Genomic DNA, 68,853 nt, shown 5'->3' with positions numbered 1-68,853 from the left:
CCCCTCCCACATATGTTGCGTCTCTGAGCCTCCACAACCTGGCAACTCCTCTCGTCCTCTCTCACCCCTCTGTCTCCCCGTGACTGTGCCTGCCCCCCTGTCTGTTACCCACCCACACTGCTCTCCCCCTCGTCCGTTTCCTCTGTCTGGCTCCCCACATCTCCCCCTGTCTCCCCCTCCTCTCCACCCCGCACTGGTCTCCATCTCTCCTCTCCCCAAGGCACTGTCTCCTGGGTCTCTCGGTCTCCCAATTTCTTGGACAGGGTGGAGGGCAGGAGCGTGGGGGCGGTAGAATTGCTGTTGCTGGGGGCTCATTAGGTGGAGATTGGTTTTTAATCAGCACCATGGCAATGATGATGCAAGAACTGAGATGCCACCTGGTCCCCTGCCCCCCAGCCCCCCTCCTCAAGCCTCCTTTCCCCTCCAGCTCAGCCCATCTGCTGGCGCCTGGGCACCTGTCTGGGCCTGCCCAGGTGGGAGTTGGCACCTCCCAGACCTGGCGGGGGGGTGGTGGGGGAGCTTGGGGAGGAATCATAGGACTCCCCTTAGGGAGGAAAAGCCCAGAAAAGTTTGATCAGCAACAGGGAAACGGCGAATGCCTCCGACAACCCCCGCAGCTGGGGCTTGCTCCAAGGAAGGTCCAGACCCTTCCATGCAATAGCTCACTTAATCTCCATGGCAACCTAAGAAGCAGCTCTAATGAACCCCATTTTGCAGAAAAGGACCCTGGAGGCTCAAGAGGTTAGGTTACTTGTCCAAGGTCACCAGACGCCAGGACTTTCTTCACCGTAAGACACTGTCTCTGGAGCGCTCCGGGTTCATTCTGGATACTCGCGAAGGCTCAGTGACGACACCCAACAGCTGCGTGGAGTCCCAGCTCCTGCCACCCTTCACCACACACGCACACGCACACACACACACACACACACACACACGCACTCAGACACGCGTGCACGTGCACACACAGGCCGGAGGCAGCTGAGCTACTGAGGTGAACTTAATCAATGCCTGTTTGCATATAATTCTGTATCTGATTTTCTTACTGCTCATTTGCTGCCCTGGCACACTCCAAGCCTGCCCGGGCCACCCTGACTTCTCCCACATCCTTCCAACCCTCGTCCTTCCTCTTCCTTCAACCCGGCCTTTCCTCCTACGAGCCCAGAATTCCCAGCGGGTCAGCTTGGAAAAAACTCCCTGTGGGCTCTGTGTCAGGAATCTGACCCCGCTCCTCCCCACCACGAGGTAGATGGGAGGTTGAGGGCTGGGTAAGAGGGCATGGGGTGACTAAGTCCCAGGGCCACACGGGAGCCACGGGCAGCCTGCCGAGGGGTCCTGTGGGCACCAGCTTTAGGAAGGATGAGAGCTTGTCGAGGACCAGGACTCTCAGGTCTTCTTTGAGGACCTAGGGTTTCCCTGTTGGTACCTTGGATAGCCTTCTTCCCAGGGGAAAGGAAACAGGGGAAGGGGTTGTCAAAGTCACGCTGGGACTCAGAATAGGACCATGGCACTTAAACCTGGCTTGCTGGGGGCCTCTGTCCCTGCCGCCTCTGGTGTGGAAGACCGAGGGGGTTCATCTGTGATCCTGCCCTGGCTCTCGCCCCAGCCCCACCCCTTCCCCAGCTCTCCATTTCTTGCTTATGAAATATGCATGGAGAACAGATGTCCCTGCTCCCCTACTCCCTGCCCCCCCCAGGGCCAGCCCCCACCCCCAGCTCCCGGGAGGTGGGGTGGGGGGTGTTCCCAGTTCTCTCTGCCAATGGCTGCCTGGCCTGGCTGTTTAATATTGATGAGGGGGGGGGAGCTGGGCCAGCCAATGGCGAGCTGGGGGTGTGTGTGTGTATCTCCATATATATATACATAGGGCTGGGCCAGCTCAGGTGTGTATGTGTCCGTGAGTGTGTGTGTGTGTATGTGTGTGTGCGTGTGTGTGTGTGTGCGCGCGTGTGTGTGTGTGAGTGCCAGTGGCTCCAGTCCCTGACCAAGCCCACCCCCTCCTCCTGGGCCCTATATTCCCACCATGTGTAGCCCTCTCATCTGCCCTGGAGCCTGTACAGCCACGCCACGCCGCCGTCCCCGAGAGCTCTAGAGAGCTGGTCACTAACTTTGCAGACGGATGAGCTCCCAGCAGCCAGAGGAGACCGGGGCTGTCAACGCTGCCCCCTGTCCTGCGAGCTCAGACCCCCTCGCAGGGTCTTCCTAGGTAAAGGGAGAACCGTGGGCTGGGGAGGGGTGGGTGTGTCCCTTGCACTCTGGCTCAGGTCCCCTCCCAGAGCCTTCCTCGAGGTCCTCTCTCTCGTGTGTCCCCACACCTCCCTCTCCTCCATTCCTGCCCCTGGACGCTTTGTGCCTGTCTGTTCTCGATCGGGTTGAGCATGGCGGAAGGGGGGGCAGGAGATGAGCATCCCACCCCAGATGCTTGGAGCTGCTGGCCTCCCTCATCCTCGGAGCCTGAAACTTTGGGACCAGAAGTGGATTTGGGGTGAGGACTTGTTGGGTACATGGAAGCCGCTGCCAGGGCCTGAGCCGGGGAAGACGGCGGGGCCAGGACGTGGGACGGGGATCAGACTGGGAGCACACAGAGGGGAGGGGAAGGCACGGCACAGCGGTCGGGGGTGAAGGGACACAGGCAGAGGGAGAATCTGGTGGTGACAGATGTGCTGGGAGCCCCAGAGCCGAACTCCTGAAGCCCGGAGCTGGGGAGTGGGGACAGTAACCGTGTCCCGGGAGGGGCTGACTTCGGGGCCTCCCCCCTGTTGCAATCCTCTCCTGTTCCTTTGGCCCCTGGGATGCGGAGCGCGTTCTGAATTTCAACACCAACCGCCTTCCGTTTTGTGTTGTGGTGACGGCGTGTCTGTCAGATGTCGACTTACACTTACACCCATCACCCCCCAGCGCTTAGTAACTATTTGTCAACGACAGCGGGGTCGGGGGCAAGGCTGGGGGTCCATGAGGCCGGAGAACCGGGCTGGTAAGGAAGGGAAGATGGAGACTGAAAAGGAGCCTCAGTGCTTCTGTTTCTGGCCATTGAGTCCCACGAGCTCTGAGCAGAGTGGCCCTCTGTTCCCCCTCCACACTCGTCCTAAGCAGAGCCTCGCCCATACCTTTCCCTGCTGCCTCGCCCTGACCCCCTCTGGTCCCCGGGACAAGCAAACCTTAGCCAAGTCCCAGAACGGTGTCCAGGCACCCGCCCCCCCCCCCCCCCGCAGGCCACATCTGAACTGATGGTGGGCTGGGGGAGGACTCGAAGCGGGACGCCGACTCTGGTCCCTTCCCGTCATCTTCTTTACAGAGTCACCAAAAGGGCCAGGGAATGGCAATGGTTGAGGGTGTTGAGGACAGAGCTAGAGGAAGGGGCTGGTCCCGAGCAGGGCAATCGTGGCCAGAAGGGACACTTCCGGACTCTAGTGGATGGGGCGGTAGGATCACGTGTCTGTGGTGGTCATGTTGGGGGTGGGGGGCCGGCAGGGACTGGGCTGGGACAGCTGTGCCGAGCTCCATATGTCCCAGTCCACTCTACAATGGGCAGTCTGCGTGCTTATCCCCTCCCCCCCCCAGAGGCAGCAGGAATGCAGCGGGGCCCTGGGGGGGGGGGGGGTGGCTGATAGTGAGGCCAAGGCTTGCAGCTCTCCCATCACAACTGGGGAAGGTTTAGACTCACGGCCAACCTCTCTTGGCGCTGTGACTGCAGTCTCGCTTGTTTGTTTTTTTTTTTTTCCCTTTCATTTTATTATTAAGCATTTTTGGTAAAAAATGGTAAAAAAACACGTAATATAAAAGCTACCATTTTTAGTTTACGGTTCAGTAGTATTAGGTGTATTCCCATGGTGGTGAAACAGATCTCCAAAACTTTTTCATCCTTCAAGTCTGAAACTCTACCCCCTTTCAACACCACCTCCCCTCCCCCCTCTTCCCCCTGCCCCTGGTAACTGCCATGCTACTTTCTGTGTCTATGAAGTTGACGACTTCGATTCCTCGTAGAAGTGGAATCGCTCAGTATTTACCTTTTTGTGACAGGCTCATTTCGTTTAGTAGGACGAGTTTCAAGTTTCATCAGTGCGGCAGCTTGCGATAGGATTTCCTTCCTTTTTAAGGCTGAATAATATTCCATTGAACGTATACGCCCCGTAATCCTCATCCATTCATCCGTCGATGGACATGTTGTTTCCACGTCTCGTGACTAGAGCTGCAGTCAACGTCCACATGCAGATATCTCTTCAAGATCCCGATTTCACTTCGTCTTTCGATATCTACTCAGAAGTGGAATGACTAGGTCATACGGCAGTCCTATGTTTAATTTTGAGGGGAACCTCCGTTAGGCGTTTCACAGTGGCCGCACCAGCTTACGGCCCCACCCCTCACCCCCGACAGGGCACAAGGGTCTCGATTTCTCCACATCCTCATCCACCCTTCTCATTTTCTGTTTTGTTTTCGTTTGATAGCAGCCATCCTAGGGGACACGAGGTGATAGCTCACCGTGGTTTTGATTTGCTTTTCTCTGGCGCTGAATGATGTGAGCATCTTTCCGTGTTTGTTGGCCATTTGTATACCAACTTTGGAGAAACGTCTGTTCAAGTCCTCTGCCCATTTTTTAATTGAGGGATCTGATGTTTTGTTCTTGCCAGAGTTCTTTATAATATTCTGGACACTCCCCCCTCATCAGAGATCCGATTTGCATGTATGTTCTCCGGTCTGCGGTCTGTTGCCTTTTCGCTCTTCTGATTGTGTCCTTTGACTTACGAAAGTTTGCAAGTTCGACGTGGTTCCATTTGTCCATCTTTGCCTTTGCTGCCTGTGCTTCTGGCATCATATCCAAGAAATCACTGCCAAGTCCGATGTCATAAAGCTTTCCCCTGTGTTTTCTTCTAGGAGCTGTCCAGTTTTAGGTCTTTAATCCCCTTGCTCGGTTTTATCCTGCCCCCCACCCCCTCCTCATTTCTCCTTCCTGTCGCTCACCCCCAGGATTCTCTTCCATTCTTACCACCTCTCCTCCTACCCCTTTACAGTGTCCACCTGCCTGTCTCTCCCCACGTTTCGCCTTTCTTCCCCGACGACGCTTACAGGACCTCCCCGCTCCCAATCCTTCTCCAACCTTCCTCTTGCCCTCCCCGTCTCGGAGCTGTCTCCTTCCTCCTCTCTCGGCCCCCCTCAACTTCCCCTTCTCTCCTCCAGGCTCCGGACTGGAACCCTGACCATGGGACCTTGAAGTGGCTCTCACCTCCTCAGCTCAGTGGCAGACCCCACTCCCCCAGGCCCTTCCTGCCCCTCCCACAACCAGCTTGGAGGCTCCCGGAGGGAGGGGTGGGGAGGGGATCCTGATCTCACCGGGCAGGGGGCCTCCATCATGATGCTCAACTCAGACGCGGTGGACCTCGACCTGCCTCCCACCCACTCCGAGACCGAGTCGGGCTTCAGCGACTGTGGGGGCGGGGCGGGCCCCGACGGGGCGGGGCCTGGGGGTCCCGGAGGAGGCCAGGCCCGGGGCCTGGAGCCCGGAGAGCCCGGCCGGAAAGACCTCCAGCACCTGAGCCGGGAGGAGCGGCGGCGGCGGCGCCGGGCCACGGCCAAGTACCGCACGGCCCACGCCACGCGGGAGCGAATCCGCGTGGAAGCCTTCAACCTGGCCTTCGCCGAGCTGCGCAAGCTGCTGCCCACGCTGCCCCCCGACAAGAAGCTGTCCAAGATCGAGATCCTGCGTCTGGCCATCTGCTACATCTCCTACCTGAACCACGTGCTGGACGTCTGACGGGGCTGCCTCGGCCTGGCTGGGGTCCCCCCCGCCCCTCCCCCCCCCCAGCTCCCCGCAGGGCCCCCGGGGCGGGGGGGAGGGGCAGGGAGGCAGGGTGCCCTCCGGCTGGGTGGCTGGCTGGCTGGGGCTGGCTGGCTGGCTGGCGAGGGCCACCTTCTCCTGCCGACCCCCCCACCCCCCACCCCAGGGCGATTCTCGTGCGCCTCCCACGGCTTGTGGTTGGGGCCCAGCTGGTCAGAAACGTTCGCCTGGGTGTTCGGTACCCAGTCCTTGCTGGCTTTCCTAGGCGGCCGCCCTTGGCCGCTCCCCCCTAGCTCTCTCCTGGGCCGCTGCCTCTTCTTCGCACCGTCCGCTTGCCTGTCCCTCCCCCTTGTTTCTGCCCCGCTTCCTCCGCTCTTCCAGGGCCACTCTTACGACCACATTTCTGGAGACCCCAGACCCCGTCTCTGTCTCCCATCCCCTTTCCAGCCTCGCCTGGCCTGGGGTGGGGAGGGGGCACCCATACAGGAAGGGGGAAGGCTGGGCTCCGAGTGGGGTGGGCTTCTACCCCAGAGATCTAACCTCGGGGACGCGGGGCCTCCGGAGATACTCCTGCCAAGGGGAATCTTGGCGGCCGAGAATGATGGGAAAACTCTCTTGCCCCTGAGCTTAGCACATGAAGACCTCGTATCGGACTTGGTAGTGAGTGCCTTGCCCTCTCTGAGCTATTTGGCCCCCTCCCTGCGCCCTCCCGCCCACCGTCCCAATTTTCTCCCTCCCTGTGTGCAGCTAGAGAAAGGGAGACCCGGATCCTGGAGGAGGGGCTGAACCCCCAGAATCAGCAGAGGGCCCGGGGCGGTGGGTGAGCCAGATCCACATCTGCTTCCTCCACCCCAGCACGCTGGGAAAATGTGAAAACCCACAGCGCTTCCTGCCTCAGATGCAGGGGGGGGTGGGGGGGAGGGAATGTTCTATTACTGCCCTCCAGAAATGCTCTGCCCTCTGGGACCTAGGGCCAGTTCGTTATATATATTTTTTCTCCTTCCTTAAGCTTGCCTTCGGCAAGGGAAGACATCCCCTCCCCATCCTGCTCCACCCACCCCCAGCAGGCTCTCGGCACCCCTTCGCACCCCCTCCAGTGTTACTGAGTGCAGCCCAGGGTCGGAATGAAGGGCCAGAGGGCCCGTGTAGAAGTGAGCTCACTGCCCTTCCCGTGCTCCCTCCTCCCCCACACCAGACTCCGTGCTCTACAAGGATATTATTTATTTACGTATTTATTTATTTATTCATCTATTTATTTACTTATTTATTTATAAATATTACTATTTATTGCCGAGTTGTGCACTTTGGGGTAGAGTGAGGGGGCTCCTGGCAGCCCCGGCCGGGTCTCTCTTGCTTCGTCCCTGGTTACTCCTTTCCCTTTCTTACTCCTCTGCAACCCCAGGTGTGTGTGGGCATCCTGTCTGCTCACCACACCCATATCCCTTCCTCAGATCCATCTGTCCAGACACCCCAGTCCTCTGGGATGGTGCCCTTCCCCCAGCTCCAGGGCTCCTGGACCCTTCCATAGTTCCCTTCACCCCCAGACAGTCCCGCCCCAGTCCTGCCTGCCTCTCTTCTCTTTCTAGCCCTCTCCCATGATCCTGATCCCCTCCAACAACGGGCCCCCAGGGTCTGTGTCCTGCATCCTGTATGTGATCCCCTCCCATTGCATTTCTGATTTCATACAAAAAGAAAAATTAAAGTGACCTCGTTCCAGCATCAGGTATGGCTGTGGATCATTCGATTGGGTTGGGAAGCTGGCCCGCAGGCTGTGAGAGGGTAGGCAGGGAAGGCCCTAGGCTTTGAAGGCTCTTCTGATGGGGCTATGAGAGCTCAGTGTGGTGGGTAAATGATGAGAGAGAGAAAAGGAGGGGCCGGAGTGACGGGTGCAGGGAAGGGTATAATACACAGGTCCCAGACCTCCCCACCTAAAGTCCCACGTACCTCCAACTTGGTATTTATTGAGCGATACTTTCTGACCCTTCTGATGTTGGGCTTCTGCTCCTGCTCTCTATGGGCTTGAGAAAGAGCTTGAGTTCCCACTGGAACCCAAGTAAAACGGGTCTGTGGTCCATGCTGCTGGGAAAAGCCATGACATGAAACCTGTCTGTCCTCATTATTGTCTCTGAGCTGGGTCAGTATTCGTTGCAATTTGTTCTTGGCCCACTTTGTGTTCCCCAACCTTTAAGATACGGGGAAGAACATAACGGAGGACCTGGGACTCAGAGACGGGTAAGGAAGGGGATAAAAAGGGTCTCTGAAGGAAATCAAAGGAATCCTGGAAAAGACCCTAAATCAACTCACAGATGAGGAAACTATGGCCCAGAGAGGAGGAGGGCCTTGCCCAAGGTCACACAGCGGGTCAGGGGCAGAAGCGAAGTTCAAACCCAGATTCTTTACGTCCAGTACTGCCAACACCCTGCTCCCCTGAAATGACTCGGCCTGACAGGTGGCCTTCTGTGGACCCCGTACTTTAACGAGACATTGATAAATTAGAGAGTATTCAGTTTTGTGCCCAAGAAGGCAAAAGGTCTGGAGACAACTTTGCAGAAAGAAAACCGCAAATAGGTGTCTCCACAAGAGTAGATTAGGGGCAATCTGATCCCCAGCCTCAAATACGGAGAGAAGAAAGAACAACAGACATCCTGGGCGGCCCCAGGAAGCAGAATCAGGACCAGGAGGCGGAAGTTGCAGCAAACAGATTTTAACTCGAAGAAAAACCTTTCGACTCCCGGAGCTGTCCAGCAACGGAAGCGCCCGCCTCAGGAAGAGGCATCCGAAGTGGACGGCTGGAGAATGGACCCCAGACAGAAACCGGCGAGTACCTTCCTGCCCGGATGGAATATCGGCTAGGTAAACTCGGAGAGCCTTCCAAACGCGAGGTCGTCTGAGGAGTCTGAAGGCAAGCAGTGGGAGGGAAATGCTGAGACGCCTTCCGGTCTCTGAAGGTGCCGTTTTCATCCCTGACACCAGCCGCCAAGAGGAGTTTAAGCTACACTTAGGGAGAAGCCCCCACGCAGGAAGGAGATGACATCTTTCCTTCAACACTTGCATTGAAGAGAGAGAGAGGGAGTGAGAGAGAGAGAATCCCAAGCAAGCTCTGAGAACTGCCAGCACAGAGCCCTCCCACTTCAATGGGAGCAGAGACCTGAGCAGAGAGCAGGGAGGGCTGAGCAGAGAGCAGGGGGGGCTGAGCAGAGACCAGGCAGAATCTGAGGACTACACGGCAGGAACTGGAAGAGAGCTTGGCAGTCACCGAATCCAACACCTTGTTTTATTTATTTATTTTTGTTTGTTTGTTTGAATATTTGTTTATTGTTTATTTACTCTTGAGAGAGAGAGAAAGAGCACGAGCCGGGGAGGGGCAGAGAGAGAGGGAGACACAGCATCCGGAAGCAGGCTCCAGGCTCCGAGCTGTCAGCACAGAGCCCCGGACGCAGGGCTCGAACTCACAAACTGCGAGATCATGACCTGAGCCGAAGCCCGATACTTAACTGACTGAGCCATCCAGGTGCCCTTGTTCGCTTGTTTTTTTAAGTTTGTTTATTTATTTTGAGAGAGAGAGAGAGAGAGACTGAGTTGGGGAGGGGCAGAGAGAGAGAGGGAGAGAGAGAGAGAGAGAATCCCAAGCAAGCTCTGAGTACTGCCGGGCCCAAACTCATGAAACCGTGAGATCATGACCTGAGCTGAAACCAAGAATCAGATGCCTAACCGACTGAACCACCCCCCTCCCCGAGGCGCCCCCAACCGGCTTGCTTGAAAACCGGCTTGTTTTCAAAGCCGATAGGTAGGCCACCGTCCACAAGGGCCGTGTGACTCACCGGTGTTGGTGGACTGGGGTGAGAACCCGGGGTCTCCATTCCGGGCCCTGGTGCTTGGTGCCTTCCCCTGCCCAGCAGCCCCTGCGCTCAGAGCTGCCTGCCTCCCCCCTCATCACTGCCCTGCTGGAAAGCAGAAGGGGTTACTGGGCCCCTCCGCTCAGGGATCCCTCAGGGCCTGGGGGTGGGGGGAGGGGGCAGCCGCAGCTGTTGTGCCAGCTCCGAATTTCTTCAGATAATCAATTGGCCTCGCTGCGCTCTGCTCCAAGGACCAGGACCGAGGAGCTGGAGGCGGGGAGGGTGTGGGGAGGGGGGGGTGGAGAGGGCAGGAGGCCAGGCGCTGGGAAAGGGGACCGTCTGGGAGACCGAAGCCCCCAGGCTTTGAGGGAAAGTGGGAGCCTGGGGCTAACACAGAGGGAGGGAGGAAGGGAATGTTAGGAGAGGAGGCATCTGGGGCCCTCATTCCACGTCCTCCAAAACCCAGCACGTGGGCCAGTGGGATGGGCGCGGGGTGGGTGGGGGCGCCAGGCAAGTGGGACTGGAGCACCTCACCCCTCCTTCCTCCTCCAGCCCCTTCCCATCCCTGCCAGCCCCTTCCTGCGGTTCATGCCCTCTTCCTTCTGGTGACCGCAGGCCCTGACCCGCCAGTGCTCTGCCCCTTTCTCAGCAAACTCCGCCCCCTGTGGCAGAGCCCACAGCAGGGCCCCAGGGGCTTGAGAGTGGAGGGGAGGCTTTTAGTCACTCTTTGCCTCCCCCTTCACACACACACACACACACACACACACTCTCTCTCTCTCTCTCTCTCTTCGTAGGCTACCAGGCATACGGTCCCTTTGTGCCACACAATGGAAGCCTTGCCTGTGACCCTTTCCAGTCTGGGCCTGGGGGCTCCTCTCTGTCCTGTCGCCACCCCCCCCCCCCCCCCCCCGTCCTTCCTTCATCCGCAGTGCAAGGCCTACGTTTGCCTTCTCCTCTTCCGCTAGCTGGACCGCCCCCCCTGCCCCCTGCTTCCCTCTTTCTGCCTCTTGTCTGCTTGCTTGTGTCCTTTCCCGAACTCTAGAAATGGAAGGAACCTGCAGAAGGCCATGGTCCTCAGAGGCTGGTTTGGGGAGAGGAACCAAGCAGAGGGAGCCATGTTGTGATGGAGGGGACAGGGAGCCCACAACTGGCAGCCCGAGGACCTGGGTCCCAGCTCCGAATGCACCTTCACTCTTTGTCCTGTAAGGGGCCAACCACATGCCCTCCTGGGCTCTCAAGTTCCTCACCTGTGAAATGGGGGATACACTAAGACCTGCCTCACAGGGGTGTTATGAGGGTGAAATGAAATCATCCTGGGGGTGCTCAGCGTGACAAATGCTCACTTAATGGTACAGTAAGGGGCAGTAAGTAAGTAGCAGGCCCAACCTGTACTGTTGTACGGTTTGCGCACTCTACAAGGTGCCAGGCCAAGGTAGTGAAGGGGCCTGACATCCAGCCACAACCACCGGTGGCAGCTTCCCCCGACAGGGAGCCCTGGGAAGCAACCCCTCATGTGGGTTCCCGAGCATGAACTTCCGGGAGTCCAACGGAGCACCCAGGAGTCCCGACAACCCTGAAAAGCAAGACAGAGCCAGAGGCGACCAGAGGCTACGGGGACCCCAGAGAGGGAGATCCCTGAGCTCAGCCTTCCCTGGAAAGGCGAGAAAAGCCAGACTAGGAAATCCGCGCCACCCATCGAGGCGACACCCCAGCTGAGACGAGGGGGACCGAAGAAGCCGAAGAGCTGGGGGGTGGGGCAGAGCTCAGCAGGTGTGTGGGCGGGAGCACCCCTGGCTCTTGCCCCTCCTCCTCGGTTCCCCCGCTTAAGCGACGTCCGCCGAGCCCGCCTGAGAATCGCTGGTTGAACACCGCCCCTGCCGGCCGCCAGCCGAGCCGTCTCCCTTCTCTCTGGAGGGGCGCTGCCACCAATCTGGGAGAGAGGTCCGCCCGGCCGGGGGTGGGGGGGGCAAAGGGTGAGGGAGGTGTGGCGGGGGTTGCAAGCCACAGCTGCGTGGTTGGCAGAGTTTCTGGAAGGCGAATGAGGGCGGGTTGCCGCCTAGGGACGAATAGGGACCAGAATTCGTAGGTGGGTCATTTACGTGTGTTAATGCGGTCGTGTCCGGATGGATTTTTTTTTTTTTTTTTCCTGTCTGTGTCCATTTCATTGGCTGCGGGTCTGCGTCCTTGTGTGTGTGTGTGTGTGTGTGTGTGTGTGTGTGTGTGTGTTGTGTCTCCGGGGTGCTCGCCGGCTTCCGCGCTGCTGTCTGGGCGAACATAGGTGTGCTTGATTCTGGGTCTTTTCTTACAAAATTGTATTTGTGTCTTCTTGGGGTGGGGGAGGGGCAGAGAGAGAGAGAGAGAGGGAGAGAGGGCATCCCAAGCAGGGTCCTCGCTGTCATCGAAGAGCCCGAGGCGGTCCAACCGACAGTCATGAGCCAAAGCCAGGAGCTCAACCCACCGAGCCACGGGGGGGTGGGGGTGGGGTAGGGGAGGGGGGAGCCTCCTTTTATTATAACGTCGTGGCTGTCTCTTCATCGGCCAGTCCCGTTTTATTCAACGCACTGCGCGTGGGTTGAACAGCCAACGTGTGCCAGACACAGTTGTGGGTTCTGGCCACAGTTCAGGCCCCTGTGGGTTCAGGCCCACAGTTGTGGGCCTGTGGGTACAGGCCGTCTACAGGAGGGGGCCGGCGGGGAGACAGACGTCTGAACACGTCGACCCCGTGACGGTGACGAGAGTGGCTCAGGACCAGAGTGGAGCAAAGGAGGAGGAGGAAGTCAGGGGCAGCGTTGGTGAGGGGGGGAAGCAGGTCACATGGGAGCCGGGCTTTGAAGACAGGTAGGGGTGTGCCAGGTCAGGACAGGTGCTTGTGGAGAATTCCGTGGGGCGCTGTCGAGACCCCCCCCAGCCCCCCCACCCCCTTCACACATCTCCTCCTTCTGGGGACAGAGGCTCTCACTTCCCCCGCTGCACGAGTGGCTCAGGAACTGCCTTGGGAGGAAGACATCTGCTTTGTCTGAGCCCCCTCCCTAGGGCAGTGTGCGTGCAAGGACTAGCAGGTGAGGGTTACAGAGCCCTCGTCCCGGGGCAGCCGCAGAAGGCTGGCTCCGCTTGAGACCTCCCGAGGGACAGCCAGGGTGTTGCCTTTCAGCTCTGTCCCTGCTCGCTGCAGCTTCTCTTACACCTAACAGGTGTCCCCCAGAGTGCCCCCGAGTCCTCTCCTGCAGTTTCAGCAGGCTAAGGCAAGGTCAGCCGAGTGACGACAAGAGTCGGTGCTGAAGCAGAATGGAGAAGAGAGGACAGGCCGAGGGGAGCTATTTAAATGAGACTCGGTTGGGCTGGGTGATGGATTCGACACAGCGGGCGAGAGGAGAGCCCCCAGGTCTCCGGCGCGGGCGCCTGGATGGGCGGAGGTGCTCCCTTCCAAGGCCGACCACAGAGGAGGAGGCTCGTGGGGAATGGTGGGGGCACCACGGTGGCCGTGGCGGTGACATTCCAAGGAGCGTGGCACAAAGGCAGGCGGGAACCTTCCCGCGGTGAGGTCTGGAAGGAAGTTGGCTCCTCGGGCGTTTGTCGATTAGCCAGATCTCTTTACGACGACGTCTGCCGGAAACCTGCAACTCCGTATACCCAACACTGGCCTCCCTGTCCTCTCCACCCTCAACCCCACTTCTGCCTGGGTGTTTCTCGAAAGAGCAAATGGCGCCCCCTGCATTCAGTTGCCCTGGAGATCGCGCTTCTTTCCCTCCACTGCCACGGCCAATCCGTGGTCAGCATCCATCCCTCTTACCTTCTACACGTGACTGGGATCTGTTTCTGTTTCCCCACCAGTCTCCCCCTGGCTTTCCCGCACTGGTCTCCTTGCCCCTTGGCTTCCTCCCGCTAAATCTGCCTTCCCGACTGCCATCTGAGTGACCCACCCCGAATGCCAGTCTAATCAAACCGGTCTACACTCAGATTCTTTTAATGGCGCCCCATTACCTCTCAAATAAAATCCAAACTCTCCAACGTGGCCTGGAAAGCCCTTCGGGGGTGCAGATCCTGCTGGTCTGTCTGGCCCCACCTGCCACTTGACCTTCTCGCTCTGTGCTCTAATGTTCTAAGGAGCCGTGAGCTCTCTGGCACGCTCCGTAGGGCTTCCGCTCCCGTGGTTCCTCGTCCTACGTCACCCAGGGAAGTCCGGATTCGTCCTTGGAGACAGTGCAGGTGTCTTCTCCTCGGGGACACCTCCCCACTTGGTGTGCCCTCCTACAGCCCCGAGCTCAGCACCCGCTGTGCTCCTTAGCCTTCTATACATCTCTCGACCCTTGCCCTCCCCACGCTGAACTGTGCTGAAGTCACCTACCTCCTCTCCGGTGCGTTTCAGTGTGACCTAGGGTTGAATTACGTGAAATCTCTGAGCATCTGTTTCCTCATCAGAGATAACATCAAGGCTAGCGCGTAACAATGCTCCATAAATGGTGGTTATATTAGGATAATTATTGCTTTTATTACCTTCCTCCTTCCCAGCACCCACCTGTTACCATTGTTTTAATTGTTTATCTTTTTTTAAAGCTTGTATTTTTAAGTAATCTCTACCCCCCCTCGTGGGGCTGGAACTCACAACCCCGAGATCAAGAGTCACCTGCCCTACTGGCTCAGCCAGCCAGGCGCCTCACCCCCGGTGACCGGTTTACCTTGAGAATATGTATTTGTTCACCTGTTCCAGTCCATTTGACATCTCAGATGGGGTTCTCGTAAGTTACTTCCCTCCAGAAGCCGTGTCTTATCTTTCCACCTCACTGGAAGCCATAGGATTTCTCATTTTATTTATTTATTGATTTATTTCTTTAAGGATTTCTCATTAAAAAAATTTTTTTTAATCTTTATTTTTGAGAGAGAGAGAGAGAGAGAGAGAGAGAGAGAGACAGCATGTGAGCAGGGGAGGGGCAGAGAGAGAGGGAGACACAGAATCTGAAGCAGGCTCCAGGCTCTGAGCTGTCAGCACACAGCCCGATGCGGGGCTCGAACTCACAGTCCGCGAGATCATGACCCGAGCTGAAGTCGGACGCTCAACTGACTGAGCCACCCAGGTGCCCCAAGGATTTCTCATTTTATTTTTATTTATTTAAAAAAAAAATTTTTTTTTAACATTTTATTTATTTTTGAGACAGGGAAAGACAGAGCATGAACGGGGGAGGGGCAGAGAGAGAGGGAGACACAGAATCTGAAACAGGCTCCAGGCTCTGAGCTGTCAGCACAGAGCCCAACGTGGGGCTGGAACTCACGGACCGCGAGATCATGACCTGAGCCGAAGTCGGACGCTTAACCGACTGAGCCACCCAGGCGCCCCAGGATTTCTCATTTTAAAAAAGTGTTTCAAAAATTAACAAAGTAATATATGCCTATTGTAACAAATTCAAAGAATACTAAATTACACCAAGTTAAAAGTAAATGGGGCACTGGGTGGCTCAGTGGGTCAAGCATCCAACTCTTTTTTTTTTTTTTTTAATTTTTTTAACGTTTATTTATTTTTGAGACAGAGAGAGAGCATGAACAGGGGAGGGGCAGTCCGAGAGAGAGAGACAGCATGTGAGCAGGGGAGGGGCAGAGAGAGAGGGAGACACAGAATCTGAAACAGGCTCCAGGCTCTGAGCTGTCAGCACAGAGCCCGACGCGGGGCTCGAACTCACGGACCGTGAGATCATGACCTGAGCCGAAGTCGGACGCTTAACCGACCAAGCCATCCAGGCGCCCCAAGCATCCAACTCTTAATCTTGGCTCAGGTCATGAGATCGAGCCCCACAGGATTCTCCCTCCTCTCCCTCTCTCTCTGCCCCTCCCACGTGTGTGTGTGTGTGTGTGTGTGTGTGTGTGTGTGTGTGTGTTTCTCTCTCTCTCTCAAAATAAAACGGGGGCTCCTGAGTGGCTCCGTCATTTGAGCATCCAACTCTTGATTTTGGCTCAGGTCATGCTCTCACTCACAGTTGGTGGGATCGAGCCCTGTGTTGGGCTCTGTGCTGATAGTGTGGAGCCTGCTTGGGATTCTCTCCCCACTCCCCCTTGCGCACTCACGTGCATATGGGAGCTGTCTCTCTCTCTTTCTCTCTCAAAATAAATAAACATTAAAAAAAGAGAATGTACCTTTAAATTTTTGATAAATGCTTGCAAACTGCCCTCCAAGACGTCTTTATCAAAATATACACTACTTCCAATCACATACGAGAGTCTGCATTTCTTCACGCCCTTCATAGCAATGTATATTACCATTCTTTTCCATTTCTTTCCAAGTTCATGGGCAAAAGGGAATATTGAATTTTTCTTTTTCTTTTTTTTCTTTTTTTAACATTTATTTATTATTGAGAGACAGAGAGAGATAGAGCATGAGCATGGGAGGCGAAGAGAGAGGAGGAGACACAGAATCCGAAGCGGGCTCCAGGTTCCGAGCTGTCAGCACAGAGCCTGACGCGGGGCTCGAACCCATGAACTGCGAGATCATGGGCTGAGCCGAAGTCGGACGCTCAACCGACTGAGCCACCCAGTTGCCCCTTGAATTTTTCTTTAATTGAGATTTTCCTTACTTGAGGTTGATGATCATGATGTCATATATTTCTTAGATGTTTGTATTTCTGCTGTGAATTGTCTATCCTTGGCCTATTGAAAAAAACTTGAGTTCATTTTTTAAATTTTATGCTATATTTTTTTCTTAAAAACATACAGTGTCTTTTAAGTAAAACAATGCTCTTGCCCTTCTTTTGTTTAACTGGAGTAATCAGCGAAATCCCTCAGTTTGTGGCACATGAAATCATTAGGCCACCCCTCCCTTCTTACTGCCTCTTCTTTTGCCATTCCTGTCCCCTTCTCCTTGCCACCCCTTCCGTGGGCATGTACCGATTTATTTAGTCAGTGCAGTGGGCCCTCCCTTTCATTCATTTATTGACACATATATGTATACCTGATCAATGCATCATATTATTTTGTGGGGCACCTAGGTGGCTCAGTGGGTGGAGCATCTGACTCTTGATTTCGGCTGAAGTCATGATCCCAGGGTTATGAGATCGAGCCCCAAGTTGGGTTCCACATGGAGCTTGGAGCCTGCTTAGATTCTCTCTCTCCCTCTCCCTCTGCCCCTCCTTGGCTCTTGTGCTCTCTCTTTGAAAAAGTGTATTATAGGGGCACCTGGGTGGCTCAGTCAGTTAAGTGTCTGACTTCAGCTCAGGTCATGGTCTTGCGGTTTGCGAGTTCGAGCCCCGCTTCGGGCTCTGGGCTGATGGCTCAGAGCCTGGAGCCTGCTTCGGATTCTGTGTCTCCCTCTCTCTCTCCCTCTCCCCTGGCTCACACTCTGTCTCTCTCTCTCCCTCTCAAAAATAAATAAACATTTAAAAAGTTAAAAAAAAAAAAAAAATATATATATATATATATATATATATATATATATATATATAATCTTGTGTGTTTTATATTTCCGGACAATAGCGTAGTATAACATCTCATTCTGTTTGTTTTACTTTTCTTTTTTCTTCTTACTAAACACTGTGGGTTTTTTTTAATCTTCATTTATTTTTTGAGAGAGAGAGAGAGAGAGACCGTGAGCGGGGCAGAGGCACAGAGAGGGGGGGCAGAGAATCCAAAGCGGGCTTTGTGCTGACAAGACAGAGCCTGATTTGGGGCTCAAACCCACGGGAACACAGCGTAACTACAGACTTGTTGTATCACCCCGTTGGACACCCGAAACTAACGTAACATTGTGCATCCACTGCACCTCAATAGCAACAAACAAATAAGTTCGAAACATCAACAACTTCTATTCTGGCTTTCTGTCCTTGCTGCTTGCCACTTGCTGTGCCGGCCGTAAGCTCCCTGGCACCCCTCTTGGTCACGCCTTGCAAAATTGAAGAAATCAAGGACTTTCTGCTCCTGGCCAGGTGAAAGGATGCCAGAACTGTTGAGATCACGAAAACTAAGGAAAAGGTGAAGGTTAAAGTTCAATGCAGCGGGTACCTTTATACCTTGGTCATCGCAGACAAAGAGAAGGCGGAGACGCGGAACAGACCCTGCCCCCGGGTTTGGCAATGAAGGAGCTGAAACGAACCTGGCTCCCTGATCGGAATTGTAGTAAAATTTTCAGATTCTCTCTCTGTCTCTCTCTCTTTTTTTTTAAAGTAGGCTTCTCGCCCAGCGCAAAGCCCAATGCAGGGCTTGAACTCACAACCCTGACATCAAGACGTGAGCCGATATCAAGAGTCAGACACTTAACCAACTGAGCCACCCGGACACCCCCAAATGTTAATAATTCTTTGAGAAACACACACACACAACCTTCCATTCTGCTTTTATGTATGAGATGGAATTTAAAAACAATATAGGGTGGACTAGTTCCTTCTTTGTATCCACATATGCCCTGTGCACCTTCTACCGTGTATTTAGCATACAAGATTGTTTCCCAGTTTTTTGCTGCCATGAGTATTCTTGAACTTGTCATTTCATGTATCCATTATAGGCTTATTTTTGCAACCTAGTCCTGGGAACGGAACTGGATTATAGACTTTACACATCCATATTCGGTTTCCTTAGACACGTCCAGGCTGTGCTACGGGACCTATCAGGTTAGACTCCCAGCAGCCCCTGTGGATCATCTTGTTTCCCGCCACCTCACGGGCACTCGATACCAACTTCTAGATTTTGCTGCTGCTGAAGCTGCGGTGATAGGTATTCGTTTCCTGTTTGGTTTGACTGTCGGAGATTTTCCAATTGGTTGTATGATCTCTAGGACTATAGGACTGTAGGATTGGTAGGATCATGGATAGTTAAGGCTTTTGGCGTGCAGACGTTTTTATTTGATCGCATTTATAACCTTGTCTTCTATGATTTCCGTATGTGGGGCCTTGGACATCCCCGCTTCAAAAGCATAAAAGAAAGAAAGAAAGGAAACACTCGATTGCGGCTGTCAACCAAGAGGAGAGGCTAGAAAGCAACCAAATGCATTTATTTGGGGCCTTTGGGATTGTAATCCCCAAGGGACAAGGCATGGAGTTGACCAAAATTGGAAGTGTCCTCCCCAATTTTGAGAGGGGAGTGCAGGCTTATAAAGGTTCAAAAGCCACAAGGTTACAAAACTTGTTGTTTTTTTTTTGTTTTTTTTTTTTTTCAACGTTTTTTTATTTATTTTTGGGACAGAGAGAGACAGAGCATGAACCGGGGAGGGGCAGAGAGAGAGGGAGACACAGAATCGGAAACAGGCTCCAGGCTCCGAGCCATCAGCCCAGAGCCTGACGCGGGGCTCGAACTCACGGACTGCGAGATCGTGACCTGGCTGAAGTCGGACGCTTAACCGACTGCGCCACCCAGGCGCCCCACAAAACTTGTTTTAAAAGAATTGTGATTGGTGCTGCAGAGTTTGAATTCCCTAACGCGATGGGCGGCTCAGCTAACAGGTGTTACATTCTATTTCCGTCCAAATTAGAAGGATGTGTTCCAGGAGGTGGTCCAGGTAGAACGGACAAGTCGCAAATGACAAAAATCAAGAGTTTGTGGTGTTCCAAGATTTGAAACGGGAGAAGCCAGAGGCCCTGCTTCCTCAGTATCTTCCCCACCCCGTTGTAAATGACTCGACAATGTTCACTTCACTTAGGAATCTTCTTTCACACTTTTCTTCTTTTAAGTTTATTTATTTATTTCGAGAGAGAGACAGCGGGGGAGGAGCAGAGAGAGAAGGAGAAAGAGAATCCAAAGCAGGCTCCAAACTATCAGCGCAAAGCCCAACACGGGGCTCGATCTCACGAACCGTGAGATCACGACCTGAGCCAAAATCAAGAGTCGGATGCTTAACCGACTGAGCCACCCAGGCGCCCCTTTCTTCTAATACTTATATTATTATTCCTTTAGTTGTGCTGTTGTTTACCTTTAGCTGCATTTCATTAGATACAAGAAATGAGGTAGAACTCCAAGCTTACATTTTCCAAACAGTTACCTGGTTATCTTAATGCCATTTATTGAATAATCTGTCTTTTCATTGTTCAAAGAACAATTTTATTTTTTCATTTGCAATATAGTTATATATTATTTCCTTTCCTTTTTTTTTTTTTTTTGAGTTTCGAGAGTTCTTTATATAATCTAATACAAGGCCGTTATCAAATACGCAACATGCAAATATTTCCCCCTAGTCTGTGACTTGTCTTTTCACTTCTTAAAAGTGTGTTTTCAGGAGCGCCTGGGTAACTCAGTTGGTTAAGCACCTGACTCTTTTTTTTTTCCTTTTTTTGAGAGAGAGAGAGGGGGCGCAAGTGAGTGAGGGGCAGAGAGAGAGAGAGAGAGAGAGAGAAGCGGGTCTCATCCAAAGAGGGGCTTGAGCTCACTCCATATGGGACTCAAACTCACGAACTGAGCTGTGAGGTCATGACCTGATCCGAAGTCAGATGCTTAACCACTCAGCCACCCGGGGAACCCCTGACTTTTGATCTCAGCTCAGGTCTTGATCTCGGGGTCATGAGTTCAAGCCCCACGTTAGGCTGAGCACGGAGCCTCCTTAAAAAAAACAAACAAGGGGTGCCTGGGTGGCTCAGTTAGTGAAGCAACCAACTCTTGGTTTCCGCTCAGGTCGTGATCTTGGTGTTCGTGGGATCGAACTCCGTGTCCGGCCCCACACTGACAGCACGGAGCCTGCTTGGGATTCTCTCTCCCACTCCCTCTCTGCCCCACTCCCGTGCTCGCTCACTCTGTCTCTCTCAAAAATAAATAAACTTGAAAAATTTTAAAAACAAAAAAAAAGTGCTTTTGAAAGCAGTTCTCAATTTTTGTAAAGTCCAACTTATCATTTAATGTTTTGTGACAATTAATAAAGGGAAACTTTATTAGTGGAATCCAGAGGCCAGAGGGGAAGCCATACCACTCAATGTCAAATACTGGAAGAATTGTCAGTTACAGACCCCTGCAGAATCTGGGATTCTGGATCATCACTCTGAATCATCAACAGGAAAGGATGATCAACCACAGGCCCCAAAGGAAAAGATGGACATTGGCTCTTCTATAAGAAATCAGCCCTCCTGCAACTCAGCCAGTGTGTAACCCTCCTCACCCTCAACTCTTGCTTTTCTTCCGTGGACCTTGGTTCAAAACACACCCCCCCATCTCCTTCTTTTGCATAAAATAACAGTCCTCTTCTTTGTTGGGCTTGCCTGTGAATTTTGTCATAGTTTGTACGTCCTGAATTTCAATTCTCCGTTATTGAATAAACCTACTTTTTGCTGGCAATATAACTGACTTTATTTTTTTATTAAAAAAAATTTTTTAATGTTTATTTTTGAGAGAGAGAGAGAGAGAGAGAGCGTGAGCAGGGGAAGGGGAGAGAAAGAGGGAGACACAGAATCAGAAGCAGCCTCCAGGCTCTGAGCTGTCAGCACAGAGCCGGATGCGGGACTCAAACCTACGAGCCGCAGCGAGCAGCGAGGTCATGACCTGAGCCCAAATGGGATGCTCAACTGACTGAGCCACCCAGGCGCCTCCATAATGGACTTTGTTTTTAAGGTTTATCATCTTCTATGGATCCTGCTTTTTAGGGTCCTAAGACTGTTGCCTAGCTGAAAGTTGCAAAGATTTGCTCTCCTATGTTTTCTTCCAGACATTATGTTTTACATTTAATTTAATGATCAACTTTGAGTTAATTTTTGTGTATGATGCCAGGTATGGATTGATGTTCCCTCTCTCTCTCTCTCTGTCTCTGTCTCTTGGCCTGTAGACATCCAACTGTTCTATATTGAAAAGACTGTCCCTTCTTTAGTGCATTGTCTTTGCCCATTTGTCAAAAATCCATTGACCATATGTATGTGGATCTATTTATGAACTCTCTATTCTGTTCCATTGATCTATCTGTCTTTTGTAAGCGCCTATACTATACTATCTTAATTATCGTAGCTCTATAATAAATCATGAATTTCTGTAAGTGTTTCAGCTGTATTCTTGTTTTTCAAAGTTGTTTTGGCTGTTCTAGACCCTTTGGAATTCCATACAACACTTAGAATCAGGTTGTCAGTTTCCATAAACATTGTTGTGATGTTGCTTGGGATCACGTTAGATCTTTAGATCAATTCGGGGGGATTGAAATCTTAGTAATAGGGGTGCCTGGCTGTATCTGACTTTAGCTCAGGTCATGATCTCATGGTTCATGAGTTCGATCCCCATGTCAGGCTTTGTGCTGACAGCTCAGATCCTGGAACCTGCTTTGGATTCTGCGTCTCCCTCTCTCTCCCCCTCCCCCACTCATGCTCTCCCTCTCTCTCTCTAAAAATTAAATAAACATTAAAACATAAAAAAATGTAAGTCATAAGAAATCTTAATAATATTGAGTCTTCTAATCCATGGGCAATATATATCTTCCCATTTATTTAGGTCTTTTTAAATTTATTTGAGCAATGTTTCATGTTTTCAACGCACAGCTTTTGTCAGATTTATTCCCAAGTATTTTATGGGGTTTTTTTTGATGCTAATATCAATGATATTCTTAAACTTATTTTTTTGAGTGTTGATTGCTCGTATCATGGGTTAAATTTATGCCCTCTCAGAGATATGTGGAAGTCCTTACTAATCCAGGAAACCTGTGAATGTAATCTCATTTGGAAGTAAGATCTGTGCTGCTGTAATTAGAGTTAAGATGAGGTCATACTGGAGTAGGATGGGCCCGTAATCCAATGTGATAGATGTCCGTATAAGAAAGAAATTTGGACACAGATATGCAGAGAGGGAAAAAGATATAAAACCCCACAGGGAAAAGATGGACCCGTGACAATGGAGGTAGACATTGGAGTGACGCATTTATAAGCCAAGGAACACACGGATTGCCGGAAGACACCGGAAGCTAACGCAGGCAAGGAGGGATTCTCCCCTAGATCCTTCCGTGAGAGCGTGGCACTGCCGATACCTTGCTACCAGACTTCCAGCATCCAGAACTCTGAGACAATACCTTTCTGCTCTTTGAAGCCATCCTGGTTGTGATACTTAATTATGGCAGCCGTAGGAAACTAAGACAACGAGTAGGTAGAGACACAATTGATTTCTGCATATTGATCTTATATCCTGAAAACGTGTTAAAACTGAGTTGTTAGTTCTGGTAACTTTTTTGTAGATTCCACTGAATTTTCTGCATAGTTGATTATGTCATCTCTGAACAAAAACAATTTTACTTCTTCCTTTCCAATCTGGATGCCATTATTTACTTTTCTTGCCTTATTGCACTGGCTAAAACCTCCAGTATAATGCTGAAGAAAAGTGAGAGCAGGGGCGCCTGGATGGCTCAGTTGGTTGACCATCTGACTTTGGCTCAGGTCATGATCTCACGGTTTGTGAGTTTGAGCCCTGCATTGGGCTTGGTCTTCTCAGCACCAAGTGCTGTCAGAGCCTGCTTCAGATCCCCTGTCCCCCTCTCTCTCTGCCACTCACCCCCCCTCAAAAATAAATAAAACATTAAAAAAAAGTGGTGAGAGCAGATATCCCTGCCTTGCTCCTGCTCTTAGGAGGAAAGCATTCAGTCTTCTACTATGATGTTTTTATAAGATGTTATCCCTTAGTTGTGTGTATATGTGCATGGATGTGTGTGTGTGTGTGTGTGTATGTAGGTGACTTTTATCTGACTGAAGAAGTTTCCTTCTATTCCAAATTTGTTGAGAGGTTTTTCTTCAAATCTGAAATTTATATTGGCTTTTTGCCAAATGTTTTCTTGATAGTTGTTGAGATGATTATGTTTCCTGGAGTGTTTGGGTGGTTCAGCTGGTTGAGTGTGTAAGTCTTGATTTCAGCTCAGGTCATGATCCCAGGGTTGTGGGATGGAGTCCTGCATTGGGCTCCACATTGAATGTGGAGCCTGCTTAAGATTCTTTCTCTCTCTCTCTTTCTCTCTCTCTTCTTCTGCCCCTCTCTGCTACTCATGAACTCTCTCTCTCTCTCTTTAAAATAAGTAAAATAAAATAAAATAAAATGTCTAAAAAATGGTTTCTAATGCTTCAGATGTTAACTCCACCTTGCATTTTTGGTCATGATGTATTATCCTCTTTATATAATGTTGGATTTGATTTACTAAAATGCTGTCAGGGCACCTGGGTGGCTCAGTCGGTTGAGTGTCCGACTTCAGCTCAGGTCATGATCTTGCGGTCCGTGAGTTCGAGCCCCGCGTCAGGCTCTGGGCCGATGGCCCGGAGCCTGGAGCCTGCTTCCGATTCTGTGTCTCCCTCTCTCTCTGACCCTCCCCCGTTCATGCGCTGTCTCTCTCTGTCTCAAAAATAAATAAATGTTAAAAAAAAAATTAAAAAAAAAATAAATAAAATAAAATGCTGTCAAGGATTTTTGCATCTATGTTCCTATGGGTTTGTAGTTTTCTTGTAATATCTTTGTCTCATTCTGGTGTTAGAGTAACCGCGGTTTTGTATAAATGAATTGGGTAGTATTCCCTCTGCTTCAATTCTCTGAAAGAGTTTGAGTGAAATTGATATTATTTCTTTATTAATGTTTGGTAGAATTAACCAGTAAAGCTACTTAGGTCTGGTGTTTCCTTTGTGGGAAGGTTGTTAACCACAGTTCAATTTGTTTAATAGCCACAGGCTAATTCAGATGGTCTATTTCTTCTTGAGTGAGTTGGATATTTTGTTACTTTCAAGGAATTTTACATTCATCTAAGTTGTCAAATTTTTTTGCATAAAGCTGTTAATAATATTCTTTTATTATCCTTTTAATATCTCTAGAATCTGTGGTGATGCCACCTCTCTCATTCCTGTTATTAATGATATATATCTCTTTTTCTTGTTTGCCTGATAACTCTGGCTAGATTTATCTATTTTTCTTTTTTTTTTAATTTTCTTTTTTAACGTTTTATTTATTTTTGAGACAGGGAGAGACAGAGCATGAACAGGAGAGGGTCAGAGAGAGGGAGACACAGAATCTGAAACAGGCTCCAGGCTCTGAGCAGTCAGCACAGAGCCCGACACGGGGCTCAAACTCACGGATCGCGAGATCATGACCTGAGCCGAAGTCGGCCGCCCAACCGACTGAGCCACCCAGGAGCCCCTAGATTTGTCTATTTTTCCTATCTTCTCTGAGAACCAGCTTTCGTTTCTACTAATTTTTTCTATTGAGTTTGTTTTCTATTTCACTGATTTTTTTTTTTAATTTTAAGAGTGGTGGGGGGCGGGTGGAGAGAGCACTAGCAGGGGAGGGGCAGAGGGAAAGGGAGAGAGACAACCCCAAGCGGGCTCTGCCCTGTCAGTGCAGAGCCAGCCACAATGCTCAGTCCCGCAGACTGCAAGAGCCCAACGGACTGAGACACCCAGGCACCCCTCTATTTCATTGGTTTCTGCTTGTTTTTATTATTTCCTTACTTCTGTTTACTTTGTGTTTAATTTGCATTTCCCCCTAATTTTGTAAGGTGGAAGCTGACATCATTGACTTGAGACCTTTTTGTTTCCTCTTTTTTCTTTTATTTATTAAAAAAAAATGTTTATTTATTTATTTTGAGACAGAGAGGGAGAGTGACACTTAACTGACTGAGCCACCCAGGCACCCTCTTTTTTTCTTTTAAAGATTTGATTTTTAAGTAAGTAATCTCTACACCTACATGCGACTTGAAATCACAACCCTGAGATCAAGAGTCACAACCCTCTATCAGCTGAGCCAGCCAGGTGCCCCAACCTGTTTTCTTTTTTAGCATAGGCTGTTAGAACTATAAATTTCCCTTTAAGAGCTACTTTAGCTATCAAATTTAATTATGTTGTGTCTTAATTTTCATTCAGTTCAAAAATTTAAATTTTCTCATTGACTTCTTCTTTTACCCATGAATTATTTAGAACAGTGTTGTTTAGGGGTGTCTGGGTGGCTCAGTAGGTTGAGTGTCCAACTTCGGCTCAGGTCATGATCTCACGGTCCGTGAGTTTGAGCCCCGCTTCGGGCTCTGTGCTGACAGCTCAGAGCCTGGAGCTGCTTCAGATTCTGTGTCTCCCTCTCTGTCTGCTCCTCCCCTGCTCACACTCTCAATCTGTCTCAAAAATAAATAAACATTAAAAAAAAAAAAAAAGAACAGCGTTGCTTAGTTTCCAAGTATTTGGGATTCTCTAGGTATTCTTCAATTGTTGACATATAATTTAATACCACTGTGGTCAGAGAATATATTTTGTGTGATCTCATTCCTTTTAAATTTACCAAGACTTCTTTCATGGCCTAAGGTATGATCTATCTTGGTGAATGTTCCTTGCACACTTGAAAAGCCTGTGTATTCTGCTGTTATTGAGTGGAATGTTCTATAAATGTCAATCAGGTCAAGTTAATTGATAGTGTTGGTCAAGTCCTTAAATATCTTTACTGACTTTCCGATTTTTTTGTCCTATCAATTATTGAGACATAAGTATTGACACTTCTGATTATAATCATGGATTTGTCAATTTCCTTACAGTTCTATCAGTTTTTGCTTCGTGTACTTTGACTCTCTGTTATTTAGGTACATAAGTGCTTCCAATTATGTCTTCTTTAAAAAAAAAAAAAAAGAAGATTTTAAAGCAATCTCTACAACCAACTTGGGGCTTGAACTCACAACCCCGAGATCAAGAGTCACATTCTCTACCGACACAGCCAGCTGGGTACCTCTCAAATCGTCATGTCTTCTTGATGAATTGACTTGTTTATCATTATGAAATGACCCTCTTTATTCATGGTAATACCCTTTGCCCTGAAATCTGCTCTATCTAGTTTTAATATAGCCATTCTAACTTCATCTTGATTGGTGTTAGCATGATATATATTTTTCCATCCTTTCACCTTTATCTTTTCATGGTTTATAGTTAAAGGGGTTTCTTGTAGGCAGCATATAGTCAGATACTGCTTTTATAATCCAACTGGCAAACTCTGCCTTTTAATTGGTGTGTTTAGACCATTCACATTTAATGTAATTATTGATATGGTTGGGTTTAGATTTTCCATCTTGCTGTTTGTTTTCTCTTTGTACCATCTGTCCTTTATTCCTTTTTTCTTTTAATTGGTGTGTTTAGACCATTTTAATTGGTGTGTTTAGATCATTCACATTTAATGTAATTATTGATATGGTTGGGTTTAGATTTTCCATCTTGCTGTTTGTTTTCTCTTTGTACCATCTGTCCTTTATTCCTTTTTTCTTCCTTTCAGCCTTTTACTGAATGATGTAAATAACTGAAAGTCCAAATATAAAATATGGTAAGAGAGGTTCAGAGAAAGATTTGGGATCTTAGAGAAGGGAGAGATTAGATCAGACTGGTGGTGTCAGGAAAGGTTTAACAGAGAAAATATCATTTGAACTGGACCGTGAAATATTTTGGATAAAGGTGAGGGGGTTGGAAGGACACCATATTGAGGGAGTAGGGTGAGCAAAGAGGATGGAGGTAGGAAAGTGTGTGTTTGGTTCAGGGAAAAATGGATTATCCAGATGGCCAGAGGAAGAGCGGCAAGAGAAGATGTGGAGGGTGCTTGTGTTATTGCCAGCTTCCTTTGGACATCCCCACCCTGATGGCCTCCAGGCATCTGGGACACCTGTCAAATCAAACACATTATTTGCCTGCAAACCTACTCTCTCTCACTAGCCCATAATTTGATGCGTGGCATCACCATTTTCCTTGATATCTATACCGGAAGCCTCTGAGTCATCTTAAATGCCTCTTTGTCCCTCCACTGTACCCATCCCACCCACAGGTCACCTCTCAAATTTGAACTTTCCTTTCTAACTCCTCCCCACCCCCCACCCCCCACCCCAGTCTTGGAGCCAGCACTTACTGCTTCTTGTTCTTGTAATCTCTCTTTCTCTCTCTCTTCCCAACTACTGCATTAGCCTTCTCACTGGTCTCTCCATTTCTAGATTCTTCCTTCACACCATCTTTCGCACAGCCACGAACTCCCTCTCACCCCTGAAAGTGGATGTGAAATTCTATATGTGTGGGTTTTTTTTTGTTTTTGTTTTTGTTTTTTTGGTGGGGAACCTGTAGCTTTCATCAAAGTCTCAAAGACAGCAGCAGTCTACAGAAAGCTAAGAGCGACCGTCCTGTTCTTTATTTCAAACAATTAATGCTCTGTGAATACAGGGCCGTTGACAGACTACTGAACAAGACGTCAGGAGACCTAGGTTCCAGCTCTGGTGCCTCTATTAATTAGTTGTACCATTTGAGGGCAAGGTGTTTTCCTGCAGCTTTTCCTTGTCCATAGAATAGAGAAAGATCCCTTCCAGTCTCAAAATGTTATCATTCTATTACTTACAAGTAGATTCCTTCAACATCAAATATTCCACTCAGGCTCTTCTCCTCTTTTCTGTTCCTCTAGACAAACATTTACTGTTGTGTACCATTCACTGAGCTAAGTTCTGCGTTTAGAAAATAAATAAAGCCCTGTTTCTTCCACTTCAGAAGCTCACAGACCAGCTGGGCAGACAGATATGTAAATAAGAAATTACCATACAGTGTCGTAAAATGCAGAGCTTTGGGAGCACAAAGGAGGCCCTCTGGGGGAGGGGCATCTAACTTTGCTCGGGGAAAGTTGGAGAGGCCTCAAAGAGGGACCACAGCTGAGTCTTGAAGGGTGAACAGAATTTTCTAAGCAGAGGAGGAGGATGACATTTCAGGCAAAGGAAACACCATATGAAGGTACAGGGAAGCGGTCATGGGAGTCCTGAGTTGGCAGAGTAACCCATTCATGAGGAAAGTTTGAATGTATCTATGTTGACTTTTGGGCTTTGAATGCACAGAGGGTAACAGGAGAGAAGGCTGGAGGGGGAGAGGGAGTCAGGTACTTGAGGCCCTTCCTCACACAGAGTGCCAAGAAGGTTTCACTTCATCTTGCAGACGGTGGGGAGCCGTTGGGTTGTTCTAGGCGAGGGAGTGACCGTCAGATTTCTCTTTCAGAAACATCACATTGGCAAGGCAGGGGAAGGTACATCGGTAAGGGAATGATACACGTTTGGAAGTGAGAAAGGTCTGAAAAGGCCAAGGGGGTGGGAGTGGAGGTAAGAAAACGTGTTCCCTTTAAACCTATTACACCCAAAGAAGAGCCAAGTTAAAATGTCCATCAGGAATGGATAAAGAAGTTGTGGTTTATATACACAATGGAATACTACTTGGCAATGAGAAAGAATGAAATATGGCCCTTTGTAGCAACGTGGATGGGACTGGAGAGGGTTACGCTGAGTGAAATAAGTCATACAAAGACCGATACCATATGTTTTCACTCTTTTGTGGATCGTGAGAAACTTAACAGGAGGGGAGGGGAAGGAGGAAAAAAAAAGTTAGAGAGGGAGGGAGGGAGGGAGGCAAACCATAAGAGACTCTTAAAAACTGAGAATAAACTGAGGGTTGATGGGGGGTGGGAGGGCAGGGAAAGTGGGGGATGGGCACTGAGGAGGGCACCTTTCCGGATGATCACTGGGGGTTGTATGGAAACCAATCTGACAATAAATTTCATATTAAAAATAACTAACTAACTAAATAAATACGTTAGGATATATCCGTAAAATGGGGGAAAATATCCATCAGGATGCAGGCAACATGAGATCTGGACTTAGGAACACTGATAAGTATGTACTGATGGAAGCCACGAGACAGAATGAGAGTCTTCTGGGGGAGCATGTGAGGTGAGAGTAAAGGGGCCAAAGCCTGAGTTCTGGGAAATATCAATATCTGAAGTCAGGAGGAGGGGAGATGGAGAGGATGACTGGGATCCAAGGAGCCAAGGAGTGAAGGGAGGAGGGAGGACGGTGGTGAGGAATCTACTCTTCCAAGAGGGTGGAATGAGAAGGAGGAGAGAAGGAGGGTTGCAGCAAAGGGAGCCTTACAGAGGGGAGGTGCCTATTTTTACTTAGTTCTGCCAGCTGGGCATGGATGAGCCAGGAGGCCTAAGTCAGACGCAGGAGAGACAGATGGACGTAGGAAAGGACAGCATCTAAGGCGAACCTGGAGGAAGTAGTCCTTGGCAAGGGAGGTGGGGCATTTATTCTGCCGAGGAAGAAGGAAGGGAATCAGAAAGAGTCTGACTTAGCGGTTCTCACATTAGAATCGCAGAGGTAACTTAAAAAAAAAATGCCGATGGCTGGGTGCGCCTCGGAAGTTTCTGGTTTAATTACTCTGGGATGGGTCCTGGGCATTCGTATGTTTTCAGAGCTTCCCAGGTGATTAAAATCTGCAGTCAAGGTTGAGAACCACGGGTTTAATTGTAGGTAACCTTGTAGATTGGTGATAGCGGGATGGGATTTGAGGAAGCTCATGCTTGATACAGGTTGGATGACAGGGGATGGCAAAGGGTTGGGACAGGTGAGGACTAGGGATAGAGAAGGGAATTAGAGGGAAAGGGAAGTAACACCGATGTAGTGACTTTTACGTGCCATTCACGGCAAAACGAATGAGGCTCGGTTTTGCTTCTCAAAGAGATCGGGAGCTCCGTGAAGACAGAGACACCTCACAACAACCCTGTGGCAGCACAAAATTCTTAACCAGCGGAGGAGTTTTGCTATTTTGTTCCCTTTCTCACTGAAAGTGGAAAAAAAAAAAAAAAGTCACTTGTTTCACGGTAGAGACTGGGTCTGGAAATACTTCTGCAAGCATGGAGGGTAGCCTTTCCAGGAACGTGGGTGCTGCTGAAGGAGCTCTGATTATCCTGGGAGATAGAACCGTTCCCAGTTGTATCAGCAGGGATGTACCATGATAGTAGGTCTGGCTGGGATGTGGGCATTACTGGGGCCACCTGTACCCGGGGTTGGAGAAACTGTTCCTCACTCCCACAGAAGGGCTTTGATGGCCATCCCACTAGCTGCGAAGCTTCTGGGTTTAAGCAAGGTATAGAGGAGACCCCTTTCTCAACAGTGGTGCCGCGAAAAGGCCCAACTTTTCGCCAGAGCGGAACGCCTGATGTTGGTGGCCGGGCTCTGGGCCTGACTTCCGGGAACAGTTTCATCTGTACCAGAAGCAGGCCCTCTCTCTCAGCTGGGACATTTTCCCTTAGAGAGTGTCCATTGCTACTTTATGAACCTTTTGCATCCTCGGTGGAGGAGGACCAGGACCAGGGCTCCTGAGTGGCCTCTGGTCAGCCTGTTCCATTCCTGCTGCCTCAGGCCCTCGAGGCGGTGGGGAAATGAAAGAACTTTTACTGAGGGCCCTGGCTTTTGGCGCAGAGCCCCCTCCTTGAGCCAGATTCCAGAAAGCACTAGGAATCTTCTGAGGTACATAACAAAGAGGGGGAGTTGGGCTGGGAATTGACTGGGGCATGATGGGTATGTGGAGGGGTTCCTGCTGTTACCCTTATTAGTCCCATTCTATAGACACAGGAATTGAGCCTCGAAGAAATGAAGAAACTTGCCCGTGTCCTCAAAGCTAGGAGCTGTGCAATCTGTTCCACTCCTTCAGGCTCCTGCCTTCCCTCTGTCACTGAGGGTTGGGCCCCTTGGGAAAATCCCAGCTGGATGTCACTTCAGTGTCGTCTTGTCTCCTAAAGAATTAGGCTAAGGCTAAGGGGTGGCTCGGTTCAATGAAGCATCTGACTTCAGCTCAGGTCATGATCTCAGGGTTCGTGGGTGTGAGCCCCACGTCGGGCTGCTTTGGATTCTGTGTGTGCCTCTCTCTCTCTCCCCACCCCCCCCCCACTCCGCTCATGCCCTGTCTCTCAAAAATAAATAAGCTTTAAAAAAATCAAAAATTAAAAAGGAATTGGGCTAGGTCCCTTGGGCCCTAGGATACGCGGGCCTCCTCTTTGGAGCGCCCATTTCTTCCCTCTGTGAGTTCAGGATGTATGAAAACCAGATGGGCGTCCATTCTAGGGGTGACCATGGAGGGCAGTCCAGAGAATGGCTGCACGGGACACTTCGCACCGGTTAGAGTGAATGTTGGACGTCTCCTCTGTAAGCCCGTGCTTTTGTTGCAGAGGCAGAACCGAAAGCCCCAATTTCACCTTTAGAGAAGAAAAAGGAGAGACTGAGTTTATTCCAGGTTGATGCCTGACATCTGTTAATCCTGAAGCCTTATCTGTTGACGTCTTTGGTTTTGGCTTTAGGCGGGGCCAGTCTACAGAATTATCTGTAATTCCAGGGTCAGAAGCCCTGTTTCTGATTCTTCGGGCCCTTCTGAAGCTTGTGAAACAGGCTAGCATCATGTGAACATACCTTGCGCTAACCTGCTGGACAGTGAGCTAGCAGGGCAGCTGCGGGAGCCCCATCACTGGGTCAAGTTATACACTGGCCGCCTAGCCTAGCCCTGGGGGTGTGCTCTGGGCAGGCCTGGGGACGCCTAAGCCTGCTCTACCTCCCTTTCCCCTTCCTAGCTTTCCTGCCACTTGTCCCTCAAATACTGCCCATGACAGGCACCACGCTAAGGAGTACCTGGCCCCACTCAGGGACTTGGGTACCGGAAGTCATGATTCTGCGTATTTCATGTAGTCTCAGTACTGAGTCACTTGCTCACGCAGGATGTGGATGGGTGGGGGGGATGAGGAGAGGCAAGGGTTTGGGCAGAGGAGAAGGGAACTGCTGCTTAAGGTTTTCCATCTTTCAATGGTCCCAATGCGGATGAAGACGGCTCTTGTCCTCGTGGCTGGTTAGGTTAGAATGGACAATTGTAAGGGACGAGCTTAGGTCTCAGAGAAAACATTTCATCAGGGAGGAGCAAAACTCCCCAAATAAGTGAGGCACGGAGGCTGGGAATGTCCTTCCCTTTGGGCTTCTGAATCACAGGGTTGGGCGAGAAGGTATCGGGCCTGAACGCTGGAAGATGTTGAGATGGTGAGAAGGCCAGGACCTGCCCGTGGAGGTGTGACCATGCTTTTGAAGTATTGTGATCCTAGGTAAGTGCTGGTTTGCACAGCAATAGGATAATATAATAATACTTCAAGGTTTCGCTCGCTCCAAAGGGAAGGACTTCCCACGTTTATGATGGGGGAGACTCTTGGTGGGGTTCAGAGCAACTGCCCCACTTCATGAACCCTAACTGGTTCTGTGGAGTGCTCCGAAGCAGAAATGCCCCAATTATGTGGGGTATTTTGTGATACCCTAGAATCCCTGTAGAGTACCCCGACTCCGAGGTATCTGAAGCCAAGGGCCCGCCTGACTGGGGTTGGGGACCTGATAGGCCTTTGGAGTTTTCCTGGGAGGAGGGCCCCCTCTCCCCTTCCTCCAAGCTCCCAGGGCCTGCGCCTCCCCCGCCCTTGCTCCCCCAGGGCACGGTTCCCTTTGTAATTAATCCCAGCGCTCAAACCAGGAGGGGAGGGAAAAAGTGTTAATGAGGGAGCGTCCCATACTGACGGGGCGGTTGCCGCTCGCAGCTAGAACCCAGAGTAATTAAATTATTTTTGGTAGCGAGGGGGATGCGGTGGTGCGGGTGTCAGGGAAATCCCCGTATGCACGGGAAGCGGGGACCGTCTCCCGCCACTAATTAACATCAGAAATGACTCTCCCTTCTCGCAGCCCTCGTGGAGGGGAGGGGAGTGCGGGGGGAGAGGAAATCGATCTTTCCATTTCCCAGACCGGACTCCGCGTAGCCGGGTCCGTGGCCCGCAAGAATGCACACCTCCATCCCCGGAGGTCTGGGGACTCGGTCTCCGACCCTCGGGTCGGGGAGAGGCGCCCCAGGAGGGAGGGGCTGCGGGCTGGGCCCCGGCCGCGGATCGAGGCCTCCCGGGTCAGCGCTCGCGGCCGGGGTCGCAGGGCCGCGCGGCCTCCTCCCGGGGTCGGGAGGGCCCCGCGCGTCCCGGGCGGCCGGCCGGCCGGGGAGCGGCGGCTCCGGGAAGAGCCGGGCCGCAGACAATGGGCGCGGCGGCGGGAGGGGCGCGGCGGCGGGAACAGCCGGGAGGCGGCGCCCGGGAGCGCGCGCCCCCCGCCCCCGCCCCCCGCCCGCTCCCCTGCCCGTCCCCTCCCCGCTCCGCCGCCGGCTCCGGTGCGATCCCCGGCCCCCGGTTCCGTGCTCCTGGCCCCCGCCATGGGAGCCTGAGCGCCCCCATCCCCCGGCCCCTGCCCCCGGGGCCCCGAGGGGGACAGGCAGCGGTGTGGGACGCAGAGGGGGTGGCCGGCACCGGAGCCCCCTCCGCGCCGCCCTCGCCCGCGCTGCCCGTCCGCGAGCGCGGAGTTCGCCGCGACCCGGAGCGCTGCGGATACAAAGGCGCCGGGCCGAGCCCACCGGCACTTCGCGGCGGCGGTGAGTGCCGGGCCGCGGGGGCGCGGGCAAAGTTTGCCAGAAAAAGAAAGGAGGACGAGAGACGGGAGAGGAGGACAATCGTGCGGGGGGCCAGAGGGTGCCCGGCCCCCGGGCGGGCGGGATGGCTTGTGGGGGAAGGGGGGGCGCGGGGCACCCCCCTTCCGGTCCGTTTCCCCCACTGCAAGGCGTAGTGCCCCCCCCCAACTTTGCGGAGGGCCAGGGGCTCGTGGGGAGGGGGCGGAGCCCGGGCCTGGAGAGCCAGGGACTTTCCTGGGCCCGGGGCTCCGGCGGGGGCCTTAATGATCCCGGGGGGGGGGGGGGGGGGAGCCGGTTGAAGCCGGAGACCGGGAGTGTGTGCTGGAGGTGGGGGGAGAGGCAGTGCGAGACACAGGAGCCCGGAGGTATCGGAAGGCGGGGGTGTTTAGGGGTGCAGACACACCTCAGGAGTGTGGGGAGGGACGGGGCAGGTATGCATTCCGGGTGTAATGTGGAGTCTGGGGACCGGCCGAGGAGAGTGGAGGGGGGTGTGTGTGCTGCTGAGGACGGGGCTGGCGGGCAGGGTACCCGGGCACCGTGGGTGGGGGCCCAGGGACAGGCGCCGGCATCCCTCTCCCCACTCATACTTACCCGTTTGGGGGGCTGGGGGCCCTGCATTAGTGAGTTTTAAAGCATTGGTGGAGGATCAGTGTGCGTGATTCTTTGTGTGTGTGTGTGTGTGTGTGTGTGTGTGTGTGTGTGTGCGCGCGCGTGTGTGCGCGCGCGCGCGCGCCGTGATGTGCTACGTGTTCCTGCAGGTGGGCCCCTGGGTTTGGAGGTGTAGGGGTTTTTCAGCGGCTGTGTGTGCACCCAGGGAGCGGCTGACCACGTATCTGCCGTGTGTTTGGATATGCATTTATGTGTACACTCCGGGGAAGGGCTGTGTGTCTGTGTGTGTGAACTGCGGACGGGTTTCTGGGAAAGAAGGGTGTAGGTACTGAGGAGGGTGGGTGTGTAAGAGCTGAATGGGGCATACCTGGCTGGGTAGGTGTGTGTGCACCTGTGTGCCAGAAAGGGGGTGAGGGAATCTGTTCTCTTGGGTGTAACCTGTGTTGATGGTTAAGTACCAGCGTGTGGACCCGCCTTAGGCGGTGTGTGTGCTCCTGAGTGTGTGTTGGGGGTACTACCTCTTGCCTCTGCAGGCACATTTTCCTGGCAGAAAGCCCAAAGGGATGGCTGTGTGGACGATTCCGAAGCTTCTTGGTTGGCTCTCCCTGGATTCAAAGGTGGCGCCTTAAGTATCTGAGACCTACAAGTGGGAGTGAGTGGGCCACCTTACGAGGTGCCCGCTTGGGTGGGGGGGGGGGTTCTAGAAAAGGGTGTGTGTTGTGGGGAACAGAGAAGAGAGGTTCTGGTTGTGGTCCTACAGGAATCTTGAGGCCCTGGAGGAGGCGGGGAGGAAAATAAGAGGGACTTCCTCCCTCCCCATCCTAGCTTGGGTTCCAGTGTGTGGAGAGGCCACATTCTTGGCTTTCCCCGCCCAGGCTCAGCCCCCTCAGGCCAAGGTTCTCCCGGGAAAGCTGCCTTGGGGTCTTTGACTTCGGAGTGCACTAACTGCCCTGCCTCCAGGATTCTCCAGCTCCTGAGGAGTCACGATTTCGGTCTGGGGTGGAGGCAAGAGGACGCAGCCTGCTGGAGGGATGAGACTGGTGTGGAACAGCCCAGGTCCCCGTCCCTGGGGTTGAGACGGTGGCATGGGAGCTCTGGGGAGGCTGGTGGGCAGGGGAGGGGGGTGCATTTTCAGGAGTTTCTGCAGGTGTGCGCGCGCGCGCCGCCGTGTACGTATCCAGTAGATTCCCTTTTCCCTGGTGAGGAGCGTGGTTAGGGTGGAGCTGTGGGCTGGGGCCGGGGCTGGGGCTGAGGGTGAGGAATCGGGGCTGAGCCAGTGAGAGCTTGAATGTCCGCGTGTGGGGGAAAGGGTGGGCGCCCCTGGCAGGCTGTCCTGGTGTTTGGCGGGAGGTCACCCCTGTCGGGGAAGGGGCTGTGTCCCTCCCCACAGAAGCAGCAGCTGCCTCCTTTGCCCGTCCTCTCCCTTGTCCTTTCTCTTTCGGGGTGAAGGGAAGGGGCTGGCCTTCTTCTCCTCTTGAGGACGCACGCTTCTTCCTCCCATGTCCCTCCCAGACACGTTCCTCTTGCCGCCAGGGCTTAGGGCGAGACACCCGCTTTTAGGGGCTGAGGTTTCGACTGCACACGTTTCTCAGGGTCGCCGAGGAATTGGAATCGGAGTGCTTGAGTCCCTAGGGGGCATGTGCAACCGGGATGTTCCGTCTTTAGTCCCCAGGGCTCCCTCGCTTTCCGAGGACTCTGGGATGAGGGTGGTGGGAGTTAGGACACGTTGGGACTAGGGCTGGGGGCAGAGTGTGAAAGGCCTGATGCGTGAGGGCTTCAAGCCCGACACCTGTCTGACGGGCAGGGCTCCCAGGGTGAGTGAGGCACGTGAATCTAGGATGGGGGGTAGGGGGGGCTCTGGCTCCGTGCACGCCTCCTGGCCCGCTCTTCCAAGGAGGAGGCACTGTGGTCAGAGAATGGACGATGCCATCTCGGGCCGTACTTCCAGTCTGGAACCAGTGGCCACATCGGCTCCTCCTGCCCCATTGTGTCGCTTCTGTCTGATTCGTCCAGGACAGGCCTCTCTCACGTGCCCCCTCTGCTCCTTCAGAGTCTAAGGAAGGGCCCCCTTTCCTGGACCTAGGGCAGGACAGATTTTTATCTGTTCATCTGGTTGCCAAGAGGCCCTTCCGGTTAGAGGGGGGGGGCGTGTACTTGGCTACCAGGAGCTTTGGGGGGGAAGAGAGAGGAGCTCCGGGACTCCCCTCGTGTCCTTGGGGTTGTAGGGACTCCAGTCCTTGCCTAGTCTGCCCCCAACGGCTCCCCACACCCGACAGCACTGGTTGGAATTAGTATTTCACAGTGGGGTGACGTGGGGCAAGTTCTTGAACCGCATTCTTTAGCCTCTTGGGTGTCTTCAGACGGTGTCCTCCAACCCCAGATGGGACCTTCCTCGAGGAACCCCAGGTTCGCCCAGTGGCCTCCTTCCTCGGGTTGCGGCTTGCTCTTAACGTCCTAGTTACGCCGCCTCCTAGTTCTGAGGCCTCAGACAGAAGAGAGAACTTTTTGAAGCCTCGCCCGTAAAGTGGAGTTAATAATACGCCCTGTCTCTTCGGTTTATGAGGACCGGGTGAAGTAATGCAGCGCGAGCCCTTCGCATGGTGCCCGGCCCAGAGGGAGCACTCAGTACATGTTAGCCGAGTGGTTCGGGTTCTGACGGAGGGGGTCGTGGGAGGCAGTTGTGGGTTGGGGAGGAGAGCGAGGCTTTGGTTCTCCTCTGGCAGACCCTGCTGGCTGCCAGGCGCTGTCTGAGCACAGGGGAGAGGGGATGAGGCGGCCTTTCGCAGGGGAGACGTGCCGGAACACGTCGGTTCACCGTAGCCCGGTGCGTGCTGTGTGGAGGTGTGTTTAGGAGGCCAACGGGGGCCTGGAGCAGGAGTGCTCGGCCCTGGGGTGGGTGTCAGGAAAGGCACCGGAGGAGAGGTGCCCTGGGCTGGCCGGGGTTTTGAAACTGAGGTGAAATTCACATCCCGTAAAATTACCATTTTCAACGTTTTTTTTTTTTTTTTTAAGTGTATTTATTTACTTCGAGAGAGAAAGTGTGCGCACCCAAGTGGGGGAGGGGCAGAGAGCGAGAGGGAGAGCGAGAATTCCAAGCGGGCTCCATGCCGGCCGTGCAGAGCCCGAATTGGGGCTCGATCCCACAAACCTTGACATCATGACGTGAGCCGAGATCAAGAGTGGGACACTTAGCCCACCGAGCCACCCAGGCGCCCCTAAAATTACCCTTGAAAATATTTTTTTTTTTCCGTTTATTTATTTTTGAGACAGAGCACCAGCAGGGGAGGGGCAGAGAGAGAGGGAGATACAGAATCTGAAGCAGGTTCCAGCTCGGAAGCTGTCAGCACAGAGCCCGACGTGGAGTTCGAACCCACGAACCGTGAGATCATGACCCGAGCTGAGATCAAGAGTTGGACAGTTAACCCACTGAGCCACCCAGGCGCCCCTAAAATTACCGTTTTAAAGTGAGCATTGGCGTTTAGTGCCTTCACAATGTTGTGCAACCGTGGCCTGTGAGAACCTTTTCCCTACCCCATCCCCCGCCCCTGGCAGCCACCAGTCTCTATTCTGTTTCTGTGGGTTTACCCATTCTGGATATTTCACGTAAATGAAATTTTACACAACGTAGGACCTTTTTGTGTCTGTCTTTCTGCACTCGGCACAAGCTTCTCGAGGTTCCTCCACGTCGTAGCGGGTGCCAGAATTTCACCCTCTTTTTCATGGCTGAACCCTATTCCACTGTGTGGACGGACCTTTGCAGGATTCAGACTCTGAGCTAGGCAGACAGGGAGGGGACTGAGGAGCCTCTGCAGGTTCGGGCTGAGCGGGCCAGAAGGATCGGGGGTGTTGCTGAGCTGTGTGCAGCGTGGGGCTGTTGGATCTTGAAGTATGGGTGGGGATTTGTCCTCAGTTTCCCTGCCTGTAAAAGGAGGTCCTGTGAGGTTGGTGGGGATGGAGGTGATAAGGAGGAGGGAGGCTGGGCTACTCTTGCCTCTTGGTCTGGGTGGAGGATGGGACTTCATTTAACTCGCTCTTTCCTCCTCTCTCCTGGGCAGTTCCCTCCCGTAGCTGCCCTCATCCCTGTGGGTACCCCTTTCAACGTTACTGGGGCGTCAACTTCCCCTCTCTCCGAAGTGACCTGAAAATTCTTCTCTCCCCCTCTCCGGGTTGGTAACCTTGTTTGTGGGGAGGTTTTGGTAGCCAGGCGAGGGAGAAGCCCGGGAGAGACTCCCAGCTCAGACCCCACCCCCAGCAGCAGCCTTCCGTTCTTTATTCTGCCTCCTGGCGATCTCCCCGGGCAGCCCTCTTGTGATCTGGAGGGAAACGAGGTGGGTCAGGGAAAATCTTTCCATCCCTGCCTCCACACTGCTTGGTACAGAGTAGGAGGCAGAGGCCTCGTCTGGTGGGGCCCTCTGGAAATGAGGTGTTGCTGTGCTGGTCTGATGCCCCCGGCGAGGCTGGTAATTACAGACATGACAGCTGGGAACGGGTTTGGGAGAAGCAGGCTTGGAATCGGCAGAGCCCAGGATCCCCTGGTAATCGGGGTGGGGCGGTGAGTGGGGAGAAGCTGGGGGCTGGGGCGGGGCGGCAGGCTTGGGGTCCCCCTGCCACTGCACACACAGCGCCCTGGCGTTGGAGCCCAGGCCCTGCCTTAGTAGGTGTGGAAGGAGGGATGGGTAGGGAGGGATAGGGGGATCCGAGACCCCACCCCACCCCACCCCAGCCCAGCCCAGGAAAGAGGCAAGAGAATGGGGAGAGGGGTTCTGGCTGCCCCAGGCTGTGGTGGAAATTAGGGCGGGGTCATCATCTGGGGGTCTGGGGCCGGCGCTGTAGCCAGAGGGGCTGGGTGGGGTCTTCTCACAATGAGGTCATGGGAACAGGAAGTAGGACGACTGGATGTGCAGCCTCTAAAGGACAAAGAGGGAGGAGGTAACGTTTTATTGAGCATCTTTTACGTCCCCGACTCCATGATACTCTGTACATGTTATTTTGTTGAAAACTCTTAACCAGAAGTAGGCACCATTACTCCATTTTACAGGCACGAAAACTGAGGTTTAGAGAAGGGAAGCAGCTCACCTTGGATAGCATAGCTCCCCAGAGGCTGTGCCTGGCCCACCTGCCCGCATTGCCCCTCCATTTTCCAAAATGCTCCCTCCGCCTTCCCCTGCTTCCTTCCAGTTGAATCGGATTTGCTCATCACCTTTGGTCTTGAACTTGAATAATTCCCCTATCTCCTGAAGGGCGCACAGGGAGTCTCCAGGTCAGCCTGAGTAGAGAGGTCTACCTCGGAGGGTGGGGCTGGGTGGAGTCCCCTGGAGGAATGGGTCTCCTGGGAGGAGGACCTGATTGTCCCCAGCCTGGGGCAGGGCTAGGGCCTGGGCAGAACCTCTCCAGCGGCTGGCCTCTTCCTCCGGGGGAGGGGAGGAGCGGGTGTTGGGGGTCCGGCCACTCCAGCCCATGGGGTCTTGTTTGTGATTGGGAGGGGCCTGGCCCTCATTGTCTGCAGAGTTTTCCAGCAACCCCCCCACAACATCCCTGGACCCCCCACTCTCCCCAGAGAGAGTGCAGTGTTTGTGTGCGAGGCTGGGGAGGGGCCTCTGGCTTCTTAGGGGAGGTGGGGGTTGGAGGAGAACAGGTGCTGAGCCCCAGGTGTGAACGCAGGAACTTAAAAAACAACCAAGTGTGAACAGGGACACTTGTTTTGTCCCTGGCTTTCCTCCAGGAGTGGGGGTGGGAGATGTAGGGGCTGGAGGCTGCTGGGACCCCTTAGAAGAGTGAAAACCTCAGGTGCTGAGAGTGGCACGATGGTGGGGGTCGGTAGGTACGTGGGCCTTTCAGCTGGCCCGGTCTCCGGTTCTCCTGCGTGAGAGCTGGGTCACTGCCAGTTCCGGCCCCGCCCCCCAAAGCACGAGAAGGTTTCCAGGCTAGGGAGACCCAAGCCTGCCGCAGGCACCCTTAGGCCCACCCTGCTGCCCGTGTCCCCACCTCCCAGCTCCCCTACCACACGTGAGCCCAAGGTCGCTCCCTCCCCAAGCGGCTGCTTTCCACCTCCTCCTCCTTGGCAGGGGCCGGTGTACAGGCTCAGAAGGTCTCCCGGAGGCAGGGTCACTTGGGGCCTGCCTAGGACAGTAGGCCGTGAAGGGGGAGGCATTTTTGTTTTCCTGGAGGGCGGGGGGGGGGGGGCACGGGGTAGGCGGGAACTGACCCGCGGGTCCACGCAGCCTGCCTGCTCGCCCCCCAGGGTCCCCCTTCTCCTGTCCCTGAGGACAACTCGGTGCCTGCTTTCCTCCTTGGCTCTCCCGCAGCTCACCTGGTGGGCAGGTAGGGGCCAGCCCTGTGCCCCAGCCGACGGAGGAAGGAGCTCAGAGTGGGTGGTAATTGTGGGGCCTGCCCACTGGTGCAAATTAAACATCGAGGCATCTCGAAGCCGTGGTGACCCTCTCACCAGCCTAGCATCCTGTCTCCCCTCCGGCCCCCATCTGGGACAGATGCCAAAGAGATTACTCACCCCTTCTGCCGTATACCCTCCCCCCTGCCCAGTGTTCCCTTCTCCACTGGCTGCGAATGGGTCTGGGGTGGCCGGGGACTGAGGAGCTGTGGTGTGGGTGCATGTGTGTGCACTGGGGTACGGTGTGTTGGGGGAGACACTTGGCGAGCTGCGGGGGGTGGGGTGGGGGTGCCAGAGAGAAAGCGAGCAGGTCTCTACAGAACCTGCCTGGCTGGGGCGGGTGGAGCTGGGTGGGGCAGGCGGGAGCCGGTCCAGGTTTCAGAGGGGGATAGGAGTGTGGGTGTCTGTGCGTGAGTGTGTGTCTCAGGGTGTCTGTGGCTATCAGAGGGTACCCGCATCGCCCCCTCTTAGATGGAGGCAGTTGAGGAGGTGGAGGAGAAGGGCTTGGCCCTGGCTCCCCCAGCTCCCTTCTAGCTAGAACGCAAGCTCAGGTATCCTGGCTGGGAGCCCGGCGTGGGGGCGCTCCTTGCTCTGGGGTCTGGGGGTGAGCAGCTGCTCTGGAAACATCCTCGCCTGGGCGGCCCAAGCACAGCCGTCCCTGCTTCCCAGCCTAGTGAGGGGAAGGACCCTGCCCCGGCCCCTGCCCCGGGGCTCTCGGGATGGTGAGTTCCTGTCTGGGGCTGTCCTGGGAGAGTGCCCGGTAAGCAGGGCGGGGGCTCCCGGGCTCCCCAAACCGGCCCTTTCCTCTCCCTCGGGCCCCTTGAGATCCAGCTGGCTTTGGCCTCACCCAAGGACACTGGGGCCTTTTTCAGGGCACAGGAGTGAGGGTGGGGGCGACTCTCCATCCCATTTTTGGTCTAGGGCCTGGGGCTGGTTCTGGCCTGCTCTGTGTGCCCTAGTTCTCTTTGTGGTGGGGAAACGCAGCGTGGCCTCTGGGATGGACGGCTTGTCCAGGGCCTAAGGCCGGATGGGACCGATGAGGGAAGGGAGGGAGCGAGCGAGGGAGCGTCAGAGCCTCAGTTGCTGGGGGAGGGGTGCGGCAGAAACCACCCCTTGGAGGGGAAGGGGCTCTGGTCTCCACTGTCTTGGCCCGGGCCTGTCTAGTCGTCCCCTGTCACTGGTGAGAAGAGAGGCTGGGGCAGGGATCTGTGCCACTTGTCCCCATCCTGGCTACCCCAAGGACTGGGACTTTCCTAGAGGAACCCCGTCTCTCTCTGAGAGGCAAACGCCTCAAAGCTAAAGCATTAGTAAGTTCTTTTCTCCTTTCTCTTTTTTTTCTTTTCTCATTTTTCTTTTCCTTCTCTTCTTTCTTTCTCTCTTTCTCTTTCTTTTCTTTCTTTCTTTTTTCTTTCTTTCTTTCTTTCTTTCTTTCTTTCTTTCCTTCCTTCCTTCTTCCAATTTATTTATTTTGAGAGAGAATGAGGGAGGGAGGGAGAGAGAATGAGTAGGGGAGGGGCAGAGAGAGAGAGAGAGAGAGAGAGAGAATCCCAAGCAGGCCCTGCGCTGTCAGCACAGAGCCCGACACAGGGCTCGGGGCTCGATCTCACGAAACTGTGAGATCAGTGTGTGCTTTCCTCCTGGAGGGGGAGGGGAAAGGGAGCTTAGGGATCGTGTGGGCACAGTCAGAGGTTCTGGCACCTTCCGGTCCTCCGCGGGTACCAGGTGAGGTGTCTGCATTTGCTCTCATGGACGCCTCCCGCCCCCACTGGTGACCATCAGGGCCTGGATGGAGACTATCGTGGCAGAAAGAAAAGGCCTCCAGTCTGAACGATGGTTGTGACTTTGGGTGTCCGCCCTGCCTCCCAGCAGTCTGATGATGAGGTGGCAGCCTGCTCTGTCTTTCCGGCTAGTTACCTAGTTCTTTGGATACTGGGCTGGAGGGGGTGGGGGGTGGGACACCTGGTGCCTCCCGGGAGGTGGCCAGCCGCACCGTGAGCGGAATGCACATTCATACCCTTGGACTGTGGTGGGGAAGCCGGGGACCCTGGGCGGGGGGCGCTCACGTGGCCACACCTGTCTGGGTTGATTGGGGAGGTGGAAGGCAGGTGCAGTGAGATCCAGGCTCTCGAGTAGGAATCACAGACCATTAATGGGCCAGTGTCTGTAGACGTCTTGTCCTACAAGGGTCTGAAGACGAGATGGTGCCCGACCTCTTGCGTCCAGACAGGACCGGCCTTCCCTCGTCCTGGGCTGAGAAGAGGAAGGCTGTGTGTTCAACGAGTGGGCCGGTCACAGCTCTGTCGTGGCAGCCAGAGGCAAGCTCTTGGCATCTTGTCTTCCCATCCACTTCCCCCGCCGCGGGATGATCCAGCCCAAGTGCCTTCTGCTGCACAGCTGGCCTGCAGCCCTGTCTTCCAGAGACCCGAGGAAGAACGGGTGGCCTTTCTAGGCACATGTTTGGGTCCTGTCCCCTCCCCACCTTTTCTTTTCTGGCTGAGTCACTGCAGCTCCCAGAGTGCCTTCCTCCGGCCCCACCCTCACCTCTGCCCTGCCTCTTTTCCCCATCCCAGGCCCGAAGGAGCTGGGACTGGGGGGCCGGGTGGCCCTGGTCCAGAGAGCCGGCAAAGGAGGCACTGATCTTAGCCACCTGCTGGCTGCCCGTCGGTCCTCAGCACCTGCCCACAGAGGCCCGTTCTCTGTCCGGTGCCTTGTCCACCTGGGCTGCTCCTCCGAGTGGGGCAAAGGGAAGGGTCCAGTCTCAGTGTGCATTTTGGTCAACACCAGCCTCCCCCCCTGTAACCGCCCCCCTGCACCCGCAAGGCCTTGTTCCCTTGCCTGTTGCCAGGTTCTGACTGTATTTTTTCCAGAGGCCTCCGATTGTTTCCTGAAGAAACCTGATCCCAGAACTCAGACAAAAGCTGGGGCTGCCAGAGGAGAAACCCCATTCTCTCCCCCTCTGCCCCTAGCCCCCCCCACCCCCCCCTACCTTCACAACCTCCCTCGCTTTGGATGCTGGGTACGGGTTCCAGGACCCGGCTGCCATCACCTAGGCAACAGGGGGCTTTGGTTGCCATGGCGATCAATGTGGGAGAAGCTGGGCAGCCGGGACAAAAGCCCCCACATTCCCCCCCACCCCTCCCCCCAATCCCCTTGGGATGGTACTGAGACACATTCCATTAATTTTATTTCTGAAAGGCCTTTTGGGGGGAGAAGGGTCTTGTTTTTGTGACAGTCACTCTTCCCTCCCTCTCTCTCTCTGGCCTCCTTTTAACCCCAGATAATCCATGGTTGGTTTGAGCAGGGGACTGAGTGTGTGTGTGTGTGTGTGTGTGCGCGCGCGTGTGCGTGTGCGCGTGCTCGCGCCCCTTGGGGGTGGGGGCAAGGTGAACGCATGGGGACACATCCCCTTCCACGGCCTCCCACGTGCAAACCAGGGCCCTCACGGTCCACCTCTGCCATTTCCACTTGTTGGTCTGATCCAGGGCTCCCCTCCCCCCACCCCCTTCCCTGGGAACGCCGCCCACCCTGGAGACCCTCTAGACCCCTGATTCCTGAGCTGATTAAACAAGGGGGAACTTCTGCCCTTGTCTTCGCTTGCTTCCCATCCCCCTCGCCCCCAGCCTCTCCAGATTCGGGTTAGCTTCCTGGCACCTTGAGGGGTCAGCAGGCAAGGGGCTCAGAAACTGGGTTCATTTTAGTCCCTCTGTTTGGTGGGGGAGGCACCTAACATTTGGGGCACCTTGAGTTGGGTTGGAAGGGGTGGGTAAAGCAGGGTTTACGCTGGGTCTTGAATAAGCGGTGGGTGAAGGGGGGGGTTGACACTGGGAGGAAGGTGGGGCTCCAGGCCGAGCAGCTCCGAACAAAGGGTTGGGAGGGGCTGGCACCCTTCTCTGGTTTGAAATTTATCTATAGGGGAAACACAATGGCATCAGCTTCCCTCCTGAGTGTGTTTGAAGTGGTTCTGGTCAGGACTGTGTGTGTGTGTGCGTGTGACTTCTTTATTTAGTAGTACAAACAGCAGGATTTATTTATACCACCTCTTCCCTAAATCGCAGAGGAAGTGTCTGGGGATTGGAGTATGGGCGACCCTGGAGCCACAGCATATTAATTCCTTAACTAATTACAAGCTGAGCAGTTTATAAAAGCGCTTCTTTCACCCCCCGGGGTCCTCACAGCAGCCTCATCGAGTACGTGTCGTGTCGTTACTTTCCTATTTTACCGATGAGCCTACCAGGCTGCAAAGCACAGAGAAGTGAAGTAACTTGCCTGTGGTCACAGAGCTGGTTGGTGGGAGAGTCAGGTTTTGAATGCAGAGCCTTGATGCAAATTCCGGGCTCTTTTTGTGCTTGAGGCTGAGGAGGTGGAGAGTCCTGGTTCCGGTGCCTCTGTCTAGACCCCATCAAGGGCAGTTCTGACCCCCTTTACGTCTGCCCCCCCCCTGCAGCCCACTTGCTCTCTCGAACCTCCTGGTGGGGACTAGATTAGGGCGGCGCCCAGCCAGAGAGATGCGTGTGAGGTGTTGGGAGACTGTGTCGAGACCTAAACCAGTAGAAGGGTCCTCAGGAGCCGGGGTGGAGGGGGGCGACGTGTGATTTGCAGACAGGGTGCTGGATGGGGGCCCTGTTCACGGCAAAGGTATTTCGAGCGGGTTAGGGTTGGGTTCACGTGTCATGGCTGTGTCCCCTCGGTGTATCTCCGTCCCACACTGGCCTTGACGTGGGGCTGTTGACAAACATCGCCAGGCCACGGCGGTGCCTCTCGAGAGCTGGCGGCGGCGGAAGGAATGGACGTAGTATTGACGTCACCGCCCTGCAGTCACGACAGGACCCCGAGAGTCAGAGGGGCAGGTCCATCCACGGGGTGGGCGTCAGTTCTTGGCCGTGTGCGCACCGGACGGTGGTGGACAGAAATATGTCTCAGCCGTCTTTCCTACTCTCTAGTTGTCGATAGTTGAGTTTAGTTGGGGAAAAGTTAGCAACTACACAGAAGCAAACCCCTTTCAGTTCCCCTCATAATTGAGTTTTGGGTACCAGGTGACCCAGTCGGTTTTATTTCTGCCTCCAAACACAAGAGCCAGCTCTTCTGGCCTCCCCCACCCCTGGCCTCCCTCCTCCTCTGGCCTCCCTCCTCCTCTGGCTGTCCTCCCCCTCTGGCCTTGCCTTGTCTGCCCCTTTGCCTGCTCTTCCCTACTGGGATCCCCAGGAACCCTCTTATTTATTCCTGTCCCCAGGTGACCCTATCCATGCCCGTGACCTCGCTCACCTCCAGCTCAGACTCTCCTGAGTCTGGCTCCTCTGAAACCCTGCTGCTCACCTGACCTGTCTCCTGGCCGTGACCTTAGCCCGCTGGGAATGGAGCTCACTGCCTCCCTCCCCAGACTTGCCTCCTCCCCTGCCTTCCTCTCTTGCTCAGGCCAGGGATCCCGGGCGCTCCCCTCCCCTCAGCCAGACCTCAGCGGGCCCTGTTGATCCTACCACCACCGCGTCTCGCACCGGCTGTTTGTCACCTCCTCCAGGGCCGCTCGCTGCCTCCGGCGACCTTAGTAGCTTCCTTCCTTGTGTTCCCGCGTCTGCTCGCCCCTCCCCCAGTCCCCGCCTGCACAGCTAAAATCCTTCGCGGGCTTCCTGTGGTCGTCGTCCTTGTGCTTGGGGGAAACACGAGCTCTGCACCTGGCCCCTGGCCGCCTCCAGCCATCATCTTCGTGGGCTCCCGCTGCCCTGGCCTTTTCTGGTTCCTGGAATCCACCAAGCTCCTTGCTGCCCTCCGTCTCCCCAGGCGGTTTCCTGCCTTTGTCACCTCTCTGCCTGGCTAGGTGCTGTTCTCCCTCAGGCTCAGGCGTCGTTTTCTCAGAGAGACTTTCTAGAACCGCTCAGTGCAAAGTCGCAGCCCCCGGCGCTGCCTCTCCTGGTTTTCCGCCCTGTTCCTGCCATCACTCCTGCAGTTAGCCATTCATACTCCAGTTTACTTGTTCAGCGTGCCTGTGCCCCGCCAGCCTGGAGACCCGGGGTCGGGTCCCCCGCTGTCCTCCCCCTCCCCCCCCCCGCCACTCCCCGGGGCCTCACAGGGTGCATGGTGCACAGAGGTGCCCGAGAGCGGGCTGATGGCCCGGCAAGGGAGGCTGGGAGACGCGCGCGTGCGTTGGTGGAGGTGGGCCCGAGGGCAAGATGCCAGGTTGGCTGTTAGTTGGTGGTGGGTGGGCTCTGAGGGCCCAGCAGGATGCGGCTGAGGGTCGGGAAGCGGGGAGGAAGAAGAGCTCATTCTCTGCAGAGGTAGAAGGTGAACGGACTGAATACACACGCTGCCCCTGGGGACACGCACAGCCAGGAAGGCTCCCCAGCGCATGGCCCATTTCAGCACTTCGGGCCTTCGGAGAACGATTTCCGCGGTCTTCTCCTCCCTGCTCCCCCCGCCCACGTTATCATAGTTTCCATCCCTCACCCCGCTCCCCTGGTGTGCATGAACACACACACACACACACACACACACACACTCCGTGGAGCAGCCAGCCTGACCCGGCCTGTAACTCCGGGTAGGTTTGACGTAGGCTCTGGCTAGATTGGCACAAGAGAAACGGCTGTGAGCAGCCCCTCCCCCCGTGGGCCCTTTCAGAAGTCACGAGTGGGGGGAAGATGAGGGGGAAAGAGAGGCCTGGACAGAGGCCAGCTGCTTTGTGCTCTGTGCGGTCTCCGTCGGTCCAGCCCGTCCGCCTGGCCAGAACCTGCCGTCTCTGAGCCACGGCTTTCCTGGCCGAGAACAAGGAGAGGGTTGCCCTGGTTCTCCGCTCCGGGGGGTCCCGGGCTGGGTCATTCCTTGCGGCCTCTGCTGCCCGTCCGCCCTGCGCCCCGAGCCGCTGGCACAGCCTCGGGGTGCGCTTTCTGGGAGGCAGGGCAGGAGGAACCGGGCCCACTGGACGGAGCGGGAACCGGGGCGGACTGGTCCGGGGCAGCGGCTGGGCCAGTACAGCTTCCTGCGGCAGCCGCTCTTCGGGGCTGGTCACCTCTCTGCCCTGAGCCCACGGGAGCTGCCGCTTCTCCTGACCGACGGCTTCCTCTTCTCAGGCGCGTCGCTTGATTTTCTCTGAGACAAGCCCACCCGTCCAGCAAAATAGAGTCCCTCAGGGTGACGGTTGATTTCCTGAAGGTGCCCCTTGGCCTGAAGAAGCCGGTGCTGAAGGAGGTGGCTGTGGGGCCCCCCAGAAGGCCCCAGCCTGTGGCCCTGGAGCGCTACAAGGCCCGGCGTTCGGACGCCATGGACACTGAGTCCCAGTACTCGGGCTATTCCTACAAGTCGGGCCACTCCCGCAGCTCCCGCAAGCACAGGTGGGCAGACGTGGGGGCGACACGGGTGGCGGAGGGTCAGGGGGGTGAGGGGAGAGGTGGCCGTGCACAGGGGTGGTGGTGGGGTAGTGGTTGCTGAGAAGACGACCCAGGTCCCCCCTCTGACCTGTGCCCCCGGCCGCCTGCTGCAGGGACCGCCGGGACCGACACCGCTCTAAGAGCCGAGATGGGAGCCGCGGCGACAAGTCGGTGACGATCCAGGCCCCAGGGGAGCCCCTGCTGGACAACGAGTCCACGCGAGGGGATGAGCGGGTGAGCATCGGGGGGCGTGGGGGCCAGGCCAGGTGTTTTCAGGCCGATCCATGAACCTGGAGGTCCGTCAGAGGGGAAAGGGCCTGGAACCCTGGTCTCTTCGGGCAGTGGCCCTACGTCCTGTGCTTGGGGTCCCAAAGGAGGACCTGTTTCAGTAGAAGTGAGGGAATTTAGTAGAGATCCCTTTGGAAGCCGCAGCCCCTTCCTCCTTTTCTCAGAGAGCTAGGGTGACCTGGGCTGTCCAATGGGAGTTGCCTGGTTCCTCTGAGCTGAGGCCCGCCGGTCAGATGGGCTGGGAACCTGGGGCAGGAGGGGGCGGTGGGTGCGGCCTGGGGCGGGGGGGGGGGGGGCGGGGGGCGTGGGCAGCCCTGAGTTTTCCTGGAGCCTCAGGCAGGGGCTCTGCCGCGCCCTCTGGTGTCAGGCTGCAGAACTGCACCGTCTGGGTCTGGAGCTGGAAGCAGGTGTGGGAGGAGTCGGTGGAGAAAGGGGAGGTGAGAAGGGGGGCCGCCGGAAGGACGCTGGTCACTCGGGGCGGGGTGAGCAGGTTGCTCCTGCTCTAAGCTCTGTGGCCCTCTGTGCTCACCTAGTAGGAAGGCCAGCAGGCAGACCTCCGTGCTGGATTAGGGCAGGGGCAGGATTTGGGGTGACTCTGAAGGCACCTCCCGCTCTTCCTTCCCCGGGACCATCTCTGGCTGGAGACTCCCAGCTCCTCTTCCCTCACAAGCTTTCACGGGGACACGGGGACTTCCTGGGTCTTGGGAGCAGATGAGTACCTGGGGGAAATAGCCCCCCTCCCTCTCTCCCAATCCCGTCTTCTCCCTGAGACCTGGCGCCCTGAGTTCTCGAAGGGACCGCGAGACACGGTCAGCTCAGCCGCGGTGGGGGAGAGGGCAGGCAGTGTGTCTGGAGGTCAGCCTAGGGTGAGGAGTAGCCCTTGAGTTGAAAGGGGTCGGTACACCCACTTTGTACCATCAGATCAGGCTCCTCTGTCCTTGGGAGAGGAGATTCGTCAACCCCCTGATCGCTGACCCTGCCGGGCATCTCCTACACTCCCCGTCCCGTGTCTAAGCCCTGTGACTCCGTATCCCCGGGCCATCTAGGAGTGAAGGGTGTGGGCGCTGATGGCCACTGGTGGTCTTGGGGCCCTTCTGTGGGAGGGTGGCCAGCGTCTGCAGAGATAGCTCCAGTGGACCAGACTCAGGACACTTGGGGACCTTGGCCTGTCTACCCCCTTGCCTCCAGGAACAGGCGGCCACTGTGCTGTGGGCATTCAGATGGCAGGGCTAGCGGGGCAGACCCGAGACCCAGAGTGGCCCTGAGTCTGCCCATCTCCCATGCCATGCACCGATCACCTGCCTTCCTCCCCGCTCCCTGCGTCCTCTGCCCTTCACCGCACTGCTTGTTTCGGGTCACTCCCTGAATCAGTCACCTTGAGTGGCTCTCGATGTCGGGAGGATAGGCTCTCAGTGGTCAGCCTGGCCTGTCCAGACCCCACGGGCTGCCCCCGCTCTGCTCCTGCACGCGGACCCTGCTCACTCAGTCTGCTGGCTGCCTCAGTTCACACTAACATTTCATGTTCCAGGGATTCACGGGGGGCTTGTCAAAATGCAGATTCTGGTTTAGTCCATGCGGGGTGGGGCCTGAGACTCTGCAGTTCTGAGAAGCTCCCGGGAGATGTCTACACTGCTGGTCCCCAGGCCCTGTTTTCAGTAAACAGGCCTTAGGGACTGTTTAGTTCAGTGATTCTCAATTTTGGATGAACGTTAAAATCATCTGTTTTTTAAGAGAGGGTTGACGTCCTCCTGGGCGGGATCTGGGCATTGGTGTTCTTTCCCAGGCTCCCTAATGTGTGCAAGGAGGGCCCAGCCTCAGATGGGCCAGCCCCGAGGAGGCCAAGCCTGGGCACACAGTGGAGCTCACTAAATACTTTGGTGGTTGCATATGGGCTGACTGCCCTCTCTCCTCTCTCTTGCTCTGCTGTCCCCCTCTCCCCTCCCCCTTCCTTTCTCCCACCCCTCCCCCCTCCCTCCCTTCTCCTTTCCTCCCCCTCCCCTCCCTTCCCCCTCCCCTTCTCCCTTCCTCCTCCCCCTCCCTTCCCCCACCCCTCCCCGTCCCCTCTCCCTTCCTGCTTCTCCTCCCCCTCCTTCTTCTCCCTTCCTCCTCCCCCTCCCCTCTTCCCCTCCCCTCCCCTCCCCCTTCTCCTTTCCCCCTCCTCTCTCCCTTCCCCCACCTCTCCCCTCCCCTCCCTTCCCCTCCCCTTCTCCCTTCCTCCCTCCCCCTCCCTTCCCCCTCCCCTTCTCCCTTCCTCCCTCCTCCTTCCCCTCCCTTCTCCCTTGCTCCTCCCCCTCCCTTCCCTTCTCCTGCCCCTCCTCCTCCCCTCTCCCCTCCCTTCCTGCTTCCCCTCCCCTCCCCCTTCTCCCTTCCTCCTCCCCCTCCCTTCCCCCACCTCTCCCCTCCCGCTTCTCTTCCCCTCCCCTCCCCCTTCCCCCCTCCCCCTTCCTTCCCCCACCCCCTCTCGCCTCCCCTCCCCCCTCCCTTCCCGCTTCTCCTCCCCCTCCCCCCTCCCCCCTCCCCCCTCCCCCCTCGTCCTGCCGTAGGATGACAACTGGGGGGAGACGACCACTGTAGTGACGGGCACCTCAGAGCACAGCATCTCCCACGATGACCTCACGCGCATCGCCAAGGACATGGAGGACAGCGTCCCGCTGGACTGCTCCCGGCACCTGGGCGTGGCGGCGGGGGCCACGCTGGCGCTGCTCTCTTTCCTCACGCCGCTGGCTTTCCTGCTGCTGCCCCCGCTGCTGTGGCGGGAGGAGCTGGAGCCGTGCGGGACGGCCTGCGAGGGCCTCTTCATCTCCGTGGCCTTCAAGCTGCTCATCCTGCTGCTGGGCAGCTGGGCGCTCTTCCTCCGCCGGCCCAAGGCCTCGCTGCCGCGCGTGTTCGTGCTGCGCGCGCTGCTCATGGTGCTGGTCTTCCTGCTCGTCGTCTCCTACTGGCTCTTCTACGGGGTGCGCATCCTGGACGCCCGCGAGCGCAGCTACCAGGGCGTGGTGCAGTTCGCCGTGTCGCTGGTGGACGCCCTGCTCTTCGTGCACTACCTGGCGGTGGTCCTGCTGGAGCTGCGCCAGCTGCAGCCCCAGTTCACGCTCAAGGTCGTGCGCTCCACCGACGGCGCCAGCCGCTTCTACAACGTGGGCCACCTCAGGTGCGGCGACGGGCCGGGGGTGGGGGGAGGCCGAGGGGGGAGCAGGTGGGGAGGTGGGGCCGGCCGGCGGGCCGAGGGCTCTGCCTGCGGTAGGTTTCCGACAGGGTCCTGGGGCGGGAGGGGCTGGGAGTCGGGAGCGGGGAGACAGCAGAGGAACGTTTGGTCATCAGGGAGGGACCTCACAGAGGGCTGGACCGAGGGGCAGAAAGGCGTGGGGCACGGACGGGGCTTGGGGGATCGCTTTTGGAGCCCTCCCTGGAGGCGCCGCCTCTGTGAGCTCTTGAGTGGGTGGTCACGGAGATGAGCTGGCCAGAGGAGGGACCCCCGGAGGGAAGGTGCCGCGAGAGTTCCTCTGCCCGCCCCCACCCTGCCCCAGGCCTTACAGAATATCAGGGGCACTTCCTGGTCCCGTAGGGAATCTTGGGGGACTTGGAGGGGGTGAGGTGACCGTTTGCTGGAGACCCAGGCCCAATGCCCTCTCTCCCCTGGGCTTCAGCACCGCAGGGGACTAGCGGGCCCAGCCCTGGGGAAGGCTTGGGAGCCTGGTAAGTAGACCTCAGGCCCTGAGCCAGGCTTCCTGGAAGCAGCCTGTCCCTGTCCTGTGTCCTTTCCCACCCTGCCAACCTGCCCTGATGTCTCCCTCCCCCCGGCACCCCTTGTCTGTCCCTTCTCCCTCCCCCCCCTCCCCCCGCCCTCTCCCCCACAGCATCCAGCGTGTGGCCGTGTGGATCCTGGAGAAGTATTACCATGACTTCCCCGTCTACAACCCTGCCCTCCTCAACCTGCCCAAGTCCGTCCTGGCCAAGAAAGTGTCTGGCTTCAAGGTGTATTCCCTCGGAGAGGGTGAGCGGCCCTGCTCCCCTGCCCTCCCGCCTGCTCCCCGTTTCCTTCTCAGACTCTTCCCCGCTTCCCCAGCCCCTTTGTTCTGTCATTTCCCTTGGCTCCAGGTGGCTGGTGTTAGCTGCTGATGCTACTTGCTGTCCCTTTATGCCGTGGTGTGTCCCCCCCAATCTGACTTCTCTGCGTCTGCTCACCAGCCCTGGCCCCGAGCCCTCAGCTCTCTGACCTCCAGGTCCTCCGGCACCAGGAGGCACGTGTGCAGGACCCGTGCCCTCCAGGGCCCTCTCTGTCGCTTTCCGGGGGGGACCTCTCCCAGTCGTGGCCAGGAGGGTCGGGAACGGGAGGCATCGCAGCGGGCGGGCACAGCCTCTGGACCGGTCAGGTGGCTGCGCCCTGACTTCCCGGGCTGGGGAGCGAGCGTGCTGTGACGCGACCATCCCTGTCTCTCCCGCTCCCGTGCAGAAAACAGCACCAACAACTCCACAGGGCAGTCGCGGGCTGTGATCGCGGCGGCCGCCCGGCGGCGGGACAACAGTCACAATGAATACTACTACGAGGAGGCAGAGCACGAGCGGAGGGTGCGCAAGCGGAGGGCCAGGTGGGTCCCTGGGCCAGGACAGGCTGCCCCGGGGCCTGCCGGGTGTGAACAGGCCGGGCAGAGCCAGGCCAGGGCGTTCTGCGGCTGCGGGGAACGCGTGAGCAATCGCGACGGGGTGCGCTGGGTTCCTAACGAGTTCCCGTAAGCTGAGCGCTGTCCCACAGCACACGCTTCTCAGCTCACGGTCGCGGGGGTCAGACACAGCCGTCAGGCACGGCTTAGCTGGGCCCCGCGCTCAGTGTCACAGGCTGAAATCAAGACGACTCCCGTCTGAGCCGGGGTCCTCTTCCAAGCTCCTCGGTCACGGTGGAATCAGTCCCTTGTCATCTGGCCTCGGCGGCAGCCGCGGTGCTGCGGTTTGCTTTTTCCGGCCACAACGGGTCTCCCCGAGTTCTGTACCGCCTGGAGAACACTGCGCTTTGAAGGGTCTCATGCAGTGAGAGCGGGCTGGCCAGGGTCACCTCCTCGTTTATAACGACCAGGACAGCTGACTCGACACTTTAATTACGTCTGCAGAATGTACGGAGACAGCAGAGAGAGTAGCCGGGACGATGGGAATCTGGTAGGGTGAACGAACGGGCCACCTGTGAATTCTCCCTGCCACAGGGGAGTAAGTAAGGCCCAGTAAACGAGGTGAGCCTTGCCTGCAGCAGCAGGGACGGAGGCTGGATCGGACCTCCTCCCCGTGGATCTCGTAGGCCTGCTCGGCTGTTGGTGCCTTTTTACCTGCAACAGATGAGGTTCTAGTACAGATCTTGCTACATCTTTTTTAACTTTGTTTATTTTGAGAGAGAGAGAGAGAGGGAGAGAGAGAGTGAGAGCAAGCAGGGGAGGGGCAGAGAGAGGGAGAGGGAGAATCCCAAGCAAGCTCCTCACTGCTAGCACAGAGTCTGACGTGGGGCTCGAACCCGCGATCCGTGAGATCACGACCTGAGCCAAAACCAAGAGTCAGACGCTTAACTGACTGAGCCACGCAGGGTCCCGTATCTTGGTACGTTCTTAGGTACTGTCCTCTCTTTTTCCTGTTCACGCTGTAATGTAAACTTGTCATACCTGAAAGGTCTTCGCTGCTGCCAGGTCCCACCGTGGTCTGGTGGGATTTCCAGGGGGCCTCAAATAGCAGAGGGCCCCAGGATTTGACCCTCGGCCCCTCCTCCCACACGGTCTCCAGGCTTCAAGGGAGGAAGTTATCCCTTACCTGTTCTGACATGAGGCTGGTGTCCCTGCCGTCGATGGGAGATCAGCAACCCCATTTGTCTGCCATTCGGCGTGTCTCCAGCTGTCTCAGAAATGGTCCTGGTGGGAAGGAACCCAGAGGTGGCACCCCCCCCCCCTTCACCTTTTGCCCCAACCAGGCTTTTGGATCTCCTGTGTTGCCAATGCGGTTCTTGGCCCGTGGCCGATGTCTCCCTCCCCTGTTACCTTGGTTGTAACCAGTAAAAGACTTCTCCCTTGGTTTTCAAAAGGAGCTTTACTGAGAGACCCTCGGAGCAAGCGCGTGAATAACCAGAGAGGCCGAAGCGGGACATGTTCCACGTGTTTACTTAGTCCCGAGTACGCCCCTGCCCGCTCCTTGAAGTTCCTGGGGTCCTGGCTTTCCGGACGTTGTGTGCTTTTAACGAAAATTGACTTCTTTTTCGTGCTTCCCCCTTAACTCCCTCCTCGAGACTCGCCCACGTTGTCTCTGTGTCCCTCGTGTCGCTGCCTAGTGGTTCACAGATGACTCCCCGCCCCTAACCGGCATCTAGGTTATAGGCCTTCCTTTTTTTTTATCCTGTTTTGACGGCTGAGTAGTACTGTCTGAACATGTGAGTTGTCTGACGCCCAGCAGGTGTCCCGGTCCCTGGGGCCCTGTGTGTTCACCTCTGGCATTTTGCTGTCATGTTGCTTGTGTGCCCGCCCCCCAGACAGATGTTGACGTTGCCCGTGCTTGAGTAGAAGGCTGTTCTCTGGATGTAGTTGCGTTCTGCTGGTTTGGCACCCGGGGAAGGGTGACTTGGGGGTCTCGTGGAGGAAGGCATCAGGAAGGCACGTGCCACCCTGTCCCAGAGTACGGTTCTTGGCTGTGTCTGGGTTGGACGCTGGGGTCCCCGCGCCAGGCTCACTGAGCTCTACAGCTGTTTCCTGCCCCCACCCCCGCCCCGCATCTGTGCACATGCACACCCCCCCCCCCAACGCACACACGCACACGGCCCCCCTGAGCCCAGCCCTTGGCTCCAGGTGGGTTTGTGGTGCTTCTGGTGGCGGGGAGGGGCACAGCCTCGCCCAGGCGGCTGGAGCAGGGGGGTGGGGGCTGAGGGAGGGGGAGGGGCGGTTGGTCCAGGCTCCCCCTGTCCCCCAGGCTTGTGGTGGCGGTGGAGGAGGCCTTCACTCACATTAAGCGGCTGCAGGAGGAGGAGCAGAAGAACCCCAGGGAGGTGATGGACCCCCGGGAGGCTGCCCAGGCCATCTTCGCCTCCATGGCCCGTGCCATGCAGAAGTATCTACGGACCACCAAGCAGCAGCCGTACCACAGCATGGAGAGCATTCTCCAGCACCTGGAGTTCTGCATCACGCACGACATGACACCCAAGGTAGGCCCCCCACCGTCCCCCTGCCCGCCCCCCCCGCCCCCGGGTCCTCCCCCCCCCCACCGACAGCAGCCTGCCTCGCCCCTGTGCTCTCACCACATCCCAGCCCCCACCCCCCCAGGTCTCTTCTCTTACCCCTGGCCCTGCCCCTCCCGCCTCGTTCCCAGCTGGTGAGGAGAAGGGACAGTTTCTCCTGGGGAATAGGCTGTGGCCTGATTCCCGTCTCCGAGGTGGCAGCACCCGACATCCCCCCTTCACCCCGTGACCTCCAGCTGTGCTCTTTTCGAGCCATGACCCTCCCTCGGCTTTATCGTCAGCCTCCTAGAGTGGCGTCCCCAGCCACCCTTGGTGAACAGGGTGACCGCGTCCACGAGAGCTGGATGCAGGGGCAGGAAGAATGAGGAGGCCTCACGGTCCTAGCCCCGTGCAGGGAAAGCGCGGGGACGCCGGTCCTGACCCTGCGGTGTCCCCGTCACCTCTGTGGGCTCCTGCTGCCCTGTGCTTAGAACCAGGGTCCAGAGCAGATGAGCTCGGCGCCTTTCCGCTCGAACGTTCTAGAGCGCGTGGAAGCAGAGCGAGCCGGGGAACGTCGAGGGTGGCGGCGGGGGGAGGGGGGGAGAGGTGACCACGCAGCCCCCCGCCCCTCCTCAGGCCTTCCTGGAGCGGTACCTGGCGGCCGGACCCACCATCCAGTACCACAAGGAGCGCTGGCTGGCCAAACAGTGGACACTGGTGAGCGAGGAGCCTGTGACCAGCGGGCTCAAGGACGGCATCGTTTTCCTCTTGAAGCGCCATGACTTCAGCCTGGTGGTGAGCACCAAGAAGGTCCCGTTCTTCAAACTCTCCGAGGAGTTTGTGGATCCCAAGTCGCACAAGTTTGTCATGAGGCTGCAATCTGAGACGTCGGTGTGACTGAGCAGCGGCAGGGGTGACGCCAGGGCTCCCGCGGGTCGGGGAGAGCTTGGCTCTCGCCTCCTGCCGCCCTGCCTCCTCCCGCTCCCTTTTGCTTTTACTTGAATTGACTCCCCCCACTCTCCCGCCGCCCGACTGCTCCCCCCTCCTCCTTAGTCGCCCCCCACCCTCCCCCCCACCGTGAGCCTGGAGAGGCCACCTGCGTCAGCAGTGCCTGGGATCCTCTCTCTCTCTCCCCTCCCCCGCCAGCCCTTACTTGGTGTCATCGTGCAGGAATCCGTGCCTGTCCCCCCTCTCCCTCCGGATGGCATTCTCTTCTGAGAGGACATGGGGTCCCCCGGAGCCCCACCCCCAAACCAGGCTCTTGTGCAGTTTTCTCCTGTGGCCCCGACAGGGTGTCGCCAGGGGACAGACAGGACAACACAGAGCCACCGTGCCAAACTCCTCCAGACGGTGGGTCATCCGCTGCTCCTGCCCGCCCAGCTGGCCCATCACAGACGCCGAGTTTGTGGGGCAGGGTGCTCTCGCACCCCGCCCCGCCCAAGCTAGCCCGAGTCAGGGGTCTCCCTGCCAGGGTCACTGGCTCCGGCTGTCAGAACCTCCCCCTCACATCCACACGTATTCAGAGCGAGGGACGGTCCCTAAAGTCTTTACCCTAAAGTCTCCACCTTCTGCCTCCCGTGGCCACAGCCAGACTGAGGCCGAAACCCTCTGTGACCACTTTCCCTGGGCCATGGGGGACTGTACCCATCCTTTGGGTCTTTCCTAGGCAGCCTCCGAGGGAAGGACAAGAGGGACCCCGGGGAACATGGCTGACCCCTGGCCTCTGAACCTGCCTGCACCTTCACTCCCGCCTGGCTGGGGCAGGTCCCCCTTCCCGGTGAAGGATGACGAGTCGACTGCTGCACAGATTGAGTGGCTTGCAGACCATGACCCGACCCCCGCGGTCTTAGACCGATGTTTTTCTTTCCTTCCCCCGCCCCAGCGTGTCTCTTCTTGGCGCCAGGGGCCTGTTGTCTTGTCTCTCTTTGGGGGGGATCTCTCTTTGGGGGGGGGAGCCAGTAACTCCTCCTCGTCCCCTGCCTTAAGCCCACTTCTTTGCCTCAGGGGTCTCCTTTCCTTGGCTGGCCAGGGTCCCCTCCTCTCCCTGCCTGGTTCTCTGGGCTCTTGTCTCCCTCAGTACTGGGGTGAGGGCCCAGGATTGCTGCCTTCGTGGGCATCGGCCCCCCCTCACCCCAGTGAGCTTCCGTAGTCTTTCCACCCGATCTGATTTCTCGCGAGTTCAGGTCTCGTTTTGAGCCAAATCCGCTGGCTTTCTGAGACCTATTTTCAGTGTGAATCTGAGCCTTTAACTCAGACACCTTTAAATTACGTAGTTTTAGCCAAGAGGACCGGAAGCGGGAACACCGGTATACCTCCAGCCTGGGTCCACGCGGAGGACCATTCCGGCGGCTGGGCTGGAGCCGCCCTGGGCCAGGCCTCGGAATAACTTTCAGGCCCGTCTTCTCCTGGCCAGCCTGCCACGCGGAGCACCCCCTCGGCCTAAGATCCCCACCGGTCTCTGACCAGGGAGGCTTCCAGTGTGGGCAGGGCGGCCCCCGACGTGATGCAGCCTAGTGATCACGTGTCTCCCCTGTCCTCTCTGAAAAAGCACATCTGTCCGTCCGCCGCTTACTAGAGAAGGGCTCTTCAGTTCACGCTTAACCCGGTCCCCACAGATGTGGGTTGTGGGGCTGACTCAGGCACTGCCTGAGGGAAATACATCCTGTCCTGGGGGTCGTGGGAAGGTATCTTCTCTCCAAGGACCTGGGCTTAAGAGGAGTCCCTCTGGGTCACATTTCTAAATACCTCACTATCCTGGAAAACGGGGCCCGGATGGTGATTGGGGTCGTTGCCTTTGTGGGCAGGCGTGGGGTGTGTCGGGACGTAAGGACCGAGTTGGGGCGGGCCCAGGGAAAGGGTTTGGGATCTTTGTGGCTGCCCTAGGTTAGGGGCGGGGGAGTGTTTATTTTAAGAACCTGCCATGTGTTTAATCACTGTGATTTTTTTCATTCCTTTTTCCTAAAACAAGAAAAATTCCCTCCCCCCCCCCCCCCCCCCCCCACCTCTCTAAGCACTAAGGGCTGTGGCTGAGAATGGTAGTGTTTGGGTCCTTTGCGGCAGAACTGTGGTATTTTGTCTTCTTCGATGATTGTTATAATAATTATTATTTTTTAAAACGTCAGGATGAATTGTCCAGTGTGTGGCTGTGTTTGTCTTTTGCTTCTCCTACGTGGGGAGCTGTCTTCATGCTGTGAACTGATGTGGGGTGCCTCTGAGCCCTGTCCCCCGCTTTGCCTGTCCCATCACGTGCTGGGTTTTCTTACTTTCCTCCTGGGGGGGGGGTGAACTTACCTGTGCCCCCCGCCACTGCTCTCCCAGAACACCGGAACTCCAGGGCATCCTAGCTCATCCCACTGCCCCCACCAGGCCTGCCTCTTCATCACTTTGGAACCTTCTCGTTCCTCCCTCCACACCAGGACGCTGTGCCTCGGGCCTTCACCTACCTCGCCACTCTGCCTCAGCCCCCCACTGCTCCCTGTCTCTCCAGCGACCCTTCACGCTCTGGTTATTTTTATTTCCTTTTACTTTCTCCTGTTTTCTTCCCATCCCTCTCCACCTGAGCCTTTCATTCTTCACTGTTCCTGCTGCTCACCCCGCTACGGTACCTGTGAAGAGGCATCGGGACCCCCCCCCCCCCCAGAACCTTCTCATTGGAAACATCCGTTCCCAGAGTCTGTGCTCCTCTCCTTCTCTGTTGGGCCCCTCCGTGCTGTCTGTCAGTCTGTCTGTCTGCTCTTTCCCCTGCCCTTCCCCCCAGGGCAGCATCTGCTGATGGATTCGGTCCTGGTGTGTGATTGTTGTGATCTGTTCTTCTGTGCGCGAACGGAAAGGGGCTTTTTTGGGTCCCTTCCGAGTGAGATTGTAAATGTAGAATTTGCCACTGTTGAATCTAGGTTTTTTTTTTTTCCCCTCCTCTTTCTTTTTCTTTTTCCTTTTTTTTTTTTTTTTTTTTTTTTGGGTTACAGAGACCTTGTGCATGCATGTAGAAAATTGTAAAATGTAAATTTTTTTTTAATATATACAAAGCTTGTTTTTACAGTTTGCAGTGGATCTAAACATTATGGCAATTTTAGGGATTTTTTTTTCTTAAACATAGGAACTAAAACTGTACAAATTTTTTTTATATAAAATAAAGACATTTGACTTTTGTGGGGGCATTGTGTTGTTTTTCTTTTTTTACTGGGGTGGGAAGCAAAGCAGGCAACGATCTGCTCCCTGTTAGGGGGAGAGTGGCCAGCAGGGGGCGGTGTGAGCCCATCGTTACTCTGCGGCCCCTCGGATGTGTGTGTGAGACCGGAAACTACCTATTCTGAACCCAGATTCTGAGAAGAGAGACCTAGGAAGTGAAGACCCGACTGTTCCCTGGGGTGGTTGTCAGGATAAGGAGGAAGGAAAGCTTACTTTCTGGGTGGATCCATAGGAATTTCAGGCAGTAGTTGATGGTTTCAGTCAACAGTGATAACTCGTCACTTTTCATTGAGGAAAATTCTGAAGTCTCTGTCTTTTTTTTTTTTTTTTTAATGTTTATTTTTGACAGAGAGAGAGAGAGACAGAGCACGAGCCGGGGAGGGGCAGAGAGAGAGGGAGACACAGAATCCGAAGCAGGATCCAGGCTCTGAGCTGGCAGCACTGAGCCAGATGCGGGGCTCGAACTCACAGACCGCAAGATCGTGACCTGAGCCGAAGTCGGACCCTTGTCCGACTGAACCACCCAGGCGCCCCAAGTCTCTCTCTTCTTTTTCAGTATCTTCTTATTTCTACCATGCTCTCTCTAATCTTTCAGGCACTGCACAAAAAAAGAGCATTCTAGCAATAGTCCTTTATTTACAGTGAAAATGTTCCGTCGGCAGTGGGCTTGTAGTTAAGCCCAAAGTCATCGTCGGGTGATCTGGACCCTTCTCCCCGCTCTGCCCAGACCCACGCTCCTCTGGGACTCTGGGCACCAGGCTTAGCACACGAGCGGCCTTCTGAGGTCAAAAACAAACAAGCAAGGGAATGTCAACTTCTCCATGTGGAGTTGGCTCATTTCCTGGATTTAGTCTTCCTCTCCCCGGCCCATATTTTGCCGTGCTGAGGACGCAAGGCCAAGAAACCGTGTCCTGGAGTAAGAGCCGAGTCTCCAGCAGGCGCCAGACCAAGTAACCCGATGCAAGGCTGTGTGCTGTGTCCCCAGAAGAGCACACACAGGCCCTGCTGGCCTCCCAAGAAGCTCGGGAGCCTCCCGCCAGGAAACGTAAGGAATTTAAGAATCAGGAGCCCGTAACACAATCTCCTTGAGCGGAGGGGCTTTATCGGTTTCGTTCATCGAAGTATTCCTGACATCTGCACCATTCCTCGCATACAGTTGGTGCTCAATAAAAAGAAAATTACTGAATGAGTAATAAGCTTAAGAAACTAACAGTACCATGCGGGCATATAAAGGGCGTCGTTCCCTTTTTCTCCCTTTAAAATTGTACGCAAGTCTTTTTCATGAGAAAAATGAACAAACACATTTCCCTTGAAGTGGCATATCCCCTGCTCTCATGACTGTCCTTCTGGTAACAGGACTTAAGAGTTTCACTTACTAGTTTCAATTCATCTTGAGGCCAACTTTGTGATTTCTTGTGACCAAACTTCTACCCTCGCGTGCTTCGGAAATTATCCTTTCTCTTCGCGGCCAAATACAATAAATGCCTTTTGGTTTAGCGAGTCTTTATTCGGTGGCGGTGATGCCCCCAGCCTGGCACTAAAGCACGTTGGTTGGTAGAGATTGTGGATGTGTACCTGCCTTCGCTGACCCAACCTTTGTGAGCCCTCGAGGCGTCTGCGTTTAACCTCACGGGCCTCCTCCACCAACACCGGGTCCAGGAACCGGTAGATTTAAGACCCGGTCTCAATACTTGATCTATGGGATCATTTTTTCTCTTGAGGGTTGGAGAAAGCAGAAGCGATAACCCCGGCCATTTGTCACGGAACAAAGGACATTTGGAGCTGTTGGCCGAGAGGATGTATTTTCCATGGAAGTATTGCGCATATCACTGAGGACAGGGACTTGGCTCCTGTGCTGTCGGGATAACGCCCCACTTCTCCCGGCCGTTCCTGCCCAGACGTGATTTTCCAGCTTTTGCCTCTGAAATGAGACTAAAGGGGAAACCCGGGGCTGGGGCACTGGGAGCGGAGACGGGCACCGTTAGATCTAGTCCCTTAGCAAATCTTTACTCCTTTTTTTGTTCAGGCCAGCTTGATGGCTTCTCCATGAGAAAGAGAGGGTTAAAACAGTCGCTGGCTTTTTATGTGCTAGTTTAATCACGGGATGGAAAATACCCTTCCAAGTGTCGGAAAGGACGGGGCGGGAGGAGGTCGGCCTTCAGAAAACCATCACGGCATTAGTGGACAAGCGGTCGCGGAAGGTTCTAGGGAGGTATTAGAAGACCGTGTCCATCGTAGAAAGATCTTGGGGAACAGTTATCACTGCACCAGCTTTCCAGTTTCTCTGTAGGCTGCGAATGGCGTGTATCCCTCATTACCAAGGGCAGGGTAGACATTAAATCCTAAGAACTCCTAACAATAATTGCCAAACTGAAGGATGTGCGGAAAAGTCGGAGAGATAAATAAAACACTGTCCCTTCCTCCAATGCCAAGGACTTTGGCCAGTAAAACTGCAGACATTTTAGTACTTTGCCGTTGGCAACCCAGGGAAGCAAGCTCTACCTACAGGCGGTAAGTACCCCTGGGCAAGGGACACGCCGAAGCCAACACTTGGGGACAGCGGTGAGCGTGATCGGTGAGCTGTTTGATGTGTGTTTTTCAGTGGTGACTGGAAAAGAGCCGTCTGCACCCTCTGGTAATCCTGTCACGAGGACAACTTTGGTTGAACAAAGGAGAATTAGATCTTCAGTTGTGTCCTGTCCTCTCTGCTTGCCTTGTGGGCACAGTTAGCCCAATCTGCTGGCTTCGCCCAGGACAGATAATGTGATTCAAAGGGAAAGTGCAGACTTTCAGGAATTACAGGCAGTGAAATCGCTCTGGGTGACGCGATGGCTGTGGGTGCATGTCATTCTGAATGTGACCAGACCCATAGCATGTACAGCATCAAGAGTAAAACCTGATGTCAACTGTGGACTTTGGGTAATGACGATGTGCCTGTGTGGGTTCATCACTTGTAACGAATGTAGCACTCTGGTGGGAGGGTGTGGATGTGTGGGGAGGCTCTACATGTGTTAGGGGTGGCGTGCATTTGGGAACTCTCTGTGCCTTCTGCTCAACGTTGTTGTTAACTTTAAAACAGCCAAGGGGCGCCTGGGTGGCTCAGTCGGTTAAGCGCATGGCTCTTGATTTCGGCTCAGGTTTTGGTCTCACAGTTTGTGAGTTCGAGCCCCGCACCGGGCTCTGCGCTGACCTTGCAGAGCCTGCTTCCAATTCCCTATCTCCCTCTTTCTCTGCCCCTCCCCCAATCGCTCTCTCTCAAAAACAAATAAACGTGAAAAAAAACCTGCCAGGTATTTTATCAGCAAAAGATGAGACTATTTGAAAATAACAGAGAATTGCAGTCCAGGACAAGCAAGAAAACCACAGGCAAGTCCCGAGAAGCAAAGAATAGGAACATTATTTTATGGAGAAGGAGGAGGAAGTTGGGAGGGGTTGTTTTGAACAAAAGTCCCCTCTGGAGAAGCAAGGGTTTAGGATAATGACAGTTTCTCATCGGCTGAGTTGCAAGGGTTGTGGATTTCTTGTAGGAGATGAAAGGCCAGTTGGGGCCTGTAATTGATGATTCTTTCCTGTAAGATTCTTCTGTTAGGGTCTGTGATTGATCATTCTTCCTGTAATTGACATCGAATGGTAGGACCCAGCCTACCAGAACTTCCTTCTGGCCCCCGGAGTCTGCTGTAAGTGAGATTTTGCTTCATTAAATTTCACACTGTGAACCTTTCAACTGCTCTAAAAAAATAAAGTCTGGTCAAAAGGTAAAACTTCCAGTTACAAGTTACATAAGTCCTGAGGATATAAATTACAACATGGTGACCATAATTAACGCTGCCGTATGATGTATTTGAAAGCTGTTAAGGGAGGAGATTCTAAAAGTTTTCACCACAAGGGGAAAAAAAGCCTCCATTTTTCTTTTTTTCTTCCTCTTTTCTTCTTTTTCTTGTATCTGTATGAGATGATGATGGATGTCAACCAAATTCACTGTGGTCATCATTTCACAGTATATCGTAGGTCTAGTAATTCTGCTATGCACGTTAAACTTTTCCATAGGCCATTTGTCAACTAGAGCTCAGTAAAACTGAAACAAAAAGAATAAAGCCTGCTAAGAAAACAAACCCAAACCGAGCATAACCTTACTTGGTTGTAGACAGATCCAGTAATGAAAGTTAACAGTATAGGCACTTGTGAAAGTGTATGCTGTTTCCCCCGGACCCCCGAAAGGGACTCATGGAACTTGGGACTGATAAAACCCCCCGAAAAGGAGAGTCTGGTGGTCCATCGGTGCCGTTACATCTGGAAATTTGCATGAACGGGCTTGAACGGGTCAAGAGAGAGGTGGTTTAACTTAGGTGCTGTTTTCACTTCTTTCAAGTTCCTGTTGGTGTTTGTTCTGTTTGACATAGGGATGTGTGATTTTAGGGTGACGTTGGCTGAGATAGTTTTTACTGCAGTAAGAAAGGATTGCTGGAGATACAAGCTTTCTGTTGCAAGATGAGTGAGCCTCGGGGGTCTGCCGGGGAGCGTGGGGACCATAGTGAATGATGCTGTGTTGTGTACCATTGAATTTGCCAAGAGAGTAGACCTTCTGTGTTCTCACCGCACACACACACACACACACACACACACATGCGCGCATCACACACAAGGTGACTATGTGAGGTGACAGATGTGTTAATTACCCTGACCGTGGTAACATAGTCTCACAAAGCCTACGTGTGCCAAACGCGGTACACTTAAACTGTGTAAAATGTTGTTTGACAGTTACACTTCGAGAAAGTGGAAAACAGCCCAGCGGTCGAAGGTCTTGTCTTCTGCCTGTGGACCCGCATCCTAACGTGCAGCCTCAGACCCCAAAGATGAAGCCCCGTTGCCCAGGAAGCTGACCCCGACGATTTCATTTTGAAGGACGGGTCGGCAGTTCCGCACTTTGGGGAGCCTCTTGAAGAGTTTGACACCGGGGAACCGGTCTCCTGGGAGTGGAAGGATCAGGTGGTTTTTATTCTGTCTTGAAGCAGATTCTGATTCTGATGCAACAGGCTTGGGATACGGCTTGAGAGTCAGCATTCCTCACAAGCTCCCCGGTGTCTGAGACGCTCAGGTTACCGTCAAAATAAAAAAGACCGGGGGCGCCTGGGTGGCTCAGTCGGTTAAGCGGCCGACTTCGGCTCAGGTCATGATCTCGCGGTCCGTGGGTTCGAGCCCCGCGTCGGGCTCTGTGCTGACAGCTCAGAGCCTGGAGCCTGTTTCAGATTCTGTGTCTCCCTCTCTCTGACCCTCCCCTGTTCATGCTCTGTCTCTCCCTGTCTCAAAAATAAATAAAACGTTAAAAAAAATAAAAAATAAAAAAGACCATAGACCGGGTGGCTTAAACAACAGAAATGTATCTTCTGGGAGTTCTCAAGGCTGGAAGCCCCAGATGGAGGTTCTGGAACCGTTAGGTTCTGGTAAGGACTCTCTTCCTGGCTGGCAGACAGCTGCCCCCTCACTATAGCCTCACTTGGCAGCGAGAGAGAGCTCTGGTCTCCTCGTCTTCTTAGGAGGACACTAATCTCATGGCCTCATCTAAACCCGATCACCTCCCGAGGGTCCCGCCTCCAAAACCATCACAGAGGCTTCAACGTAGGTGTTTGGGGCAGGACACAATTCAGTCCACAGCACAGTTGTCGCCGTCACTGTTCTGGAGAACTTACTTGGAGCGGCAAGACCCTAAAAGAAGCTTTTGTATTCCTGTGACATTTCGAGGGGCCCAAACTTGCCTTACTTACCACTAAGATACGTCATTTGTCGGATTCTTCAAGGTTGGCCTGATGTGTAGAATTTATGCAAAAGCTTACTGATTCAATGAGACATTCGTAATGACCTAAAAAAGAGCCAAGCAGGGGTGCCTGGGTGGCTCAGTCGGTTAAGCGTCTGACCCTTGGTTTCGGCTCAGGTCATGATCGCACAGCTTGTGAGTTCGAGCTCTGCATCAGGCTCTGTGCTGACAGTGTGGGGCCTGCGTGGGATTCTCTCGTTCCCTCTCTCTCTGCCCCTCCCCTGCTCACTGTGTGTCTCTCTCAAAAATAAATAAGTAAACTTAAAAAATTAAAAAAAAAAAAAGAGCCAAGCTGGTGAGATTTTATTATTAAAGGCCTTAGAAATTAAAGGACCAGCTTCCAATATAAATTATCGCTGACCACAAATTTCTTGCTAACATGATCAATAGAACAGAAGAAATTCAGTTTTACCAAGTGTGGAATTTCAGATAAGATGCCTTAATGTGTTTCAGTATTTATCTTAATTGCAACAGGTACAGAATGAAATATATATCCATAACTTAGAAATACCTTTTTAAAATTATTACTCTTATGGTTATTTATTTTTTATTTTACTTTATTTTTTTTAATTAAAAAAAATCTTTAATGTGTATTTATTTTTGACAGAGAGAGAGAGAGAGAGAGCATGAGCAGGGGAAGGGCAGAGAGAGAGGGAGACACAGAATCCAAAGCAGGCTCCAGGCTCTGACCTGTCAGCACAGAGCCCGATGTGGGGCTCAAACTCACAGACCGAGAGATTGTGACCTGAGCCGAAGTCGGATGCTTAACCGACTGAGCCACCCAGGCGCCACAATTAAAAAATTTTTTCTAATGTTTATTCATTTTTGAGAGTCAGTGAGACACATAGCATGAGCAGGGGAGGGGCAGAGAGAGAAGGAGACACAGAATCCGAAGCAGGCTCCAAGCTCTGAGCTGTCAGCACAAAGCCCGACGCGGGGCTCAAACCCACAAACCATGAGATCGTGACCTGAGCTGAAGTCGGATGCTTAACAGACTGAGCCACCCAGGCGCCCCTATGGTTATTTATTTTTAAAGTTAGTTTGTTTATTTTGAGAGAGAGAGAGAGAGCAGGGGAGGGGCAGAGAGAGAAAGAGAAACCCAGGCAGACTCTGAGGTATTAGCTTGGAGCCTGATGTGGGGCTCAAACTCACGAACCTCAGACTCACGAACCGTGAGACCATGACTTGAGTGGAAATCAAGAGTCAGACACTTAACCCACTGAGCCACCCCGGTGCCCCTAGAGGTACCTTCTCAAGTTTCTTTGTCAAAATCGTTGTGATCGCTACACAGGCTTCAAGATCATTATGATCTATGGCTGACGTTGCTGGGAGCTGCCTCATCTGTGTCCCGTGCTTTCCTCGTTTAGTCATTCAACAAACACTTGTTGAGCCCTTCTCTGTGCCCGGAGCTGTGCTAGGTATGAGCTGTGCTAGGTATACGGCAGGGAAGAATACAGATGTGGTCTTTGTTCACAAACAGATATGGCCACCGAAATAAATGTTACAAATGAATCCTTCGTTCTAAGAGTAAACTAAAGGGGCGCCTGGGGGGCTCGGTGGGTTAAGCGTCCGACTGCGGCTCAGGTCACCATCTCGCGGTTCATGAGTTCGAGCCCCGCGTCGGGCTCTGTGCTGACAGCTCGGAGCCTGGAGCCTGCTTCGGATTCTGCGTCTCCCTCTGTCTCTGCCCCTCCCCGCCTCAAAAATAAATAAACATTAACAACATTTTTTTTTTTTAAAGAATAAAATAAAAGGAGAGAGAGAGGAAGAGTTGGGGCATCTAACATGCCCTGCTGATACACACACCCATTATTCAGTACTAAAGAAAGGAGGAACTTTGTGGAAATCCCTGATGGTTAGACCACACAGCCCATGCCTGGTACTTGCTCAAGGACCATGGTTCTTCCCGAGGGGAGTCTCTGAGTTGCCAAAGCTTGTGCATAGTTGCTGAAACAGTATATATCGTTTGAGGAAAATTCTGAGTTAAGCATTTTCAGTTCAGAATTTTATTTCCCCTTGAATTCTTCAGTAAGCCACATAGAAACTCTGCTTTCCAGAATTCCTGGCATGGCACATATTGTAGGTAAAGAGAGGCCCAGGAAAGCCTGCTGGGTGCTTCTGGTCGGCTCCCACGGAGTGTTGGCATCCCGGAAGGTCGTGGCGGGTCCAGACGTTACATTTTTATCAATTAACTAAAGGGAAATAATGTTTTGGGGATAGAATCAAACCAGCCTTCTATACGAGAGAGTAATTACAGGTAAGAATGATACTCTGTTCATTTATAACAGCCAGTGGATCTGGTTTGGGAAGCGGGGTTCGTCATCTGTATGGGCACATTTTTGAGGAGACCGATCAAATGGGAAAATCAGCGTCTTGTCTGATAAGTACAAAAGCAAACAGGGAATTGGGAGCTCCAAAGAGACATTACTGGATGTGGCTGTTCTCTGTGTCCTTTTCTTGTTATCTACACGCCGTCCCTGGGGAACCTCATCTGGTTCCCTGGCCTTATTTTTTTTTTTTGGAAATTTATTTACTTATTTACGTATTTCGATTTTAGAGAGAGAGCAAGCAGGGGGAAGAGCAGAGGGAGAGAGAGAGATTCTTAAGCAGGCTCCACACTGAGCACGGAGCCCAACCTGGGACTCGATCCCCATGACCCCGGGATCGTGACCTGAACCGAAATTAAGAGTCGGATGCTCAACTGACAGAACCACCCAGGTGCCTCTGGTCCCGTGGCTTTAAATGCCATTGTGCCCCAGGTAGCACAGCCAAACGGTAATGAGCTTGGGCTCTGGTGTCAGCCTGCCTGGGATTTTCTTCTGGCTTTACCACTCCTGGTTGAACAACCATGGGGAAATTTTCTGCTCCCTCATCATTAAAATGAAGATAATAGTACAGGGCCAACCACACAGGGATTGTGAGAGTATAACTAAGGAAATCTTCATAAATTGCTCAGCGAGTGCTTGGGACATTGGAAGCACCTGATGAATGTTAATCGCATGCCAAGTACTCCCAAGTCTCTCTTCCTTGTCCTGATTTCTACCCAGAACCTGGATCCAAGAAGAAATCCAATTGCTTTCTTCACAAAGACATCTAGGAGTCATGTCAAACTCAATATGGCCCAACAGAACCGATTCCCTGTTTACATTGGCTTCTTCCCTGGTGATCATGTTTCATTAAACGCATCACTGTCCACCTTCTGGCTCAAACTAAAACCATGGGAATTATCCTTAATTCCTGCCCTGCCTTCTTTCCCCACATTCAGT

General features: G+C 54.4%; 2 protein-coding genes and 1 long non-coding RNA gene across 4 annotated transcripts; 2 read left to right on the top strand and 1 right to left on the bottom strand.

Moving 5' to 3' along the window:
* Positions 1-1,897: 1,897 nt before the first annotated feature.
* Positions 1,898-5,769, top strand: NHLH1 (nescient helix-loop-helix 1). Its single transcript, XM_042925212.1, has 2 exons — positions 1,898-2,200; positions 5,170-5,769. The coding sequence occupies exon 2, from the start codon at positions 5,342-5,344 to the stop codon at positions 5,741-5,743; it is 402 nt and encodes a 133-aa protein (XP_042781146.1). The 5' UTR covers positions 1,898-2,200; positions 5,170-5,341; the 3' UTR covers positions 5,744-5,769.
* Positions 5,770-33,586: 27,817 nt separating this feature from the next.
* Positions 33,587-56,641, top strand: VANGL2 (VANGL planar cell polarity protein 2). The gene is made up of 8 exons (XM_042925987.1): positions 33,587-33,737; positions 47,829-48,089; positions 48,239-48,359; positions 50,957-51,564; positions 52,271-52,407; positions 52,867-53,002; positions 55,344-55,575; positions 56,224-56,641. Exons 2-8 carry the CDS (start codon positions 48,019-48,021, stop codon positions 56,482-56,484), a joined length of 1,566 nt encoding a protein of 521 aa, XP_042781921.1. The 5' UTR covers positions 33,587-33,737; positions 47,829-48,018; the 3' UTR covers positions 56,485-56,641.
* On the bottom strand, positions 38,017-43,693 carry LOC122212231. 2 transcript variants are annotated; one of them, XR_006199062.1, is made up of 3 exons: positions 42,844-43,693; positions 38,521-38,695; positions 38,017-38,301 (listed from the first exon to the last, which is right to left on the bottom strand). It is a non-coding gene; the product is annotated as an uncharacterized LOC122212231 (long non-coding RNA). The 2 variants fall into 2 exon arrangements; XR_006199061.1 differs by having other exon boundaries at positions 38,558-38,695.
* Positions 56,642-68,853: the final 12,212 nt, after the last annotated feature.

This window comes from Panthera leo, chromosome F3 (assembly GCF_018350215.1).
Source record: "Panthera leo isolate Ple1 chromosome F3, P.leo_Ple1_pat1.1, whole genome shotgun sequence".
NCBI lineage: Eukaryota > Metazoa > Chordata > Mammalia > Carnivora > Felidae > Panthera > Panthera leo.
The sequence above is the reverse complement of the archived record's forward strand: the minus strand, read 5'-3'. Positions and strand labels throughout refer to the sequence as shown.

Bases quoted from the DNA above. Each gene is read 5' to 3' on its own strand.
- NHLH1 (XM_042925212.1), top strand. From the start codon at position 5,342: ATGATGCTCAACTCAGACGCGGTGGACCTCGACCTGCCTCCCACCCAC.
- VANGL2 (XM_042925987.1), top strand. From the start codon at position 48,019: ATGGACACTGAGTCCCAGTACTCGGGCTATTCCTACAAGTCGGGCCAC. The intron at 53,003-55,343 runs GTGGGTCCCTGG...CCTGTCCCCCAG, and splicing joins GTGCGCAAGCGGAGGGCCAG to GCTTGTGGTGGCGGTGGAGG. The intron at 55,576-56,223 runs GTAGGCCCCCCA...GCCCCTCCTCAG, and splicing joins CGCACGACATGACACCCAAG to GCCTTCCTGGAGCGGTACCT.